The sequence below is a fragment of the Canis lupus genome, chromosome X (assembly GCF_011100685.1).
Source record: "Canis lupus familiaris isolate Mischka breed German Shepherd chromosome X, alternate assembly UU_Cfam_GSD_1.0, whole genome shotgun sequence".
Classification (NCBI taxonomy): Eukaryota; Metazoa; Chordata; class Mammalia; order Carnivora; family Canidae; genus Canis; species Canis lupus.
The window spans coordinates 60,604,645-60,676,733 of record NC_049260.1 but is presented as its reverse complement, the minus strand read 5'-3'; the positions used below and the strand labels follow the sequence as shown (position 1 = coordinate 60,676,733).

Below are 72,089 nucleotides of genomic sequence, written 5' to 3'. Positions count from 1 at the left end.
TCACCAAGAAATTAGCCAATGGGATCCAACAGTATATTAATAGGATTATTCACCATAACCAAGCTGGATTTATCCCTGGGATGCAAGGGTGGTTCAACGCTCATGAAACAATCAATGTCATAGATCAAATCAAAAAGAGAAAACAAGAACCATGTGAAACTCTCAATGTTAGATACAGAGAAAGCATTTGATAAAATACAGCATCCATTCCTGATCAAAACTCTTGAGAGGGTAGGGATAGAGGGAACATTCCTCAGTGTCTTAAAAGACATATATGAAAATCCCACAGCAAGTATTCTCAATGGGGAAAAACTGAGAGCCTTTCCCCTAATCAGGGATGACCTAAGTGACAGGGATGCCCACTCTCACTGATGTTATTCAGCATAGTACTAGAAGTCCTAGCCTCAGCAATCAGGCAACAAAAAGAAATAAAAAGACATTCAAATTGGCAAAGAAGAAGTCAAACTCTCCCTCTTCACAGATGACATACTGGATGTAGAAAACCCAAGAGACTCGACCCCAAGATTTCTCGAACTCATACAGCAATTTGGCAGTGTGGCAGGATACAAAATCAATGCCCAGAAATCAGAGGCATGTCTATACACTAACAATGAGACTGAAGAAGGAGAAAATAAGGAGTCAGTCCCATTTACAATTGCACCCAAAAACATAAGATACCTAGGAATAAACCTAACGAAAGAGGGAAAGGATATATACCCTAAAAACTACAGAATACCTTGGAAAGCAATTGAGGAAGATAAAAAAAAGATGGAGAAACATTCCATGCTCATGGATTGGAAGAATAAATGTTGTGAAAATGTCTATGCTACCAGGGCAATTTACACATTTAATGCAATTCCTATCAAAATACCATGGGCCTTCCTCACAGATTTGGAACAAATAATCTTAGGATTTGTATGGAATCAGAAAATACCCCATATATCCAGAGGAACATTGAAAAAAAAAAAAACATTGCTGGGGGCATCCCAACACCGGATTTCAAGCATTATTACAAAGCTGTGATCATCCATACAGAATGGTACTGACACAAAAACAGACACATAGATCAATGGAACAGAATAGAGAACCCAGTAATGGGCACTCAACCCTCTGGAAAAATATTCTTCAACAAAGCATGACAGAATATCCACTGGAAAAAGGACAGTGTCTTCAATAAATGGTGTTGGGAAAATTGGACACCCTCGTACAGAAGAATGAAACGAGACTAATCTTTTACACCATACATCACGATGAAATCAAAATGGCCACAAGATATAAATATGAGACAAGAATCCATCGTAATCCTAGAGGAGTGGGACGCCTGGGTGACTCAGCAGTTGGGCAACTGTCTTTGGCTCAGGGCATGACCTGGGGTCCAGGAGAAGGTCCCACATCGAGCTCCTTGTAGAGAGCCTGCTTCTCCCTCTGCCCATGTCTCTGCCTCTGTGTGTGTGTGTGTGTGTGTGTGTGTGTGTGTGTGTGTGTGTGTGCCTGTCATGAATAAATAAATAAGATCCTTATTTTTAAAAATCCTAGAAGAGAACACAGACAACAACCTTTTTAAATTTGGCCAGAGTAATTTCTTATATGATATAACTATGAAGGCAATGGAATCAAAAGCAAAAATGAGCTAACTATTGGGACTTCGGATAAAGAGCTTCTGCACAGCAACAGAAAAAGTCAACAAAACTAAAAGAAAACCTACAGAATGAGAGAACATATTTGCAAATAACATACCAGACAAAGGGCTAATATCCAAGATCTATAAAGAACTGACTAAACTCAAGAAACATCCAAGAAACAAAAAAATCCAATCATGAAATGGGCAGAAGACATGAAAAGACATTTCACAAAATATGATATACACATGGCCAACAAGGACATGGAAAAATGCTCTGCATCACTTGCCATCAGGGAAATACAAATCAAAACCACAATGAGATACCACCTCACACCCATGAGAATGGTGAAAATTAACAAGACAGGAAACCACAAATGGAGAGGATCTAGAGAAATGGGAATCCTCTTGCACTGTTGGTGGCAATGTGAACTAGTACAGCCACTCTGGAAAAAGAGCTAAAAATAGAGCTACCCTATGACCAGGCAATTGCATTGCTGGGGATTTACCCCAAAGATACAGATGCAGTGAAAAACCAAGACACCTGCGCCCTAATGTTTATAGCAGCAATGTCCACAATGGCCAAACTGTGGAAGGAGCCACAGTATCCTTCAACATATGAATGGATAAAGAAGATGTAGTCTATGTATACAATGGAATATTGCTCAGCCACCAGAAAGGATGAATACCCACCACTTGGTTAAACATGGATGAAACTGGAGGGTAATGTGCTGAGTTGAATATGTCAATAAGAGAAGGACAATGATCATATGGTTTCACTCATATGAGGAATATAGAGAAACAGAGAAAGGTATTATAAGAAAAGTGGGGGGGGGAACTGAGTGGGAAAATTAGAGAGGGAGACAAACGATAAGAGGCTCCTAACTCTGAGAAACAAAGGGTTGTGGAAGGGGAGGTTGGTCAGGGGTTGGGGTAACTGGGTGATGGGCACTGAGGAGGGCACTTGATGGGATGAGCACTGGGTGATATACTATATGTTGGCAAGTCAAACTTCACTAAAAACAAATTGAAAATAAATAAAAATAAAAATAAATAAATTGGCAGTATCCACATTCTTTTCAAGAGCACATGGGACATTCTCCAGAAAAGGGAACATACATACAAATCACAAATCAGGCCTCAAGAAGTATAAAACTACTGAGATCACACAATGCATATTTTCTAACCACAATTCTATGAAACTTCAATTCAATCACAAATACATGGAGGTTGAAGAACTACCTACTAGAAAATAAATGTGTCAACCAGGAAATAAAAACGGAAAGAAAAAAATACATGGAAACAAATTGAAACAAAAACATGATGATCCAAACCTTTAGGATGTAGCAAACGTGGTCCGAAGAAGGAAGTATAAAGCAATAGAGGCCTATCTCAAGAATGAAGAAAATCCGAAAATATACAACCTAATTTAACAGCTAAAGGAGATAGGAAAAGAACAAGAAATGAAACCTAAAGCCAACAGAAGATGGGAAATAATAAATTAGATCAGGAATAATGATATAGAAAATAAAAAAAACAATAGAACTGATCATGGAAACCAGTTTATTCTTTGAAACAATTAATAAAACTAATAAAACCCTAGCCAGATGTTTCAAAAAGAGAAGAAAATAACCACAATGAATAAAATCACAAATGAGAGAGGGGAAATAATAGCCAACAACACAGAAATATAATTGTAAGAGAAAATGGTAAAGAAATATACACATATATTCCAAATACTCAGGTAATCTGAAAAAAAAAAGATAAATTCCTAGAAACATATAAACTACCAAAACTAAATCAGAAAGAAATATAAAATTTGAAAACACTGACAATGAGCAAGGAAATTGAGTCACTAATCAAAAATCTCCCAAGAAAAAGAAGTCCAGTGCTAGATGGATTCACGGGGGAATTCTACCAAACATTTATATTTTTTTGTATATTTTTCATTGGAGTTCGATTTGCCAACATATAGTATAACACCTAGTGCTCATCCCATCAAGTGCCCCCCTTAGTGCCTGTCACCAGTCACCCCATCCCCCAGCCCACCTCCCCTTCCACTACCCCTTGTTCATTTCCCAGAGTTAGGAGTCTCTCATGTTCTGTCACCCTCACTGATATTTCCCACTTATTTTCTCTCCTTTTCCCTATAATCCCTTTCACTATTTCTTATATTCCCTGAATGAATGAAATCATATAATGTTTGTCCTTCTCCAATTGACTTACTTCACTCACCATAATACTCTCAAGTTCCATCCACATTGAAGCAAATGGTGGGTATTCGTCCTTTCTGATAGCTGAGTAATATTCCATTTTAAACACATATACTGTATCTTCTTTATCCATTCCTCTTTTGATGTGCACCGAGGCTCCTTCCACAGTTTGGATATTGTGGACATTGCTGCTATAAACATTGTGGTGCAGGTGTCCTGCCGCTTCACTGCATCTGTATCTTTGGGGTAAATCCCCAGCAGTGCAATTGCCAGATCATAGCATAGATATATTTTCAACTCTGAGAAAGCTCCACACAGTTTTCCAGAGAGGCTGCACCAGTTCATATTCCCACCAACAGTGCAAGAGGGTTCCTCCTTCTCTGCATCCTCTCCAAAATTTTTGTTTCCTATCTTGTTACTTTTCACCATTCTCATTGCTGTGAGGTGATACCTGATTGTGGTTCTGATGTTTATTTCCCTTATGGCAAGTGATGTGGAGCATTTTCTTATGTCCTTGTTGGCCATGTGTATATCTTATATGGTGAAATGCCTTTTCATGTCTTTTCCCCATTTCATGATTGGATTTTTTGTTTCTTGGATGTTAACTCTAATAAATTATTTATAGATCTTGGATATTAGCCCTTTACCTGATAGGTGATTTGCAAATATCTTCTCCTGTTCTGTGGGTTGTCTTTTAGTTTTGTTGACTGTTTCTTTTGCTGTGCAGAAACTTTTTATCTTAAGTCTCAATAATTCATTTTTGCTTTTGTTTCCTTTGCCTTCATAGATGTATATTGCAAGAAGTTGCTGTGGCCAAGTTCAAAAGGGTATTGCCTGTGTTCTCCTCTAGGATTTGATGGATTCTTGTATCACATTAGGATCTTTCATCCATTTTGAGTTTATATTTCTGTCTGGTGTAAGAGAATGGTCTAGTTTCATTCTTCTGCACGTGGCTGTCCAATTTTCCCAGCACCACTTATTGAAGAGACTGTCCTTTTTCCAGTGAATAGGCTCTCCTGCTTTGTTGAGTATTAGTTGACCATAGTTGAGGGCCCATTTCTTGGTCCTCTATCCTGTTCCATCTATGTGTCTGTTTTTGTGCCAGTACCACAGTCTTGATGATCTTGATTATCATAGCTTTGTAGTACAAGCTGAAATCCGGTATTGTGATGTCCCTGGCTCTGGTTTTCTTTTTCAGTATTCCCCTGGGTATTTGGGGTCTTTTCTGATTCCACACAAATCTTAAGATGATTTGGTCCCACTATCTGAAGAAAGTCCATGGTATTTTGATAGGGATTGCATTGAATGTATAAATTGTCCTGGGTAGCATAGATATTTTCACAATATTAATTCTTCCAATCCATGAGCATGGAATATTTTTCCATCTCTTTGCGTCTTCCTCAATTTCTTTCAGAAGTGTTCTATAGTTTTTAGGGTATAAATCTTTCCCATTTTGGTGAGGTTTATTCCTAGGTATCTCATGATTTTGGGTGCAATTGTAAATGGGACTGAGTCCTTAATTTCTCTTTCTTCAGTCTTAATGTTAGTGTATAGAAATGTCACTGATTGATTTCTGGGCATTGATTTTATATCCTACCACATTGCCAAGTTGCTGTATGAGTTCTAGCAATCTTGGGGTGGAGTCTTTGGGGTTTTCTATGTACAATATCATGTCATCTGCAAAGCAGGAGAGTTTGCCTTCTTCTTGGCCAATTTGAATGCCTTTTATTTATTTTTATTGTCTGATTGCTGAGGCTAGGACTTCTAGTACTATGTTGAATAGCAGTGGTGAGAGTGGACTTTTCTGTCGTGTTCCTGATCTTAGGGGAAAGGCTCCCAGTGTTTCCCCGTTGAGAATGATATTGGCTGTGGGCTTTTCGTAGATGGCTTTTAAGATGCTAAGGAATGCTCCCTCTATCCCTACTCTGAAGAGTTTTCATCAGGAATGGATGCTGTATTTTGTCAATGGTTTCTCTGTATCTATTGAGAGGATCATATGGTTTTTCTTTTTACTCTTGTTGATATGATCTATCACGTTCATTGTTTATGAGTGTTGAACCAAACTTGCATCCCAGGGATAAATCCCACTTGGTCATGGTGAATAATATTCTTGATGTACCATTGGATCCTATTGGCTAGTGTTTTGTTGAGAATTTTTACATTTGTGCTCATCAGGGATATTGGTCTGTAATTCTCCTTTTTGGTGGGGTCTTTGGTTTTGGAATTAAGGTGATGCTGGCCTCATAAAACAAGTTTGGAAATATTCCATCCTTTTCTCTCTTTCGGAACAGCTTTAGTAGAATAGGTATTGTTTCTTCATTAAATGTTTGATAGAATTCCCCTAGTATGCCATTTAGTCCTGGATTTTTGTGTCTTGGGAGGTTTTTGATGACTGCTTCAATTTCCTCCCTGGTTATTGACCTCTTCAGGTTTTCTGTTTCCTCCTGTTCCAGTTTTGGTGGTTTTTGGTTTTCTAGATATGCATCAATTTCTTCTAGACTGCCTAATTAATTGATGTGTAGCCACTCATTATATGTTTTTAAAATCGTTTGTATTTCCTTAGAATCAGTTGTGGTCTCTCCTCCTTCATTCGTAATTTTATTAATTTGACTCTTCTTTCTTTTCCTTTTAATAAGGCTGGCTATTGGTTTCTCTATCTTATTAATTCTTTCAAAGAACCACCTCCTTGTTTTGTTGATCTGTTCTACATTTTTTCTGGTCTCTATTTCATTGAGTTCTGCTCAAATCTTTATTAACTCTTTTCTTCTGCTTGATGTACAGTTTATTTTCTGTTCTTTCTCCAGTACCTGTAGGCCCAAGGATAGCTTGAGTATTTGAGTTTGAGTTTTTTCCAATTTTTTGAGGGATGTTTGTATTTCAATGTATTTCCCTCTTAGGACTGCTTTTGCTGTATCCCAAAGATTTTGAGTAGTTGTATCTTCATTTTCGTTTGTTTCCATGAATCTTCTTAATTCTTCTCTAATTTCCTGATCAACCCTTTCATCTTTTAGCAGGATGGTCTTTAACCTCTACGTGTTTGAGTTTCTTCCAAACTTCTGTGATTGAGTTCAAGTTTCAAAGCATTGTGGTCTGAAAATATGCAGGGGACAATCCCAGTCTTTTGGTATTGGTTAATACCTGATTTGTGACCCAGTATGTGGTCTATTCTGGAGAAAGCTCCATGTGCACTTGAAGAGAATGTGTATTTAGTTGCTTTCCAATGGAAAGTTCTGTATATATCTGTGAAATCTATCTGGTCCAATGTATCATTTCAACCTCTTTTTTGTTTGGAGATGCTATGCTTAGAAGACCTGTCATTTTCCAAAAGTGCCAAGTTGAATTTTCCTAGTATTAGTATACTATTATCTAACTATGTCTTTACTTTGGTTATTAACTGATTGACATACATGGAAGCTCCCACATTAGCGGCATAAATATTCATGATTGCTAGGTCCTCTTGTTGGATAGATCCTTTAAGTATGATATGGTGTCCCTCTTTATCTCTTACTACAGTCTCTGGTATAAACTTTAATAATTTCTGATATGCATAATGCTACCCCAGCTTTCTTTTGAGGACCATTTGAATGGTAAATGGTTCTCCAACCTTTTATTTTCAGGCTGTAGGTGTCCTTCTGTCTAAAATGAGTCTCTTGTAGACAGTAAATAGGTCTTGCTTTTTATCCAATCTGAAACCCTGTGCCTTTTGATGGGATCATTTAACCCATTCACGTTCAGAATTACTATTGAAAGGTATGAATTTAGAGTCATCGTAATGCCTATTCATTCCCTGTTTTTGTGGATAGTTTCTTTGGGCTTCCTCCTTCTTTTATAGGGTCCCCTTTAATATTTCTTGCAGAGCTGGTTTGTGGTCACATATTCTTTCAGTTTCTGCCTATCTTGCAAGCACTTTCTCTCTCCTAATCGGATGAGTGCCTTGCTGGGTAGAGTATTCTTGGCTGCATGTTCTTCTCATTTAGGAACCTGAATATATATCCTGCCAGTCCCTTCTGTCCTGCCAGATCTCTGTGGCCTGCTATTAATCTAATACTTCTCCCCATAAAGGTTAGGGATGTCTTGTCTCCTGCTCCTCTTGGAAACTAGCCCTTTATCTGATACGTCATTTGCAAATATCTTCTCCCATTCTGTAGGTTGTCTTTTAGTTTTGTTGACTGTATCCTTTGCAGTGCAAAAGCTTCTTATCTTGATGAAGTCCCAATAGTTCATTTTTGCTTTTTTTTCTCTTGCCTTCGTGGATGTATCTTGCAAGAAGTTACTGTGGCTGAGTTCAAAAAGGGAGTTGCCTGTGTTCTCCTCTAGGATTTTGATGGAATCTTGTCTCACATTTAGATCTTTCATCCATTTTGAGTTTATCTTTGTGTATGGTGTACGAGAATGGTCTAATTTCATTCTTCTGCATGTGGATGTCCAATTTTCCCAGCACCATTTATTGAAGAGACTGTCTTCCTTCCAGTGGATAGTCTTTCCTCCTTTATCGAATATTAGTTGGCCATAAAGTTCAGGGTCCACTTCTGGGTTCTCTATTCTGTTCCATTGATCTATGTGTCTGTTTCTGTGCCCGTACCACACTGTCTTGATGACCACAGCTTTGTAGTACAATATGAAATCTGGCATTGTGATGCTCCCAGATAGGGTTTTCTTTTTTAAAATTCCCCTGGCTATTTGGGGTCTTTTCTGATTCCACACAAATCTTAAAATAATTTGTTACAACTCTCTGAAGAAAGTCCATGGTATTTTGATAGGGATTGTATTAAACATGTAAATTGCCCTGGGTAACATTGACATTTTCACAATATTAATTATTCCAATCCATGAGCATGGAATATTTTTCCATCTCTTTGTGTCTTCCTCAATTTCTTTCAGAAGAGTTCTATAGTTTTTAGGGTATAGATCCTTTACCTCTTTGGTTAGGTTTATTCCTAGGTATCTTATGCTTTTGGGTGCAATTGTAAATGGGATTGACTCCTTAATTTCTCTTTCTTCAGTCTCATTGTTAGTGTATAGAAATGCCACTGACTTCTGCGTATTGATTTTGTATCCTGCCACGCTACCAAATTGCTGTATGAGTTCTAGCAATCTTGGGGTGGAGGCCTTTGGGTTTCCTATGTAGAGTGTCATGTCATCAGCGAAGAGGGAGACTTGGCCAACATGCACATGAGAAAATGCTCCGCATCACTTGCCATCAGGGAAATACAAATCAAAACCACAATGAGATACCACCTCACACCAGTGAGAATGTGGAAAATTAACAAGGCAGGAAACCAAAAATGTTGGAGAGGATGTGGAGAAAAGGGAACCCTCTTACACTGTTGGTGGGAATGTGAACTGGTGCAGCCACTCTGGAAAACTGTGTGGAGGTTCCTCAAAGAGTTAAAAATAGACCTGCCCTACGACCCAGCAATTGCACTGTTGGGGATTTATCCCAAAGATACAGATGCAATGAAACGCCGGGACACCTGCACCCCGATGTTTCTAGCAGCAATGTCCACACTAGCCAAACTGTGGAAGGAGCCTTGGTGTCCATCGAAAGATGAATGGATAAAGAATATGTGGTTTACGTATACAATGGAAAATTACTCAGCCATTAGAAATGACAAACACCCACCATTTGCTTCAACGTGGATTGAACTGGAGGGTATTATGCTGAGTGAAATAAGTCAGTTGGAGAAGGACAAACATTTTATGTTCTCGTTCATTTGGGGACTATAAATAATAGTGAAAGGGAATATAAGGGAAGGGAGAGGAAATGTGTGGGAAATGTTAGAAAGGGAGACATAACATAAAAACTCCTAACTCTGGGAAATGAACTAGGGGTGGTGGAAGGGGAGGAGGGTGGGGGATAGGGGTGAATGGGTGACGGGCACTGAGGGGGGCACTTGACGGCATGAGCACTGGGTGTTATTCTATATGTTGGCAAATTGAACACCAATAAAAAATAAATTTATTATAAAAAAATAAAAATAAATAAAATAAATAAATATGGAATTGTGATACCTCCAACATTTTTTTTTTTGCAAATTTGCTGTAGTATTTGGGATCTTCTGTGGCTCCATACAAATTTTAGGACTTTTTTGGTAGTTCTGAGAAAAATGTTGTTGGTATTTTGATAGCGATTACATTGAATCTGTAAAGTGCTTTAGGCAGTATAGGCATTTTTAACAATATTTCTTCTTCCAGTCCATGAGTTTAGACTCATTTGTTTCTAACAAATAGACTATTTGTTTCTCTCATCTTCAATTTCTTTTATCAATGTTTTAGAGTTTTCAGAGTACAGGTCTTTCTTCCTCAATATTTTATTACTTTGAGTGCTATTATAAATTGATTATTTTCTTAATTTATCTTTCTTTTTTTTTATCCTCATCATTACTGTAGAGAAATTGAACAGATGTCTGTATATTGACTTTGTATGCCGTGACCTTGCTGAATTCATTTATCACTTCTAGTAGTGTTTTTGGTGGAGTCTTTAGAGTTTTCTACATATAGTATCATGTTATCTACATATAGTGAAAATTATGCTTCTTCCTTACCAATTTGGGTGCTTTTTATTTCTTTTTTCTTTTCTGATTGCTATGGCTAGGACTTCCAGTACCATGCTGAATAAAAGTGGTGAGAGGAATTAGACCTGAGATTAAAAGAGAACAGCTGGAATGCTACAGAGAGAAAGGTTTTTGCTTCTCACAAGGTAGGAAGATGAAAAAAAGAAAAAAAGAAAAAAGCAGGGTGGGGGAACTGTGACTAGCAGGGCTAAAGTGGAGCAGTAAGAGCCTCTGGGGCAGGAGTTTTCCCTGATGGAAAAGGGCTTAGCAGGAAAATCAGCGAAAGTCTCAGGAGGGGCAGTGAAGCCTCAAGATTCCTGAAGCCACTATAAGAGGAGGGGTGTCCGGGGGTAAGGTCACTGCAAACCACAGTCTGATATTGGTAAAGGGCTGGAGTGCCACAGCCCTCCTGGGTATTTGGGAGAAGCCAGTCAGTTAGGTGAGCCAGCTCTGGAGCTCCCTTTACCCTAGAGCTCGGCAATGGAAGGAGGTGGCTTCGCCCTGTTCCATTCAGGAGAGGTGGTCCCTGGGAGTGTGGGTCCAGCAGCACAGAGCCCCGGATCCCAGGGCACCCCAGTGGACAAAGCCAGGGATCCTGCATACCCCCTGGTAGAGATAGAAGTGGGAAGGGTACAGGAAAGCAAGAACTCTCCTGCCGCTAGGTACCCCACAAGCTGTGCATGTCTGTGCACCCGCACCTGCCCCCAGAGCATCTAGGCCAGTGTAGACTGGGAGACTATGGTTACTTACTTACAGGCAGCTAGGCTCCAGAGCTGAAAATCTGGCCACCGCCATACTTTTTTCTTTCCTCTTTGTTTCACCTTGTGCCTCAGAGACGCTGGGCCTCTAGAGAAAAAAGGCATCACAGGATAAAAAGCCCAAACTGAGCCTATCTGGCAAGGGGCAGGGCATCTCCACCCAGGCAGAGATACCTGAGAAACAGTGCAGCAGATTCCTACCCCAGAAGAACTGATGGAAGTACAGGGAAAAGCAAGTTTACTTAACAAGCAGCACTAAAAAGTTCCAGAAATGAGCAAAAATATTATATAGAATGAGGGTCCTTTTTTTTAAATATTATGACTCATTTTTACATCACGCTAAAAATTTCCAATATATCTTCTCTTTTCTCATGTTAAATACAATATTTGACCAGCTCTTCATTTTTAAGTTACTTCCTTTTTGACTTTTATAGTTCTACAATTACATGTCTTAGATATATTTTACACTTATGAATTCCCTTCGATGTATTCGATTTCATTGTGGTAGATATACAAGATATGGGTATTTGTTTTTTCTTTTTTCTTTGTTCTGCCTCATTTTGTGTTACAATGGTGGACGTTAATAGCTTTTAAAACACAACCAACATACACCCAGAACCAAGTGGAACACCGTGTTGGTTTATTCTGTGAGATTATATTCTCTCTTCCTTCCTATTCTGCCCCCCTCTTTTATCTTGTTTATGTTTTGATGGTCAATGTTGGGGATTTATATAAGTATTGCTGATTTATATAAATTTGGTATGGAGCACCTTCTAACATACAGAACAAAATACCCCCAGAAACAAGAGGATCAACCACTAGGACCCCTCAGGTAGACTACATTCTCTCCCCACAACAACTTCCTCACCAACTCTACCCCCCATCTTTTTTATTTTTCCTCTTTTCTTTACTTCTTTCTTTTTCTTTTTTCTTCTTTGTTTTTTTTTCTTTTTAGTTTTACTACTTTGTTTTAAAATTGATTTATCAATTTAGTGGCCCTTTAGTTTTATTTTGTTCTGTTCTTTTTTTTAATATTCTACTCTCTGACTTCTTCAGAATCATATAGGGTGTATTTGCTTAGGTCATGGTTGACATCTTTGACTCAGCCCCCTCATACAGCCACTCTGCACTGGACAAAATGACAAGGAAGAATTAAAAAAAAAAGAACTGGAAGCAATACTCTCTGCCACAGAGTTACAGAATTTGGATTTCAATATGATGTCAGAAAGTCAATTCAGAAGTACAATTATAAACCTACCGGATGGCTCTGGAAAAAAAAAATGCAAAGCACTCTAGAGACATTGTTACTGCAGAATTGAGATCTAAGTAGGCCGAAATTTAAAATGGATTAAATTAGATGCAACCCCAACTGGATGTTCTAATGGCTAAGGTTAATTAGGCAGAAGAGAGAATGAGTGACATAGAAGACAAGTTGATGGTAAGAAAGTAAGCTGAGGAAAAAGGAGAAAAATAATTAAGAACCCATGAGGAAAGACTTAGGGAAATAATTGATAGCTTGAGAAGGAAGAATATACATCTATGTGGGATTCCAGGAGAGGCTAGAAAGAGAGGACCACAAAGTATATTTGAAAATATCATAGAGAACGTACCAATTCTGAGGAAGAAAACAGGCATTCAGTTCCATCAGAGAGGAGCCCTCACAAAATCAGGAAAAAACAGCACGTCAACATTTAATAGTGAAACTTGCAAATTTCAAACAGAAAGAGAAAATCCTTAAAGGAGCAAGAGACAAGAGATTCTTAGCTTATAAGGGGAGAATTATCAGATGAATAGAAGACCTCTCCACAGAGACCTGGCAGGCCAGAAAGGGCTGGCATGATATAGACAGGGTAGTAAAAGAGAAAAATATGCAGCCACAAATACTTTATCTACCAAGGCTGTCATTCAGAATACAAGGAGAGATAAAAACACTTCCAAAATAGACAGAAACTGAAAGAATATGTGTCCACCAAACCAGCTCTGCAAGAAATATTAAGGGGACTCTGAAAAAGAAAGAGAGAGCTCAAAGAAATAATCCACAAAACAGGGACTAAACTGGTAATACGATGACACTAAATTCATATCTTTCAATAGTTATTCTGAACGTGAAAGGGCTAAACTACCCCATCAAAAGATGCAGAGTATTGAACTGGATAAAAAGCAAGACCCATCTATATGCTGTGTACAAGAGACTCATTTTAGACTTGAGGACACTTCTAGCCTCAAAATGAATGGGTGTAGAACTACTTACCATTCAAATGGTCCTCAAAAGAAAGCTGGGGTAGCCATCCTCATATCAGATATTTAAAGTTTACCCCAAAGACTGTAGTAAGAGATGAAGAGGGACACTATATCATACTTAAACGGTCTATCCCACAAGAAGATCTAACACTCATGAATATTTATGCCCTTAATGTGGGAGCTTTCAAATATGTCAATCAATTAATAACCAAAGAAAAGAGACACTTAAATAATAATACACTAAAAGTAGGAGACCTCAACACTGCACTATCATCAAATGACAGATTTTCTAAGCAGAATATTGCCAAAGAAGCAAGGGCCTTAAATGGTACACTGGACCAAACAGATTTCACAGATATATACAGAACTTTCTATCCAAACACAAGTGAATACACATTTTTCTCAAGTGCAAATGGAACTTTCTCCAGAATACACCACATACTGGGTTACAAATAAGGTCTTAACAGATACCAAAAAATTTGGATTGTCCCCTGCATATTCTCAGACCACAATGCTTTGAAGCTAGGATTCAATCACAAGAAGAAATTTGGAAGAAACCCAAACACATGGAGGTTAAATCCTACTAAAAGATGCATGGGTCAACCAGGAAATTAGAGAATAATTTTAAAAGATTCATGGAAACTAATGCAAATGAAGATACAACCATTCAAAAGCTTTGGAATATAGCAAAGGAGGTCCTAAGCGGGAAATATATTGCAATACAAGCTTCCCTCAAGACATTGGAAAAAACTCAAATACACAAGCTAACCTCACACCTAAAGGAATTGGAGAAAAAACAGCAAGTAAAGCCTACACCAAATAGAAAGGAGATAATAAAGACTTGAGCAGAATTCAATGAAAAACAGACCAGAAGAACTGTAGAACAGATCAACAAAACCAGGAAGTGGTTCTTTGAAAGAGTTAATAAGAGAGGCAAACCACTAGCCAAACAAAATGTGAAAAACTCAAATTAATAATATCACAAATGAAAGAGGAGATATCACAACCAATACCAAGGAAATGATTTTAAAAACTTTATGAGCAGCTGTATGCTAACAAATTAGGCAATCTAGAAGAAATGGATGCTTTTATGGAAAACTACAAATTACCAAAACTGGAACAGGAAGAAATAGAAAACCTGAACAGGCCGATAACCAGCAAGGAAATTGAAGCAGTCATCAAAAACCTCCCAAGACACTAAAAAGTCCAGGGCCAGATGGATTCTCAGGGGAAATCTATCAAACATTTACAGAAGAAATATTACCTATGCTATTAAAGCAGTTTTGAAAGACTGAAAGGGACACAGTACTTCCAAATTTGTTTTATGAGGCCAGCTTCACCTTGATTCCAAAACCAGACAAAGACTCCATGAAAAAGGAGAATTATAGACCAATACCCCAGATAAACAAGGATGCAAAAATTCTCAACAAGATACTAGCCAATAGGATCCAACAATACATTAAGAAGATTATTCGCCATGACCAAGTGGGATTTATCCCCAGGATGCAAAGGTAGTTCAACACTGGTAAAACAATCAAAGTGATAGATCACATTAATAATAGAAAGTACAAAAAACATAAGATCCTCCCAATTGATGCAGAAAAAGAATTTGACAAAATACAGTATTGTTTCTTGATTAAAACTCTCCACAATATAAGGATAGAGGGAACATAGCTCAATATCCTAAAAGCCATCTATGAAAAGCCCACAGTGAATATCATTCTTAATAGCGGAAAATTCAGAGTTTTCTCCCTTAAGGCCAAGGACACATCAGGGATTTCCACTTTTACCAGTGTTGTTCAACATAATATTAGAAATTCTAGCCTCAGAAATCAGACAACAAAAAGAAATAAAAGCATTCAAATTGGCAAAGAAGAAGTCGATCTCTCCCTCTTCACCAATGACATGATACTGTACATAGAAAACCCAAAAGACTCCACCCCAAGATTGCTATAACTCATACAGCAATTCAGGAATTGGCAAGATACAAAATAAATGCACAGAAATCAGTGGCATTTCTATATACTAACAATGAGACTGAACAAAGAGAAATTGAGGAGTTAGTCCCATTTACAATTGCATGCAAAACCATAAGATACTTAGGAATAAACTTAACCAAAGAGGTAAAGGATTTATACCCTAAAAACTACAGAACACCTCTGAAAGAAATTGAGGAAGACAGAGATGGAGAAACATTCCATGCTTATGTATTGGAAGAATAAATATTGTGAAAATGTCTAGGCTACCCAGGGCAATTTACACGTTTAATGCAATCCCTATCAATATACCATGGACTTTCTTCAGAGAGTTGGAACAAATAATCTTAAGATTTGTATGCAATCAAAAAGACCCCGAATAGCCAGAGGAACATTGAAAGAGAAAAACAATTCTGGGGGCATCACAGTGTCTGATTTCAAGCTGTATTACAAAGCTGTGATCCTTAAGACAGTGTAGTACAGGCACAAAAAAGACACAGATCAATGGAACAGAATAGAGAACCCAGAAATGGTTCCTCAACTCTATGGTTAACTAATATTCGACAAAGCAGGAAAGACTATCCACTGGAAGGACAATCTCTTCAATAAATGGTGCTGGGAAAATTGAATAGCCACATGCAGAGGAATTAAACTAGATCATTCTCTTATACCATATACAAAGATAAACTCAAAATTGATGAAATATCTAAATGTGAGAGAAGAATCAATCAAAATCTTACATGAGTGGGAAATATCAGACAGGGTGACAGACGTGAGAGACTCCTAACTCCAGGAAATGAACTAGGGGTAACAGAAGGAGAGGTGGGCCGGGGATGGGGTGACTGGGTGACGGGCACTGAGGGGGACACTTGATGAGATGAGCACTGGGTGTTATGCTATATGTTGGCAAATTGAACTCCTATAAAAAATATACAAAAAATAAATAAAATAAATAATAAATAAATAATAAATCCTAGAGGATTTTGAACCTTCACCACAGTAACTTCTTGCAGGATACAGCTTTAAAGGCAAAGGAAACAAAAGCGAAAATGAACAATTGGGACTTAATCAGGATAAAAACTTCTGCACAGCAAAAGACATAGTCAATAATATTAAAAGACAGGATGGCAGAAGATATTTGCAAATGACATATCAGATAAAAGGCTAGTATCCAAGATCTATAAAGAATTTACTAAACTCAACACCCAAGAAACAAACAATCCAGTCATGAAATTGGAAGAAGACATGAGCAGACATTTCACCAAAGAAGACCTATGCGTGGCCAACAAGCACATGAGAAAATGCTACACATCACTTGCCATCGGGGAAGTACAAATCAAAACCATAATGAGATACCACCTCACACCAGTGAGAATGATGAAAATTAACAAGACAGGAAACATCAAATGGTAGAGAGGATGTGGAGCAAGGGGAACCCTCTTGCATGTTGGTGGGAATGCAAATTGGTACAGCTACTCTGGAAAACAGTGTGGAGGTTCCTCAAAAACTTAAAAATAGAACTACCGTATGACCCAGCAATTGCACTACTGGGTATCTACCCCAAAGATACAGATGTAGTGAAATGCTGGGATACCTGCACCCCATTGTTCATAGCAGGAATGTCCACAATAGCCAAACTGTGGAAGGAACCATGATGCCCTTCGACAGATGAATGGATAAAGAACATGTGGTCTATGTATACAATGGAATATTACTCAGCCATTAGAAAGGATGAATATTCACCATTTGCTTTGATCTGGATGGAACTGAAGAGTATTATGCTGAATGAAATAAGTCAATCGGAGAAAGACCATCATCTTATGGCTTCACTCATATGGCTAATATAAGAAATAGTTAAAGGGATTATAATGGAAAGGAGGGGAACTGAGTAGGAAAAATAGACAGGGAGACAAAACATGAGAGACTCCTAACTCTGGGAAACAAAGGGTTGCAGAAGGGAAGGTAGGCAGGAGGTTGGGGTAACTGGTTGACGGGCACTGAGGAGGGCACTTGATGGGATGAGCACTGGGTGTTATACTACATGTTGGCAAATCGAAGTTAAATAAAATCGAATGAAAAAAATAAATGAAAAAAATAAAAGTGGTGAGAGTAGACATCTTTATCTTGTTCTTAACTTTATGGGAGAAGGTCCCAGTTTGTCATCATTGATTATGATTAAAATCTATTTTAAATCTTTGATGTTCAATGCACTGGATAACATGTGGCCATGAGTAACTCAAAGGTGGCTAGTGTAATTGAAGGACAGAATTATTTTATTTTATTTTATTTTATTTTATTTTATTTTATTTTATTTTATTTTATTATTTTATTTTATTTTATTTTATTTTATTTTTTTATTAATTTACAGTTTAGTTTAAATAACCACACATGGCTAGTGGCTACCATATTGAACAGCAAGAATAATGTAGGGATGTTGACTTCAATGATCTGTACAATCTGTCCTAGGTGGTCTATGCTATTCTGTTCAACAGGTTTCATTCAAACTTATCTGAAATTGTTAATGTACCCTGACCTCTCCAGAAATGATAATCCAGATTTCTTTATACTCATGGGGTAGACCTGAGGCAGGAGGAGGGAAAGTGTTCAAAGCCATATTTTCACAGCTAGATTGTTTTTTTATTTTTTATTTAATTTCAATTTAGTTAACATATAGTGTATTATTAATTTCAGAGGCAGAATTTAGTGATTCATCAATTGCATAGAACACCCAGTACTTATTACATCAAGTTCCCCCTTTTTATTTACTTTTTTATTTAAATTCAATTTGCCAACATACAGTATAACACCCAATGCTCATCCCATCAAGTGCCCTCCTCAGTGCCCATCACCCAGTTACCCCATCCTCCAACCCACCTCCCCTTGCACAACCATTTGTTTATTTCCCAGAGTTACGAGTCTCTCATGGTTTGCCTCCCTCTCTAATTTTTCCCACTCACTTCCCCTCCTTTCCCTTATAATTGCTTTCATTATTTCTTATATTTCACATATGAGTGAAATCATATGGTATTTAGACTGATATTTTATTGTATCTGAGTTTCCATAAGCTCAAATGAAAGGATGAATCAAAGGCATCCCAGTCTTTGTGAATGAACGTACATGTGTGTATATCAGTGTGCTATGAGTATAGTAACACTTTATCTTCCCTTCAAAAGTGTCATTACTATTGATTGTGAAACAATTTCAGTTCTGGAAGGAAAAAATATGATTCCTCTTGATTTAGTGGTAAAATGAATACATCTTGAGACAGTCTCTCTCTCTGGCTTCAGTTTTCTCATCTGAAATATAAGAGAGTTGGACTAGATTTATTTATTTGACATACCAAATAAGTCAGTAAGCTAACAGCTTGGGACAGAATCATTAATTAGACCTGTGATACCCTTGGGAATTCAATTGAATAAAAAGTCTGAACAAAATGATTTTAAGGTCAGTTTTCAGCTCTGTGAGCCCATGTAAGCTATGAATCTTCTGGCTCATAGTTAATGTATGAATGTCATATGAATGAAAATCCTTCTCCAAAGTCCTACTTCACTAAGAGAGAGCCCCCATCCAATTGCATGTTATTTCCCCTCTTCCTTACCATTCCCTACTTGATATTTTCCAACTCAGTAGTAAAGTAAGAACTGAAAGAGTCTGGGAAAATGGGAACGAATAGTGAGAAAGCAGCAGAGAGGCAACAGCTTGAGCATTTTACCATATCCTGAGATGACAGATACTAGATTATGTGATGAAGATAACAGAAAGGAGGATAAAAGATGGAAATGTGAAGGAAGAAGATAAGTAATATGCTCTCAATTATATCAAACATGGTATAAATTGATGCAGCTATACAGGGGAAAGATCCAAATGGGTATGGGTGGGGCACTGTCCTTCCCATCACTCAGGAAGCAGAGAAGGAGTTAAGGAAAGAGATAAGTAGGGGAGCACACAGAATCAGCACAGGGCATCCCCTCTCTGTCACAACTATTGTGGTCCTATCTTGAAGATCAAATATATAACCCCTCTCTCTTTTCTTCCTTACCTGAGTATAAACTTCTTTTCCACCATAGCTCAAGATGACTGTAAAAGTCCAGTCTAGAAGGGAAGTGACAACTCATCCTCTGCCTCCCTTATTACCTTTTCCCTTGGTCTCTAAGAATCCAAACTCAGCTGAAGAAATTCCAGTTATACTGTCACTTTAGTTAGTAAAACTCCCCAGGGGAGGATTAAAGAGTCTGGTCTTGGATCCAAATATTATCTCCCCCTTAAATTTACTTGGATGGCCTTTTCCTCCATCAACCACCAAAACTAAGAATTCTATGAAACAAAAAGAAGATTTCAAAATTCTTAGTTCCCTGGCCTCAGGTTTCCTGTAATATAATTCAGGTACCTACAGATGCAAAGTTTGGGTAAATGTCTTTGTTTCTGGAGCAAGTAGCAAGCCAGTGGGCTATATTGCTGAGCTCATGTTTTACTGAGTACCTAATTAATTATTAATTAGTAGTTATGGGACCATGTTTAAAAGGTGTTAAAGTGAACTTACTTATACCCATCCCCATATAGTCCACCTTTATTTAACTCTATATAATTGATGTAATCAACTCACACCAGGGTCTCATCCATTTTGTTCATAACATCAAGGTGCCACCCCAAGTTCCAATCAAGACCTAGCAGACTGCTATATCCTTATTCTCCAGAAGACAGACAGAGCATCTCATTATTCCAACACCCCAGAGCCTAGCCAAAATCTATGAGTATTTACCTGCCTTCCAAACTCCTAACACAGGACCACTGACAGCAAGCCCACTGATTCCAGGTCATTGCCGGTGTGACAGAAACAAAACTACCTTTAATCTAGTGGAGGCAATGTCTGTTATGGGGATTTTGTGAAATGAAACTCAAACTAAGAAAATTATTTTCCAGAACATAAGGCACCAAAAAGAAAAAGGCTCTTTAGAATGTGGATAGAGCCACAAGTGTAATAAAGGAAAGAGAGACAGAGAAAGGGGGGGGGGAGTGAAATTTCTTTTGCCTAAAATCAAGTTTCACATAATGGCAGTTAGATTAGCATATACTGGTAAGATTGTCTTTCTCCACCTACAAATACTCTAACCATAAAAATTAGAGAGAACTAAGCTGAACAGAGTATACTCATTCCTGCTTCCTATCTCAGAGCAGCTACAAGATTTCCTGAGGATTATGTTGCTGGAGCTAAGCATAAAAGCTTATTTATATACACAACAACTTGCAAGTCTCCAGTTTCTATTCTTCCTCCTTCCCTCTACCCTCCCCTCCCCCACTTTGCACCAGAAAAGTCAAACAGGCGTGCTTTACAGTTTGAGGACTAATCTGAAAAGCGGAAGAAGAATCTGTACACTGGCTAGCATATGTGCCCTTGCCTCTTTCTTCTTGAAAATTGCAGCAACTCATCTTTTCAAAGAAGCTTGCCTAAAGAACAGGCACTCTGTAAATGGAGTGTGCTTTGAGGCCCTTCAGGGTATTCAGATTCATTGTACAGCTCACCAAGAAGTTTAGCTCTACAAGGGACGGGTAGATTGGATTTAATGAAGACTTGGAGCTTGCTTCTCAGAATAAATGCAAAAGGACCCCAAACTCTCAATCTTGAAGGTAGCAGGTAAGATTTGATGTTTCAATTGCTATGACTAAAACAGTATGTAGTAAAATTCTGCTATCGGCAGATTTTAGCAAATTCCCAGTTTAGGGATAACTAATCTGCCTTGCCTGCTTTCAATTAGGCTGCTACCGTGAATTCTCTCTCCTTTATTTATTGGCCAGATATTTGATAATCTAATCAGTCTGTCAACAATTATTGCTTAGTGCTTCTGCTAGGGGCTCGATGTGGCAAAATATAGAGGGGACACTACCCAAGCCTCCAGCACCTTCACAATTAAGTTAGAGATATAAGACATACTTTAGAATCCTATTTTAAGGGCTCAGTGAGATTTCTCTAATCTGTTGTGATGGTGTCCTTCATTGTGGAAAGAAAATAGTGACTGATAAAAGTTAAACAAATAGTGAAGAATGACCTGGTATATTTACAAAGTACTTTCACATTCATTATCCTACTTGAACCTCTCAACATCCTGCATTTTATACAGAGTAAGTATGACAATCCCTGTTTTGCAAATAAGGAAATAGAGGCATTAACAAATTTTCTAACAAACACCATACAACTAGAAATCGACAAGTTGTAACTAGCTACTGCAAATAGATAGCTCTCACAACTATAAATGAATATAAGGAAATTGCATGATCTATTTAATAACTTAGACATATCTGACATAGACCAGGTCTATGCAGAGCCAACACTTCATACATTTCGATCAAAATCTTTGGCCAGGAGCATAATTCTACTTAGCAGCAAAGCAGCTCTTTTCAAGGGTAAACAAATGGATTGGTGAGTACCATCCTTAGAGAAAAGGGGGAAAATCCTTAAATTTAGTAGTTCTGCCCTTCAGTGCTCTGATTGTTTTGAAGACTAGAAAGAGGCCATGACATCATGTATTTATGTACTGAGTATTCTAAAACAAAATGTAAGTAAACCAGGACTTGAGGCTGCATAGTTTTCAAATATATTAGCGAAATTTGCTTCTAGATAATTTTGTTTATAGTATCTATTGCAATCATTCAAAAATATTTTCTATTGTTTTACTCTTACTTGCCTAATTAGAACTAAAAGTGGTCTCTGTTTATATAGAAAATAAATGACCTCAGGTACTACATTTATGTCTTTAATATACACTTAATATAAACTGCTCCCCAGATCCCCATAATATTTAAATGACTGCACTAGTTAATTAATTCCTGCAAATAGCATAAATCACCCTGGGAGTCAGTGAACCCAAACAGAATAGGTTAAAGAAAGTTTTCAGGTTGAGTCCAGTACAAACCCAGCATTTTAGTGTCTTCCTAGCCCAGAATCATCAATTTCATTTTTTCTACTTTCTCTCTCTTACCTTAATCAAACTTTTGATGTGTTTAAGAAGTATTTGTCTGGCATAAAAGCAAGATTCTACCATGGTACATAAAATTATAAATTTGCCTGTGCAGTATCACTGGCTAATAAGGTATTAAAAGGAGGGCACTGATCCTTAAAAAACATATCTAATCTTGTGGATTTGATGCCATGAAAGCTAATTATCATAATCCCTTAAATAATTTAGCTCTGCATAGACCTCTACTTTGATCCATTTTGTTATTTCTTATGTTCTTATTAAAAATCTCAAATCTGAAAAAAAATCTCAAATCTGTTGTAATCCAGTTAAGCAAGTGTCAGTTAAGCTCAACACATTATGTGGCACAAAAGTAAAATGTAGTTCCTGCCGTTGGGGAATTTACAATATTGGTGGGCATACAAGACCCACAGAACATAAAAATATGAGACAGTAAACCAGTGTTATATTTGTAATGGTTAATGAGTTTAGAGAAGAAAGAGAGAAGTGGGCTGGGTTAAGTGGAGAAGGTTTCATAGAGGAGGAAAAAATGAGATAGGCCTAAAATAATATCTAGGATATGGAGAAGTTGGTGAGTGATTAGATATAGGCAGCATAGGAAAGTCAGATCTGTCCCTGAAATTTTGAACCTGTGGTATCTGGGCAGTGTTGCTACTACTATTCATAGAATTAGGTAATTTGGGAATGGAAGTGTGGAGTGTAGGACATGATGAGTTCTGTTTTTGACCTATTGAGTTTAAGGAGATGGCAAAAATTCCAAGAAATAATGTCTTATGGATGATTGGAAACAATGGCCCTGAATATGAAAGATGGGTAAATGGTAGAGGCCAAAGTTAAATCTGAGGAGTGTAACAGCCAATGCCATAAGATTGGCTCATTCTAGAGAAAACAAATCTAACAGATGACCAAGGGCTGAAACCTATACAGTTCATACACTTTTGGTTAAGAGAAAGAAGTCCTGAGAATTAAGAGCCACAGAAATAAAATTCTTCTCTGCAAAATATACCAAGAGTTTTGGAAGAAAGTATTAGGTTATTTGTTCTTTTAAACTTCATCTCCCCAATAGTAACTAGCATAGTGCCTTAGACATACCATGAGCACCGAATAACTATTAAGTTTTTCTAATATAAATAAGCAAGGAGATATTTTGCTTCAAGTATCTTTCAAATTGGACTCTGTCATAAACTCTGCATCTTTAAACTACCTTCCTGCATAGATTTCAATGGGAAGGAAACTGGGCCTGGATAACTGGGACTTCCTCCTAGATTTGCCTTTTAATCAGCTATATGTTCTCTAGCAAGTTATTTCTTGATTTCCTCATATATCCAATGCAATAATGAGCTTATAGAGATATTTTTCAGATCTGCTAAAATGATAAATATGAAAGCAACTTGAAAATAAAAACCACCATCCAAAAAGATTTTGTTTAAATTCCACTCTAGGAGAATAAGACACATAACAAGACTGATTGCATGTAGAGGGAGTAGACCCTGTTACTTTCTGCTCCCAATATTGCACCTTTAAACAGGGACCTCACTCAAAGTAAGCATCAGCAATCTTATCCTACTTTTAAGATGTAAGTAGGAGCCAACCTTCTGATTACCACTAATTCTACCATACCTGTGCAAGCCTCAATGTGAATGCCAATTTGTTCATTTGCATTGAGGAAATACAACTGCTAAGAAGTCTGATGTACTCATAGCAGGTGGTAGTACATCCTCATCCTTACAGAAAAGGCAACAAAGTAAGCCATTAACCTGATTCAATAAATCCAGACATCTTTGTTCTGTTAATTCATGTTACAGTACTGGTGCCGATTATAATTACTTTTGCTTTCAACTGGTAATTCTTCATATTTGGTAGAAAAGACCACTGTATAAACACTACAGAATTCATCTACCCTGCTTCCTCATTTCATCCCATTCCACCCTATTCCATAATAATTCCTCTTTTTGGGGGCCACCAGTTTTTCTTCTGTATTTAGGAGAGAAAAATAGAGAGAAAAATCTTTAAATGTTTGAGAAAAGTTAGTAAGAGAGGGGTCCTGGCAGAAATAAGGGGAAAGAGACAAAACAGAAGAGTAAACATAGACCCTTGAACACTTAGAGTTGATTTTCCTTTTGATGAATAAAATATCATTACCATATTTACAGTGTTTGTGTAATCAATACATCCCAGACATTTGAGCTTCTACTTAAATGTAGCTAATGGAAAAGGAAAAGGAGCTGAAGTCTAGACTCAGAATCCCCTGGAACATTCAGGCTTTCTTTTATTTTTTATCAATCCCTCTTTAAAAAGGAAAGAAAAAATCCAATTTGGAATCACATTTTGAGAAATCTAACATGTAAGACTTACTGAGATTTCTCCTCTATCTCAGATTAACTTTGTTTTTACATACGGTTGTCCTTGTGTTGTCATGGATTTAGCATTAAGTGGAATTAAGCTAACAATGACAACACTAAAACATCTCTGACACATCTTATATACTTATTGTAAAGTCCCTAGGAAGTTCAGGCCTCAGAAAATATAAAAAGCTTCTTTTCATTCCAAATTAGTTACCTATTATGTTTAATCTGAATTTGAATTCTTACTTAAGACAAAGGCCTTCAATACAAGGCAGTCCCCTAGAGAACAATTATCCTGCTTCTAAGATCCAGGCATCTAAATTCCAAGAAGTTAGATACAGGCCTCAGAATCAACTGTGAGCAATGGCCTCAGAACTTAGGTGGATTCCAAGTTGCTGGTAATTTGGTAGAGAACAAGTATCCCTCTCAGAAAGTAGACCCTCTAGTTAATGCTTTACAAAAAGTTCAAAAGCATATAAGCTGTCTGTAACATATTTCTATCACTCAGACTAAGGGTAGAACTATCTTCTACCACAAACACTCATGCACTCCTTAATACCTCTATTGCTATTTTGTGACTGTGCAGTCCCACAAACACTCATGCACTCCTTAATACCTCTATTGCTATTTTGCGACTTGCATTTCCCTTCAAGTCTGTTTTCATGCATCACTTTATTCTGATTATACAGGATAAAACATTTGTGTCATAGTATTATGTAAAGGGACACACTGTGTCATTAGCTCTGAATGCCACAGTCCAGGTTCTTTTCAGGCTCAACTCTTTCTTTGGTTTGGAATCCAGCTGTCTGACAAGAGTGTCCCAATTTGATTGATATAATGTTCGCCCCTTATCAATAAATAAGCTATCTGAGAAAAAACATCTTTGAGTTGTCAACAATGCAGTATTGACTCCCCTGTACTTTCTAATACCAGTGCAAATGCTGTTAAGCATTTTCATGGAAATGCCAAGTTTAAAAGCTAATTATTGGATAATAAGGCTACTGTGATGACAGGTTGGTCTTTCTACTCCCTTCTCCAAAATTATTTATTGCCATGGAATAAAGCCACTGAAATTATTACTGCAAGCTTGGTTGTTTATAGATTAAAACCTGATAGAGGACATGTAGCTTTGCTCCAATTATGGCCATTCACTCAATAAACATTTATTGCACATTTTCTATGTCCAAAAGTTTGTGATAAGCGAGCTTATTGGTTCACAGAGCTTAGGAATTCACAATCTACCTAGGGAAAGAAGATTCTTACACATTACAAGCTACAAGATAGTAGAATACTGACTGACATATAATTGGTACCGGTGATAAACATAATTCAAGTTGAAAGAAGAGAGATAGGAGTATAGAATGGGGTGGTCACCAATGTTTATAGCAGCAATGTCCACAATAGCCAAACTGTGGAAGGACCCTTGGTGTCCATCGAAAGATGAATGGATAAAGAAGATGTGGTATATGTACACAATGGAATATTACTCAGCCATTAGAAACGACAAATACCCACCATTTGCTTTGACATGGATGGAACTGGAGGGTATTATGGTGAATGAAATAAGTCAACCAGAGAAGGACAAACATTATATGGTCTCATGCACTTGGGGAATATAAAAATTAATGAAAGGAAATAAAGGGAAAGGAGAGAAAATGAGTGAAAATATCAGTGAGGGTGACAAAACATGAGAGACATCTAACTCTGGAAATAAACAAGGGGTAGTGGAAAGGGACGTGGGTAAGGGGTTGGGGTGACTGGGTGATGGGCACTGAGGGGGGCACTTGGCGGGATGAGCACTGGGTGTTATACTATATGTTGGCAAATTGAACTCCAATAAAAAAATTAAAAATAAACAAATAAAAGAATGGGGTGGTCAAAGTAAGTGTCAGGAAGCGGAACCTGAGCTGAGCTTAGTATTAGTAGGAAACAGATTCATAAAAATTTACAATTGTATACTGCTTTATATTTTACAAAACAGTTATATTTGCTCATTCTCCTATTTATTATTCATCCATTCAACAAACACTTGTTGTATCAAAACATTAATAAAACATTGTCCCAGCTTATTAACTTGATTGGGGGGAAATCCCTTCGCAACGTGTGTGTGTGTGTGTACTTTGATATCAAGTTGTACACTTTAAATATCTTGCAATTTTATTTGTCAATTACACCTCAATAAAGCTGGGGAAAAATTATCTCTCACCTCCCTGAGCTTACCTTTACAGGATAAGCATCACAAATAACTTTCTCCATTTGACAATAAGGTACATGGAGGATAGCAAAAAGGGCACTGGGGAGTTGGCCAAATAAAAGTAGGGCCCCTTTGAGCTGTAATTTCATGAAAAACAAGTTTCCTGCATCTTGCCACTGCTCAGCAGAAGTATCTGCTTTAGAAGACTGAGCCCCAAGTCACAACCTCCCCCACTTCCTCTTCTGCTTTAGCCCTGCCCTCATCTCCCCATCCCTGTTGGCAATCATCCAACAGATACAGACCATCCGGTGCATGCTAGCATTTACTAGAAAGGTAAAGGAAGTCTTGGGGGAGGCATCAAATTTAGTACAATCATAAAATTCCATCCAAGTACTGATTTAATCTTTCAGTTGCTCCTGTTGAGTCAATTAAAAAACACTCATCATCAGTTTCACCCAAACCTTATAGTCAGACACATCCTTGGGTCTTTGGATTCTCATCAATCTCTGACCTACACCACTTTGAAACCAATACCACACAGTTATTCCTCCAAAGTTGCTTCAGCCCCAACAAACTACTTTTGCTTTTTTTGTTTTAAGCCCTTTGCCTTCTTTAGTTTCTTAAATGTGTGGATTCATCTGCTTCACTCCCCTTACTTTCTTTTCCAGTGATTTGTAGTGTTCATCCAGAGGTCACGGTCCTCTATACTACACCTGATTTTTCAGATTTCTTTTTAATAGACTTTACCCTGCTAGTGAAGTCTATATTTCACTCCCACTTTATGCCATTTTCTAGATGCCTGCACAATAGCACCAATGCTTCCACATCAAAAGCTTGTTTCTACCTCCACCTCCCTAGACCCACACCTTGGGAAATCAAATACTGTATTTCTCAAAAGCACCTACTACCACAATTATTCTTTCAAAGTTGCTCAATTATGAGAGGAAGAAAGCAGAACTGAATAAACTGACTCACTGTCATTAATAGGGCCACTGTCTAAATGGGTATGTCAGACATGCAATCAAAAAGAGTGATTACAGCCCTGTAATAAATAATAGAACCATGAACAAGGGAACATTTGTAAAGAATAACAACTTCAACTTGAATCTTGGAGTATATGTAGAAATTTGCCAAGTTCACCCCTTTGACCATGTAAGGGTGAAAGAGGATACATAGTTTGAGTATCCTCAAGTAGACAAGGCATGATAAGGAACCTGATCTAAGTTGGTGGGAGAAGGCCAGGAGATACTGTAAAATAATAATCAATAGAACATTGAGTTCACACATGAGGAATGAGGTCAAAGAAGATCAAATATGTCTACCCTGATCATATTTGCTGAAGTAACTGGAAGACGTTTAATGTTAATGAAAAATAAATAAAAGTCAGTTGGAACAGTTTATTTGGGAGGGAAGATAATATATATGTCTTTAAGCATGTTAAAATTGAGAAAAAAGCCTAAGATCCAAGAAGAGCAATCTTATAGGCAGTTGAAAATGAGACTAAAGTTCAGGTGAGTAGTTTGTGGGTGAGACAGACATTTGAGTCATCCACATGAAAGTGGTCTTTTTAAACCATGGGAGTTGATAGTTATTCAAGGGAAAGAGAGAAGCAAAGAGCTAAACATCAAACATTTGCATATCAGAGACCTTGGATACACTAACAACCTCAATTGTCTATCTGAAAAACCTATCACTGATGAAGGGAGACCAAAAAGAAAAGTAGCAGTGTGGTAGCAGAACTGGACTGAAGTTTGTAATGCCTGGGTTTTAGTTCCAGCCCTGCCATTAACCATATGCTCTTGAGCAAGTCATCACCACTCCACTCACATTCCCAGGTTTCATTTTTTCACATGTAGAAGTCCATTGGAACAGGATTTTAAAGATCACTTCTGCCTCGTACTACACTTCTTGGAATAACAAAAAGGCACATTCTGCTGACATGGCTGAATAATATAATTTTTTTAAAGAATGGCATAGAATCTCTCCAGACATTAATTATGTTCCTGCCATGTATGCAAAGTACTATGCTAACCACTCTAGAAGAAAACTGGGGAAGTATAAAATAGGAAGTAAAATGGGAAAAATAAAACATAAAGATATGGCCCCTGTTTTCAAGGAACTTGCAATCTAGGTGAACTTACTGGTTTCACTTTCAGTTGATTTACAGTAAGTCATAATTCTGCTGCCAGACTTGTGTATCACTTTAGTTGGAGGAGAAACAATCAGTTTAAATTTAGCTCTCATACAAAGTTGTCCTTATTAATTTTTTTGCTTTGGTAAAATATTCTGAGAAAAATTCCTGTTCCTGTTTCAAAAGTTACACCAAAGGAAAAATAAGAAGTAATATAATAAAAGAACTATACACTAAGGTGATTCAATAAAACAATTTTGAAATGAGTTTGTCTGATTCAACACATTCATTGAGCAAAAAGTGTAATGTTCCTTGCTAAGTTTTATAGAAACTATTCATATTAATTGGATCTGGTCTTTGTCCTCAAAAAAGTCTATAATTCAGTAGTAGAGATTATCACTCTACTAAGTATAGAGTATAAGTATATATAAGTATATATAAGTATATATATAAGAGTAGAGTATATTTACTTTGTAAATATACAAAGTACTATAAGAAAAAATAAAAAGGAGCAGAAATACAAAACTGAATACTCTAGTTGAACCATTGGCCACTGTGCTCAACTGCTCTCCAAGGTTCTAACATCCTGAGAATACCCTGTACTTACCCCTCTTACTTCTTCCTTCCACATCTAACCTTTCTACTAACCCTCTCTTCACTATGCCCTTGAGAGCCTCCTTTCCTTATCCCAAATCTCTTCAAATAATTCTCCCACCACCTCATTGCCTTATGTGAAACCTGATCCTCCCCATCAAAAGTAAACTGCTTATTTTTCTACATCCCATCTACTGTGAGACCTCAAGAGACTGTTGGATGTCTTCTGGCTTTCTAGTGCCAAGTTTAACCATTACTCTTCTACCATAAGGCAAATGCCATTCACCTATGCCACCCTTTAATCTTCCTTATTAATATCACCATCTATTGACCTCCTAGTTATTTTTTCTTAATTCACTGAATAATTTAGCATTTGGCTTATAGTCTCCCTCTCTACCCTAAACCCTGCTATCACCTTTGTATCTTCACCTTTCATATAAACAACCAACCTAGTAAACTGACTTCAAATTTCTTGACCTCCTTATCTAGAACATCCATTCGCATTCCACCTTACCTACTCATTCTATGGCCACACTCAGAGCCTCATTTATTATCACACGACTGAAATCTTAAACTCCAGTGTACCACACTCTGTGATCATGTCTGGTTCCACATCCTCATGAAAGCCTAAAAACTAGGACACAGCTAAGTTACTTTTTGTCCTGTCATTTCATATGGTAAAGAGTGCCCAGATATCACCGGTAGAATTCTTCAAACAATTGAATACACCTTAGAGAAGCAAAATTGATATTATGCTAACAGATTTACAGTAACAGAAGAGATTTTAAGAAGAAATTTAGTACAGAATAGTGGGAAGAAATTTATATTTGCTCCTCTAGGCAATCAGGAGACTCTGAGAATGGAGAATGCATGATCAAGATGGTGTTAGTGAGAGCCACTTCCTCACTGCTCATTTATGAACAAATTAAAGCTTGCTTTCCACACGTATACCTAGTCTGTTCTTTTTCTTTCTCTCTCTCTTCTTTCTTTCTTTTTTTTTAAATTTTTTTATGATAGTCACAGAGAGAGAGAGAGAGAGAGAGAGGCAGAGACACAGGCAGAGGGAGAAGCAGGCTCCATGCACCGGGAGCCTGACGTGGGATTCGATCCCGGGTCTCCGGGATTGCGCCCTGGGCCAAAGGCAGGCTCCAAACCGCTGCGCCACCCAGGGATCCCTCTTCTTTCTTTCGTTCATTCGTTCATCCTTCCTTCCTTCCTTTCTTTTATCCTTTCCTTCTTTCTTTTTAGTTCTAAATTCAATAAAACAGTAGATTTCTTGACTCACATGTAAGAAACTATCCAAACTTAGGAGCAGGAGCCAAGAGTAGGAGGACCCTAGGCTTGCCTCATCCCACAAACACAACTAAGTAAATATCAAATCATTCTGAATACCCATGAAATCAATCTGAGGACTGACAGAACAAACTGAAAAAATAGAGGGAAAGTAGAGGCCACACTGTGGAAGGTAGGAGGTACAGAGATGTGATTTGACAGAGAAATAGATCACAGGTGCTGTGAAAGGAAGAGAGCCCTGGTCACAGGGAGAGGGTAAATAGAAATAAAGAGAAAGAGAAAAAGAGAGAGTGAGGAGCATATAGGGGATCACACAAGGAAAACACTTCCAAAACCATTAACTGGGAAAACAAGAGGGGCTGATTTTCATGAGATTTACAACCAGTAAGGTTCAAAGACTGGAGTTTTACAGATACATGGCATGGCTTGTGTGGAACCTTGAGGGCGCTGCACTATTCCTGTGGAGTAGGAGGGCAGATAGCCCATAGCAGATGATGAAATCTGAGAATCCCCTGGAACACACTGGGAAAGACAGTTCCCCCTTCTTGCAGTGCATCTTCGAGAGATGGCATTGCCTCTCTGGAGACAAAAGAGCAAGCAGGAGGCATTACCCTCCTCTGCCCCTTAGCATAGGAGCAGAAACACCTACTGAGGGCAGTTAACCTGAACACTGGCTCTTTGCTTTGCTTTATTCCAAACTCCAGGCCTCTGCACTTTGGTATCACTGCCCTTCTGGGACAAACGTGCATCACACACAGCATGGCAACACCCTCCCCCAGAGGACCAGTATGGGTCCCCATGATACTTAGTCCCTAAAGCTTGCAGTTTTAAAACTCAGTTTGCCTGCCTAGGGTAGAACGCATATACAATGTGCTGCCAGGTAGGCAGACAACCCAGACAGAAGAGAGGGTGAAGCTGTCTGCTTCTGGAGTTTTGTTTCTTGGGAACTGATTACTGAATCAACTTCTTTGCTGATTTTCAGTCTCTAAGTTTTTCTAATTTTCGTGTTTCAGTTTTGGCATTTTTATGTTTCCAGGAATTTATATACTTCTTTCAGACTGACCCAATTGTTGGCATACACTTTTCATGATATTCTGATTACATTTCTGTGATGATGGTTGTTATTTCTCCTCTAATTCTGATACATATATTTGCATCCTTTCTCCTTTTTTTGATAAGTATGAGTAAAGGCTTATCAATTTTATTGATTATTTCAAAGAACCAGCTCCTGGTTTCATTGATCTGTTCTATCATTGCTTTAGTTTCCATATAATTTATTTCTGCTCTAGTCTTTATTATGTCCTTTCTTCCTTATGATTTTAAGCTTTGTGTGTTGTTCTTTTTCTAGAACCTTCAGGAATAAGGTTAGGTTACTTATGAGATATTATTCTACTTCTGTAGGTAGACCTATATTGTTACAAACTTTCCTCTGAGGACTGCTTTTGCTGCATTCTAAAGGTTTGTATTTTCATTTTCATATGTTTACATGACCTTTTAATTTCCTCTTTGATTTCCTTGCTGATCCATTCATTATTTAGTGGCATATTGTTTCTTTCTATATTTCTATTTTTTTTGTATTTTTTTTGAAGTTCAATTGGCCAACATATAGCACCACAATGAGTGCTCATCCCGACAAGAGACACCATCACTTCCCGTGACCCAGTCACCCCATTCCCCCGCCCACCTCCCTTACCACAACCCCTAGTTCGTTTCCCAGAGTTAGGAATCTTTATGTTCTGTCTCCCTTTCTGATATTTCCCACACATTTCTTCCCGTTCCCTTATATTCCCTTTCACTATTATTTATATTCCCCAAATGAATGAGAACATATAATGTTTGTCCTTCTCCGATTGACTTACTTCACTCAGCATAATACCCTCCACTTCCATCCACTTTGAAGCAAATGGTGGGTATTTGTTGTTTCTAATGGCTGAGTAATATTCCATTGTATACATAAACCACATCTTCTTTATCCATTCATCTTTTGATGTACACTGAGGCTTGTTCCACAGTTTGGCTATTGTGGACATTGCTGCTAGAAACATTGGGGTGCAGCTGTCCCAGCGTTTCATTGCGTCTGTATCTTTGGGGTAAATGCCCAATAGTGCAATTGCTGGGTCGTAGGGCAGGTATATTTTTAACTCTTTGAGAAACCTCCACACAGTGTTCCAGAGTGGCTACACCAGTTCACATTCCCACCAACAGTGTAAGAGGGTTCCCTTTTCTCCGCATCCTCTCCAACATTTGTGGTTTCCTGCTTTGTTAATTTTCCCCATTCTCACTGCTGTGAGGTGGTATCTCATTGTGGTTTTGATTTGTATTTCCCTGATGGCAAGTGATGCAAAGCATATTCTCATGTGCATGATGGCCATGTCTATGTCTTCCTCTGTGAGATTTCTCTTCATGTCTTTTGCCCATTTCATGATTGGATTGTTTGTTTCTTTGGTGTTGAGTTTAAGAAGTTCTTTATACATCTTGGAAACTAGCCCTTTATCTGATACGTCATTTTCAAATATCTTCTCCCATTCTGTAGGTTGTCTTTTAGTTTTGTTGACTGTATCCTTTGCTGCGCAAAAGCTTCTTATCTTGATGAAGTCCCAATAGTTCATTTTTGCTTTTGTTTCTCTTGCCTTCGTGGATGTATCTTGCAAGAAGTTACTGTGGCTGAGTTCAAAAAGGGAGTTGCCTGTGTTCTCCTCTAGGATTTTGATGGAATCTTGTCTCACATTTAGATCTTTCATCCATTTTGAGTTGATCTTTCTGTATGGTGAAAGAGAGTGGTCTAGTTTCATTCTTCTGCATATGGATGTCCAATTTTCCCAGACCCATTGATTGAAGACACTGTCTTCCTTCCAATGGATAGTCTTTCCTCCTTTATCGAATATTAGTTGACCATAAAGTTCGGGGTCCACTTCTGGATTCTCCATTCTGTTCCATTGATCTATGTGTCTGTTTTTGTGCCAGTACTACACTGTCTTGATGACCACAGCTTTGTAGTACAACCTGAAATCTGGCATTGTGATGCCCCCAGCTGTGGTTTTCTTTTTAAAATTCCCCTGGCTATTCAGGGTCTTTTCTGATGCCACACAAATCTTAAAATAATTTGTTCTAACTCTCTGAAGAAAGTCCATGGTATTTTGATAGGGATTGCATTAAACGTGTATATTGCCCTGGGTAACATTGACATTTTCACAATATTAACTCTGCCAATCCATGAGCATGGAATATTTTTCCATCTCTTTGTGTCTTCCTCAATTTCTTTCAGAAGTGTTCTATAGTTTTGAAGGTATAGATCCTTTACCTCTTTGGTTAGGTTTATTCCGAGGTATCTTATGCTTTTGGGTGCAATTGTAAATGGGATTGACACCTTAATTTCTCATTCTTGAGTCTCATTGCTATTGTATAGAAATGCCACTGATTTCTGGGCATTGATTGTGAATCCTACCACGCTGCCAAATTGCTGTATGAGGTCTAGCAATCTTGGGGTGGAGGCTTTTGGGTTTTCTATGTAGAGTATCATGTCATTGGCGAAGAGGGAGAGTTTGACTTCTTCTTTGCCAATTTGAATGCCTTTAATGTCTTTTTGTTGTCTGATTGCTGAGGCTAGGACTTCCAGTACTATGTTGAATAGCAGTGGTGACAGTAGATATCCCTGTCTTGTTCCTGATCTTAGGGGAAAGGCTCCCAGTGCTTCCCCATTGAGAATGATATTTGCTGTGGGTTTTTCGCAGATGGCTTTTAAGATGTTGAGGAATGTTCCCTCTATCCCTACACTCTGAAGAGTTTTGATCAGGAATGGATGCTGTATTTTGTCAAATGCTTTCTCTGCATCTAATGAGAGGATCATATGGTTCTTGGTCTTTCTCTTGCTGATATGATCAATCACATTGATTGCTTTATGAGTGTTGAACCAGCCTTGTTTCCCGGGGATAAATCCTACTTGGTCATGGTGAATAATCTTCTTAATGAACTGTTGGATCCTATTGGCTAGTATCTTGTTGAGAATTTTTGCATCCATGTTCATCAGGGATAACATGGTCTGTAATCCTCCTTTATGGTGGGGTCTTTGTCTGGATTTAGAATTAAGGTGATTTTGGCCTCATAGAACGAATTTGGAAGTACTCCATCTCTTTCTATCTTTCCAAACAGCTTTAGTAGAATAGGTATGTTTTCTTCTTTAAAAGTTTGATAGAATTCCCCCTGGGAAGCCATCTGGCCCTGGACTTTTGTGTCTTGGGAGGTTTTTGAGACTGCTTCATTTTCTTCCCTGGTTATTGGCCTGTTCAGGTTTTCTATTTCTTCCTGTTCCAGTTTTGGTAGTTTGTGGCTTTCCAGAAATGCGTCCATTTCTTCCAGATTGCCTAATTTATTGGCGTATAGCTGTTCAGAATATGTTTTTAAAATCATTTGTATTTCCTTGGTGTTGGTAGTGATCTCTCCTTTCTCATTCATGATTTTATTAATTTGAGTCTTCTCTCTCTTCTTTTTAATATGGCTGGCTAATGGTTTATCTATCTTATTAATTCTTTCAAAGAACCAACTCCTGGTTTTGTTGATCTGTTCCACAGTTCTTCTGGTCTCTATTTCATTGAGTTCTGCTCGAATCTTTATTCTTCTGCTGGATGTAGGATCTATTTGCTGTCTTTTCTCTAGCTCCTTTAGGTGTAAGGTTAGGTTTTGTATTTGAGTTCTTTCCAGTTTTTGGATGGATGCTTGTATTGCGATGTATTTCCTCCTCAGGACTGCTTTTGCTGTATCCCAAAGATTTTGAATGGTTGTATCCTAAACTCTCTTGCTTTCCATGAATCTTTTTAATTTTTCCTTAATTTCCTGGTTGACCCTTTCATCTTTTAGTGGGATGGTCCTTAACCTCCATGTGTTTGAAGTCCTTCCAAACTTCTTGTTGTGATTTAGTTCTAATCTCAAGGCATTGTGGTCTGAGATTATGCAGGGGACGATCCCAGTCTTTTGGTATTGGTTAAGACCTGATTTGAGACCCAGTATGTGGTCTATTCTGGAGAACGTTCCATGGGCACTTGAGAAGAATGTGTATTCAGTTGCGTTTGGATGTAAATTCTGTAGATATCTGTGAAATCCATCTGGTCCAGTGTATCATTTATAGCTCTCATTTCTTTGGAGATGTTGTGTTTAGAAGACCAATCGAGTGTAGAAAGTGCTAGATTCAAGTCACCAAGTATAAGTGTATTATTATCTAAGTATGTCTTAACTTTGGTTATTAATTGATTGATATATTTAGCAGCTCCCACATTCGGGGCATATATATTGATGATTGTTAAGTCCTCTTGTTGGATAGATCCTTTAAGTATGATATAGTGTCCCTCTTCATCTCTCACTACAGTCTTTGAGGTAAATTTTAGTTTATCTGATATAAGGATGGCAACCTCTGCTTTCTCTTGAGGACCATTTGAATGGTAAATGGTTCTCCAACCTTTTATTTTCAGGCTGTAGGTGTCCTTCTGTCTAAAATGAGTCTCTTGTAGACAACAAATAGATGGGTCCTGCTTTTTTATCCAGTCTGACACCCTGCGCCTTTTGATGGGGTCATTAAACCCATTCACGTTCAGAGTTACTATTGAAAGATATGAGTTTAGTGTCATCATGATATCTATTCAGTCCCTGTTTTTGTGGATTGTTCCATTGGACTTCTTCTTAAAGGAGAATTTTGAGAGTCCCCCTAAAAGTTTCTTTCAGAGCTGATTTGGAGGTCACATATTCTTTCAGTTCCTGCCTGTCTTGGAAGCTCTTTATCTCTCCTTCCATTTTGAATGAGAGTCTTGATGATAAAAATAATCTTGGTTGCATGTTTTTCCCACTTAGGACCCTGAATATTACCTGCCAGCCCTTTCAGGCCTTTCAGGTCTCTGTGGAAAGGTCTGCTGTTACCCTAATACTTCTCCCCATAAAGGTCAGAGATTTCTTGTCTCTTGCTGCCTTAAGGATCTTCTCTTTATATTTGGAATTTGCAAGCTTCACTATTAAATGTCATGGTGTTGAGCGGTTTTTATTGATTTTAGGGGGGATCTCTCTATTTCCTGGATCTGAATGCCTGTTTCCCTTCCCAGATTAGGAATGTTTTCATCTATGATTTTTTTTTCAAATACATAGTCTGGACCTCTGTCCCTTTCGGTGCCCACAGGAACCCCTATTAAACGTAGGTTTTTCTTCTTATTATTTATTTCCCTTAATCTATCCTCATGGTCTTTTAATTTTTTGTCTCTTTTTTCCTCAGTTTCCTTCTTTGCCATCAACTTGTCTTCTATGTCACTCACTCGTTCTTCCATCTCGTTAATCCTCGTCGTTAGGAATTCTAGTTTGGATTGCATCTCATTCAATTGATTTTTAATTTCTGCCTGATTAGCTCTAAATTCTGCAGTCATGAAGTCTCTTGAGTCCTATATGCTTTTCTCTAGAGCCACCAGTAGCTGTATAATAGTGCTTCTGAATTGGCTTTCTGACATTGAATTGTAATCCAGATTTTGTAACTCTGTGGGAGAGAGGACTGTTTCTGATTCTTTCTTTTGAGGTGAGGTTTTCCTTCTAGTCATTTTGCTCAGAGCAGAGTGGTGAAAAACAAGTTTTATTGGGAAAAGGAGAAAAAGAGAGGAGAGAAAGAAGGAAGGAAAAGAGAAAAAAAGAAAAAAGGAAGAAAAAAGAAGAAAACGAGAAAGAAAAAGAAAGAAAAGAAGAAAAAGGGGGTGGGGGAACCAAACAGAAATTTAAGAAAAGCAAAGAAACAAAAACAAATAAACAAAAACAAAAAAACACTGGGGAGTATCCTCTGATTCTTTATATGGTAAGTCCTTTGACTTCCCCTGGAACTTTCCAGTGCTGCTTGGTCAATAATTTGTTTTTCTCCTGTCCATCTAGGTGGTCTTCTGGGGGAGGGTCCTGTTGTGCTGATTTTCAGGAGTTAGCACTTGGGGGAGCTGCTCTGCCCCCTGCCTAGTGCAGGGCTCAGTGAGTAATGTATCCTGTTTATCCGGGGAGGCCACTGTGAGGCCCCGTGGGGGCTGTTTACCCTGTGAGGCCCCAGGAGGCACAACCACAGTGGCGGTGGCCAGCTCTAGAGCCCTGGATTCAGCTCCCGCAGTAACTACGGAGCTCTCAGTCTGCAGAGGCCTGGATGCTCTGGGGGTGGAGCCACCGATCTGCTCAGCTTGGGGCAGGAGCGTCCTTGTGGTCCTGGGCCGTCCTGGCCTCTGCCTGTCCCGGGGGGAGGCCGGATCCTGGGCTGTGTCCCAGGGTTCCTGTGCTCCCGGGCCTGTGCTGTTGGATTCATGCTCCCAGCCTCGCCGCCCCCTCTCCGCCGGAGCCGCGGCCTGAGCCCCTGCGAGCTGCTCCCAGGGCCGCGCAGCCCCCTTCGTGCAGATCCTCTTCCTCTGCCGGAGCGGCCTCCGAGCTGCTCCCGGGGCGCACAACCCCCTCCGCGCGGAGCTTCCGCCCGAGCCCCTCCGAGCTGCTCCCAGGTCCAGCCGTCTGCGCTGCAGCCCTTTAGAGAGCTCAGCGCACTCTCCCCGGTGCGCAGTTGCTCTGTTAGTGTCCCTGGGAGCCTGAGGGCATCCCCGCCCCTCCTGGCTCCTGCTCTAACTCCCTGTGAGCGCCTTTCCGCCCGGGAAGATTGGTGAAGCTCCTGCTTCTCCGGGACGGAGATTTCCTGTCCTGGGGACACTCGTCCAGGCCTTAGTCCGGATCCTCACGGGGTCCCTCCCCCTTGGATGCCTTTAGTTTCTTTATTTCTTTTTTCCTCGTCTTACTACCTTGATAGAAGAATGAACTCTGGGCAGCCCCATTGGCGCAATGGTTTAGCGCCGCCAGCAGCCCAGGGCGTGATCCTGGAGGCCCTGGATCGAGTCCCATGTCAGGCTCTCTGCGTGGAGCCTGCTTCTCCCTCTGCCTGTATCTCTGCCTCTGTGTGTGTGTGTCTCTATGAATAAATAAATAAAATCTTTTTTTAAAAAAAAGAGAAGCATGAACGCTTCTCACGGTAGCATTCCAACTGTTCTCTCTTTAAATCTCAGGCCGAATTCCTAGGTTTTCAGGTTGATTTGAAGGTTATCTAGGTAATTTGGTGGGGACAGGTGACTTGGGGACCCTACTCTTTCGCCATCTTGCCCCTCCTCTGAAAAACAAATTTTACAACAAAGTAGTAGAAAATAAAAGGCCAGGAATCCTAAAGAATAAGGAAAAAAAGAAAGGAAAAGAATAAAGAAAAAAAGGAGAGGAAAAAAAGGGGGGAATGGGAGATGGTGGTGGTAAAGAAGTTGTACTGGAGGGAGAATGTAGTCTACCTGAGGGGTTCTTGAGGGTGATACTCTTGTTTCTGAGTATATTACGTTCTGTATATTAGAAGATGTCAGTCCCAAATTTATGTAAACCAGAAATAGTTGTAGCGGGCCCCAACATTGACCACCAAAACATAAATGAGATAAAAGAGAGAGGCATAATGGAATGAGAAATCTCACACAATGTGGATCCCTGGGTGGCTCAGCGATTTAGCGCCTGCCTTTGGCCCAGGGCGTGATCCTGGAGTCTCGGGATCGAGTCCCGCATCGGGCTCCCTGCATGGACCCTCTCTCTCTCTCTCTCTCTCTCTCTCGAATAAATAATAAATAAAATCTTAAAAAAAAGAAATCTCACACAATGAACCAGCACAGTATACCTCTTGGTTCTGGGTGCATACTGGTCATGTTTTAGAAGGTGTTAACTTCAGTCATTGTAGAACAAAATGAGGCAGAGAAAGCAAAAAAACACAAACAAAAACAGATCTTGTATATCTCCCAATTAAGAGTATGTTGAAGGGAATCTAGAAGTAGAAAATATATCTAGAACCTGTAATTGTAGAAATATTAAAGTCAAAAAGAAGAATCTTAAAAATGAAGAGGTTGTAAAATATTGTAGTTCGTGTGGGAAAAGAGAAAAAAATTGGAAATTTACAGTCTGGTATAAAAACGAGTTGTGCTGGAAAAAAAAAGGAGGGGTATCCTCTGGTTCTATATAGTGTAAATCCCTCGACTTCCCCTGGAGCTCGGTCAAGAACTTGCTCTTCCCCTGTACTTCCAGCTGATCTTCTGGGGGAGGGGCCTGCTATGCTGATTCTCAGATGTGTGCACCTGTTAGGTGCACGGCTCAATGGGAATTGTTTATCCTGTGAGGCTCCTGTTCCCTGGCAGCCCCGCTCCATCTCAGACACAGAGTCACACAAGGAGAAATAACACTGGCGGCGGCCAGCTCTCCAGCTTGGAGTCAGCTCCTACCGTAATTACCGCAATCTCCCAGTCAGCACTGTCCTGGATGCTCCAGGGTCGGGGGTGCTGATCTGCACAGCTTGGGGCCACCCAGTGGCAGGACAGTCCTTGCTATCCTGTGCCCTCCTCTCCTTTGCCTGTCCCGGAGGGAGCCCAGGATCCTGGGCTGTGTTCCCCGGCGCCCTGGGATCCGGGGCCTGTGTTGCTGGAATCGCTCTCCAGCGGCCTCGGCCTACAGTCTGTGGCACGCTTTACCCCGAGGTGCACTTCCTCTGTTAGTGACCCCGGGAAACTGGAGGTTCCACTGCCCCTCCTGCGATTCTGCCCGAGTTCCCTGCTAAGCGACTTTCTGCCCAGGAAGAATGTAGTGCGGATTCTTAAGGTTCTTGCTCATCCGAGAATGGGCTTTCCTGTCCTAGAGGCTTTTGCTGCCCGGCCTTAGACTGGCTCCTCGCGGGAGCCACTCCCCAACTTGATTTTTTTTTTTCTGCCTTCGTACCTTGTTAGAAGCAAAAACTCCTCTCTGTAGCGTTCCAGTTGTTCTCTCTTTAATTCTCAGGTTGAATTCGTAGGTTTTCAGGATGATTTGAAAGTTATCTATGTAAGTTGGTGGGGACAGGTGACTTGGGGATCCTACTCCTCCACCATCATGCCCTGCCCCTCATATTGTTCAACCTCTATGTATTTGCGGTCTGTCCACAGTGGTTTGGTTTGTTTGTTTGTTTGTTTGTTTGTTTTTGTGGTTGACTTCTATTTTCATAGCATTCTTGTCAGAAGAGATACATGGCATGAGTTCGATATTTTTCAATTGTTGAGGCTTGTGCTTTGGGCTAATACGTGATGTATTGTGGGGAATGTTCTGTGTGTACCTGAAAAGAATGTGTATTCTACACTTTTAGGATGGAATGTTCTGAATATAAGTAAATTTAGTTTAATTCAAAGCCAGAATTATTTTTTTTACACTGCCCTTCATTGTATCTTGTTACAGTCTGTGTTCTGAAGTCGATTTTGTCCAACATAAGTATTGCTACTCCTACTTTATTTTGACATTAATTTGCATGATAGTTTCTCCATTTGCTCTCTTTGGGTATTCTAAATATTTTATTTATTTACTTATTCACGAAAGACACACAGAGAGGCAAAGAAGTAGGCAGAGGGAGAAGCAGGCTTCCATTGGGGAGCCCCATGCAGGACTCAAACCCAGGATCCTGGGATCACGACGTGAACCAAAGGCAGAAGCACAACCACTGATCCACCTGGGTGCTCCATTCCCTCACGTTCAACCGGCAAGTGTCTTTAGGTCTAAAATGAGTCTTTTGTTGGCAGCATATAACTGGGTCTTCTTTTGGTTCATTCTGACAGCTTATGACTTTTTTTTTAAATTTTTACATTGGAGGTTAATTTGCCAACATATAGCATAACAACCAATGCTCACCTGGCCAAGTGCCCCCCTCATTGCCCATCAAACAGTCACAACAACCCCCACCCACTTGCCATTCCACTACCCCATGTTCATTTCCCAGAGTTAGGTGTCTCTCATGTTTTCTCACCCTCACGGATATTTTCACTCATTTTCTCTCCATTCCCTTTATTCCCTTTCACTAATTTTTATATTCCCCAAATGAATGAGACCATATAATGTTTGTCCTTTTCCAATTGACTTATTTCACTCAGCATAATACCCTCCAGGTCCATCCATGTCGAAGCAAATAATGGGTATTTGTTGTTTCTAATGGCTGAGTAATAATCCATTGTGTACATATACCACATCTTCTTTATCCATTCATCTTTCAATGGACACCAAGGCTCCTTCCACAGGTTGGCTATTGAGGAGAGGGCTGCTATAAACATTGGGGTGCAAGTGTTCTGGGGTTTCACTGCATCAGTATCTTTGGGGTAAGTCCCCAGCATTGCAATTGCTGGGTCGTAGGGCAGATCGATTTTGTTCTCTTTGAGGAACATCCACACAGTTTTCCAGAGTGCCTTCACCAGTTCAAATTCCCACCAACAGGGCAAAAGGGTTCCCCTTTCTCCACATCCTCTCCAACATTTGTGGTTTCCTGCCATGTTAATTTTCCCCATTCTCACTGGTGTGAGGTGGTATCTCACTGTGGTTTGGATTTGATTTCCCTGATAGCCAGTGATGTGGAGCATTTTCTCATGTGCTTCTTGGCCACGTCTATGTCTTCCTCTGTGAGATTTCTGTTCATGTCTTTTGCCCATCTTATGATTGGATTGTTTGTTTCTCTGCTGTTGAGTTTAATAAGTTCTTTATAGATCTTGCATACTAGCCCTTTATCTGATACGTCATTTGCAAATATCTCTTCCCATTCTGTAGGTTGTCTTTGACTTTGTTGAGTATTTCTTTTGCTGTGCAGAAGCTTCTTATCTTGAAGAGTCCCAATAATTCATTTTTGCTTTTGTTTCTCTTGCCTTCGTGGATGTATCTTGCAAGAAGTTACTGTGGCCAAGTTCAAAAAGGGTGTTGCCTGTGTTCTTCTCTAGTATTTTGCTGGAATCTTGTCTCACATTTAGATCTTTCATCCATTTTGAGTTTATCTTTGTGAATGGAGTAAGGGAATGGTCTAGTTTCATTCTTCTGCATGTGGATGTCCAATTTTCCCAGCACCATTTATTGAAGAGACTGTCTTTTTTTCCAGTGGATAGGCTTTCCTGCTTTGTCGAATATTAATTGACCATAAACTGGAGGGTCCACTTTTGGATTCTCTATTCTGTTCCATTGATCTACGTGTCTGTTTTTGTGCCAGTACCACACTGTCTTGATGACCACAGCTTTGTAGTACAACCTGAAATCTGGCATTGTGGTGCCCCCAGATATGGTTTTCTTTTTTAATATTTCCCTAGCTACTCAGGGTCTTTTCTGATTCCACACAAATATCAAGATGATTTGTTCCAACTCTCTGAAGAAAGTCCATGGTATTTTGATAGGGATTGCACTAAATGTGTAAATTGCCCTGGGTAAAATTGACATTTTCACAATATTAATTCTTTCAATCCGTGAGCATGGAATATTTTTCCATCTCTTTGTGTCTTCCTCAATTTCTTACAGAAGTGTTCTGTAGTTTTTGGGGTATAGATCCATTACCTCTGTGGTTAGGTTTATTCCTAGGTATCTTATGCTTTTGGGTGCAGTTGTAAATGGGATTGACTCCTTATTTCTCTTTAGTCAGTATCATTCTTAGTGTATAGAAATGCCACTCATCTGGGCATTGATTTTGTATCCTGCCACACTGCTGAATTTCTATATGAGTTCCAGCAATCTTGAGGTGGAGTCTTTTGGGTTTACTATGTAGAGTATCATGTCATCAGCGAAGAGGGAGAGTTTGACTTCTTCTTTGCCAATTTGAATGCCTTTTATTTCTTTTTGTTGTCTGATTGCTGAGCCTAGGACTTCTAGTACTATGTTGAATAGCAGTGGTGAGAGTGAACATCCCTGTCTTGTTCCTGATCTTAGGGGAAAGGTTCCCAGTGTTTCCGCATTGAGGATGATATATGCTGTAGGCTTTTCATAGATGGCCTTTAAGATGCTGAGGAATGTTCCCTCTATCCCTACAATCTAAAGAGTTTTGATCAGAAATGGATGATGTATTTTGTCAAATGATTTCTCTGCATCTATTGAGAGAATCATATGGTTCTTGTTTTTTCTCTTGCTGACATGATCAATCACATTGATTGCTTTAAGAGTGTTGAACCAGCCTTGCATCCCTGGGATAGATCTCACTTGGTCATGGTGAAATATCTTCTTAATGTACTGGTGGATCCTATTGGCTAGCATCTTGTTGAGAATTTTTCCATCTGTGTTCATCAGGGATACTGGTCTACAATTCTCCTTTTTGGTGGAGTCTTTGTCTGGTTTTGGAAGTAAGGTGATGCTGTCCTCATAGAATGAATTTGGAAGTACGCCTTCTCTTTCTATCTTTCCAAACAGCTTTAGTAGAATAGGTATGGTTTCTTCTTTAAACATTTGATAGAATTCCCCTGTGGAGCCATCTGTCCCTTGACTTTTGTGTCTTGGGAGGTTTTTGATAACTGCTTCATTTCCTCCCTGGTTATTGGCCTATTCAGGTTTTCTATTTCTTCCTTTTCCAGTTTTGGTAGTTTGTGGTTTCCAAAAATGCGTCCATTTCTTCTAGAATGCCTAATTTACTGGCATATAGCTGCTCATAATAAGTTTTTCAAATTGTTTGTATTTCCTTGGTATTGGTGGTGATCTCTCCTTTCTCATTCATGATTTTATTAATTTGAGTCTTTTCTCTCTTCTTTTTAATAAGGCTGGCTAATGGTTTATCTATCTTATTAATTCTTTCAAAGAACAAACTCCTGGTTTTGTTAATCTGTTCCACAGTTCGTGTGGTCTCTATTTTATTCAGTTCTGCTCGAATCTTTATTAACTCTCTTCTTCTGCTCGGTGTAGGATCTATTTGCTGTTTTTTCTCCAGCTCCTTTAGGCGCAAGGTTAGCTTTTGTATTTGAGTGCTTTCCAGTTTTTGGATGGATGCTTGTATTGCGATGTATTTTCCCCTCAGGACTGATTTTGCTGTATCTCAAAGATTTTGAACAGTTGTATCTTCTTTCTCATTAGTTTCCATGAGTCTTTTTATTTCTTCCCTAATTTCCTGGTTGACTCTTTCATCTTTAAGCAGAATGCTCTTTAAGTTCCACATGTTTGAAATCCTTCCAAACTTCTTCTTGTGATTTAGTTCTCATTTCAAAGCATTATGATCTGAAAATATGCACAGGAAGACCCCAATCTTTTGGTATTGGTTAAGTCCTGATTTCTGACCAAGTATGTGGTCTATTCTGGAGAAAGTTCCATGTGCACTTGAGAAGAATGTGTATTCAATTGTGTTTGGATGTAAAGTTCTGTAAATATCTGTGAATTTAATCTGGCCCAGTGTATCGTTTAAAGCTCTTGTTTCTTTGGAGATGTTGTTTTTAGATCTGTCGATTGTAGAAAGCTCTATATTCGAGTCACCCAGTATAAGTGTATTATTATCTAAGTATGTCTTAACTTTGATTATTGATTGATATACTTGGCAGCTCCCACATCAGCAGCATAAATATTCATGATTGTTATTATGTCCTCCCATTGGATAGATGCTTTATAGTGTCCCTCTTCATCTCTTACTACAGTCTTTGGGATAAACTTTAATTTATCTGAAATGAGGACGGCCACCCCTGCATTCTATTGAGAACCATTTGAATGGTAAATGGTTTTCCAACCTTTCATTTTCAGGCTGTAGGTGTCCTCATGTCTAAAATGAGTCTCTTGCAGACAGCAAAATGTGAGGTCTTGCTTTTTTATCCAGTCTGACACCCTGCATCTTTTGATGGGATCATTAAGACCATTCACGTTCAGAGTGACTATTAAAAGATATGAATTTAGTGCCATCATGATACGTATTCAGTCCCTGTTTTTGTGGATTGTTTCCTTGGACTTCCTCTTTCTTTTACAGAGTCCCCCTTACTATTTCTTGCAGAGCTGGGTGGTGTTCACAAATTTTTTCAGTTTCTGCCTACCTTGGAAGCTCTTTATCTCTCCTTCTATTCTGAATGAGAGCCTTACTGGATAAAGTATTCTTGGCTGCATGTTCTTCTCATTTAGGACCCTGAATATATCCTGCCAGCCCTTTCTGGCCTGCCAGGTCTCTGTGGAGACGTCTGCTGTTTCCTAATACTTCTCCCCATAAAGGTTATGGATTTCTTGTCTCTTGCTGCTTTAAGGATCTTCTTTTTATCTTTGGAATTTTCAAGTTTCACTATTAAATGTCAAGGTGTGGAGCGGTTTGTTGTGATTTTAGGGGGGGATCTATTTCCTGGATGTGAATGTCTGTTTCCCTTCCTATGTTAGGGAAGTTCTCAACTATGATTTGTTCAAATACATTTTCTGGACCTCTGTCCCTTTTGGCACCCTGTGGAACCCCAGTTAAAAGTAAATTTTTCCTTCTGAGACTGTCATTTATTTCCCTTAAACTATCCTCATGATCTTTTAATTGTTTTTCTCTTTTTTCCTCAACTTCCTTCCTTGCCATCAACCTGCCTTCTATGTCACTCACTCATTCTTCTACTTTGTTAACCCTTGTTGTTAGGACCTCCAGTTTGGATTGCATCTCATTTAATTGATTTTTTATTTTGGCCTGATTAGATCTAAATTCTGCAGTCATGAAGTCTCTTGAATCCTTTATGCTTTTTTCTAGAACCACCAGTAGGTTTATAATTGTGCTTCTGAATTGGCTTTCTGACATTGAATTGTAATCCAAATTTTGTAACTCTGTGGGAGAGAGGACTGTTTTTGATTCTTTCTTTTGTGGTGAGTTTTTCCTTCTAGTCATTTTGCTCAGTGCAGAGTGGTTAAAAACAAGTTGTACTGGAAAATGAGAAAAAGAGAGGGAAAAAGGGGGAAAGAGAAAAGAAAAGAGAAGAGAAGAAATAAAAGAAAAGAAAAGAAAAGAAAAGAAAAGAAAAGAAAAGAAAAAAAAGAAAAGAAAAGAAAGAAAAAAGGGGGGTAAACAAACTGAAAACAATAAGAAGGGGGAGTATCCTCTGATTCTATATTCTGTAATCCCTCGACTTCCCCTGGAACTTTTCAGTGCTGCTTGGTCAATAACTTCCTTTTCCCCTGTCCTTCTAGCTGGTCTAGGGGAGGGGCCTGCTTTGTTGATTCTCAGATGTGTGCAGCTGGGGGAGCTGTCTAGCCCCCTGCCAGATGCAGCGCTCGGTGGGAGCTGTTTATCCTGTGAGGCCCCTGCTCAGTCCCAGGTACAAGGTGACACCAGGAGGAACAATATTGTTGACGGCCAGCTCTCCAACTCTGGAGTCAGCTTCTGCAGTAACTACCACACCTCCCAGTCCGCAGGGGCCTGGATGCTCCGGGGGCAGGGGGCGCCGAAATGCACAGCTTGGGGCAGGAGCGTCCTTGCTGTCCTGCGTCCTCCGGGCCTCTGCCTGTCCTGGAGGAGCGCAGTATCCTGGGCTATGTCTCCCAGCGCCCTTGGCTCCAGGACATGCACCGCTGGAATCACACTCCCGGGGCCACCGCAGCCCCCTTCATGCGAAGCCACTGCCTGAGCCACAGCCAGAGCTGCTCCCGGGGCCATGCAGCCCTCTCGGTGCAGAGCCGCTGCCTGAACCGCCACCTGAGTTGCTTCCAGGCCTGGTGAGCACAGCAGCCTTTTAGGGAGCTTGGCACGTGGTGTGTGGCGCGCTCTCCCCCAGGGCGCAGTTCCTCTGTTAGTGCCCCTGGGACCCTGAGGGCATCCCTGCCCCTCCTGGGATCCTGCCTGAGCTCCCTGCCAGAGCCTTTCCATCTGGGAAGATTGGTGAAGCTCCTGCTTTTCCGCGACTGGGCTTTTCTGTCCTGACGGCACTCGCTGCGCAGCCTTAGCCGGGCTCCTCGTGGGGGCCCATCCCCCTTGGATGCGTTTTTATTTCTTTTTTTTTTTTCAGTCTTCCTACCTTGATAGAAGTGAAAACTCTTCTCACTGTAGCATTCTAGCTGTTCTCTCTAAATCTCAGACCGAATTCGTAGGTTTTCAGGATGATTTGGAAGTTATCTAGGTAAGTTGGTGGGGACAGGTGATTTGGGGACCCTATTCTTCCGCCATCTTGCCCCGCCTTCCCCAAACGTAGAGCTTATATCAATGTAATAAACATCATATAAATAGGAAGCTATTATTGTCTTTCATCTTTTTTACTTATGTGCCACATGGGTCTCATTATGTCTCACTTCCAGAGCACCAGAACATGACAGAGGAAGAAGCAATGTTCTGGTCAGAGGGAGATCCTTATTCACCTTTGGCCCAAGAGTCATTGTGGCTCTGAATATTTTCCTAACATTGGGACATCATTTGATAAACTTTTCTGTATCTAGATTTCGTGGTCTCCAGACAACACTCCCCACTGAAAGAACTGAAAAGAAATGGCTGCTTCCAGGTCTGTGGCAGGATATATACAAGATGAACCTGGGTGGCTCAGCGGTTGAGCATCTGCCTTTGGCTCAGGGCGTGATCCTGGGATCCGGGATCCAGTCCCACATTGGGCTCCTTGCAGGGAGCCTGCTTCTCCCCCCTCTGCCTGTGTCTCCACCTCTCCCTCTCTCTCTCTCCCTCTCTCTCTCTCTCTCTTTCCTCTCTCTCTCTCTCTCTCTCGAATAAATAAAATCTCTCAGCACTCAGGGAAAGGGGTAGTAATGCTGAGGCACTCCCAGAGTTCCCCGGTGGGCTGTTCATTGTGCTAAAGGACTCATGAATGCCCCTCTGACTGTCTTTCTTTCCTTGCTTCACTTCTTCACTCTCACCAGTGCTTCATGGAGTCACCTTGCATATATACCACTTGCACCTGAATCCTTATCTCCAGGTCTGCTTCTGCAGGCCAGCGATTGGAGGCAGGTGGAAGGGCTGAGGGGCCTGAATAAGACTGTGGCATGAGGCGGGAGACGAAAGAGTGAGTGGCGTGGTGGACTTTCCGGGCACGGGTACGTGCACGCGCCCCCAGTCCTCGCTCTCTCGGTAGACTCCAAGCCAAAGCCAACCATACTTCCCACCTTATGTCTTTTGATTACAGTGCTTAGTCCACTTACATCAAAGTAATTATTGATAGATAGCCATTTATTGCCATTTTATTACTTTTGGGAGGCTTATTTCTAGAGATTTTCTATAATTCTTTCTTGTCTCTATTTCATATTTTGCTGATTTTCTTTAGTGATATATTTTCTTTCTCTTTATTCTTTTCAGATTTATTAGTGGCTTTTGATATATGGTTACCATTATATGTGTAATATCCTCTTCTGCATATAGCGTCTATATTAAGTTGATGGTCATTCAGGTTTGAAACTATTCCATTTTCCTCTCCTTATCACATTTTTGGTGTATGTTATAGTATTTTACTACTTCTGTGATTCTTGCCTTTTATTTTTTTTATTTTTTAATGGATTTCAATTTCCCAACATACAGCATAACACCCAATGCTCATCCTGCCCAGTGCCCCGCTCAGTGCCCATCACCCAGTCACCCCAAACCCCCGTCCACTTCCCTTTCCACTAACCCTTGTTCATTTCCCACAGTTAGGTGTCTCTCATGTTTTGTCACCCTCACTGATACTTTCATTTTCTCTCCTTTTCCTTTACTCCCTTTCACTAATTGTTATATTCCCCAAATGAATGGTACTCAATAGAAAGCAGGGGTAGCCATCCTCATATCAGATAAACTAAATTTTATCCCAAAGACTACACTAAGAGATGAAGAGGGACACTACATCGTACTCACAGGATCTATCCAATGGGAGGACATAACAATTATGAATATTTATGCCCCTAATGTGGGAGCTGCCAAGTATATCAATCAATTAATAACCAAAGTTAAGACATACTTAGATAATAATATACTTATTAGACTTGAACACAGTGCTTTCTGTAATTGACAGATATTCTAAGCACAACATCTCCAAAGAAACAAGAGCTTTAAATGATACACTGGACCAGATGTATTTCACAGGTATCTACAGAACTTTACATCCAAACGCAAATGAATACACATTCTTCTCAAGTGCACATGGAACTTTCTCCAGAATAGACCACATACTGGGTCACAAATCAGGTCTAAACCGATAACAAAAGATTGGGATCGTCCCTTGCATATTCTCAGACCATAATGCCTTGAAATTAGAACTAAATCACAAGAAGAAGTTTGGAAGACATTCAAACATGTGGAGGTTAAAGACCATCCTGCTAAAAGATGAAAGGGTCAACCAGGAAATTAGAGAAGAATTAAAAAGTTTCATGGAAACTAATGAGAATGAAGATACAACTGTTCAAAATCACTGGAATACACCAAAGCAGTCCTGAGAGGGAAAAATATCTCAATACAAGCATCCATCGAAAAACTGGAAAGAACTCAAATACAAAAGCTAAACTTGCACTTAAAAGAGTTGGAAAAGAACAGCAAATAGATCCTACACTCATCAGAAGAGAGTTAGTAAAGATTCTAGCAGAACTCAATGACATAGAGACCAGAAGAACTGTGGAACACATCAACAAAACCAGGAGTTGGTTCTTTGAAAGAATTAATAAGATAGATAAAGCATTAGCCAGCCTTGTTTTATATATATATATAAATTTATTTTTTATTGGTGTTCAATTTGCCAACATATAGAATAACACCCAGTGCTCATCCCATCAAGTGCCCCCCTCAGTGCCCATCACCCAGTCACCCCCACGCCCCGCCCACCACCCCTTCCACCACCCCGTACTTCATTTCTCAGAGTTAGGAGTCTCTCATGTTCTCCCTTTGTGATATTTCCAACTCATTTTTTCTCCTTTCCCCTTTATTCCCTTTCACTATTTTTAATATTCCTCAAATGAATGAGACCCTGTAATGTTTGTCCTTCTCTGATTGACTTACTTCACTCAGCGTAATAAACTCCAGGTCCATCCACGTCGAAGCAAATGGGGGGTATTTGCTGTTTCTAATATTAGCCAGCCTTGTTAAAAACAAAAGAGAAAAGACTCTAATTAATAAAATCACGAATGAAAAGGTGATCACCACCAATACCAAGGAAATACAAATGATTTTAAAAACATATTATGAACAGCTATATGCCAATAAATTAGGTAATCTAGAAGAAATGAACGCATTTCTGGAAAACCACACACCACCAACTGGAACAGGAAGAAATAGAAAAACTGAACAGGCTGATAACCAGGGAGGAAATTGAAGCAGTCATCCAAAACCTCCCAAGATGCAAAACTCCAGGGCCAGATGGCTTCCCAGGGAATTCTATCAAACGTTTAAAGGAGAAACCATACCTATTCTACAAAAGCTGTTCACAAAGATAGAAAGAGATGCAATATTTCCAAACTCGTCTATGAGGCCAGCATCACTTTAATTCCAAAACCAGACTAAGATCCCACCAAAAAGGAGAATTATAGACTAATATCCCTGATGAACACAGATGCAAAAATTCTCAACAAGATACTAGCCAATAGGATCCAACAATACATTAAAAAGATTATTCACCATGACCAAGGGGGATTTATCCCTGTGATGCAAGGCTGGTCCAACATTGGAAAGCAATCAATGTGAGAGATCATATCATCAAGAGAAAAAAACAGGAACCCTGTGATCTTCTCAATAGATGCAGAGAAAGCATTTGACAAAAATACAGCATCCATTCCTGATCAAAACTCTTCAGAGTGTAGGGATAGAGGGAACATTCCTCAGAATCTTAAAAGCCATCTATGAAAAGTCCACATCCAATATCATTCTCAGTGGGGAAACACTGGGAGCCTTTCCCCTAAGATAAGGAACAAGACAGGGATGTCCACTCCCACCACTGATATTCAACATAGTACTAGCAGTCCTAGCCACAGGAATCAGGCAACAAAAATAAATAAAAGACATTCAAATTGGCAAAGAAGACGTTAAACTATCCCTCTTTGCAGATGACATGATACTCTACGTAGAAAACCCAAAAGACTCCACCCCAAGATTGCAAGAACTCATACAGCCATTATGCAGTGTGGCAGCATACAAAATCAATGCCCAGAAGTCAGTGGCATTTCTATACACTAACAATGAGACTGAAGAAAGAGAAATTAAGGAGTCCATCACATTTACACTTGCACCCAAAAGCATAAGATACCTAGGAATAAACCTAACCAAATAGATAAAGGATCTATACCCTAAAAACTATAGAACACTTCTGAAAGAAATTGAGGAAGACACAAAGAGATGGAAAAATATTCCATGCTCATGGATTGGCAGAGTTAATATTGTGAAAATGTCAATGTTACCCAGGGCAATATACAGGTTTAATGCAATCCCTATCAAAATACCATGGACTTTCTTCAGAGAGTTAGAACAAATTATTTTAAGATTTGTGTGGAATCAGAAAAGACCTCAAATAGCCAGGGGAATTTTAAAAAAGAAAACCATATCTGGGGGCATCACGATGCCAGATTTCAGGTTGTGCTACAAATCTGTGGTCATCAAGACAGTGTGGTACTGGCACAAAAACAGACACATAGATCAATGGAACAGAATAGAGAACCCAGAAGTGGACCCTGAACATTATGGTCAACTAATATTCGATAAAGGAGGAAAGACTATCCACTGGAAGGAAGACAGTCTCTTCAATAAATGGGTCTGGGAAAATTGGACAACCACATGCAGAAGAATGAAACTAGACCACTCTCTTTCACCTTACACAAAGATAAACTCAAAATGCATGAAAGATCTAAATGTGAGACAAGATTCCATCAAAATCCTAGAGGAGAACACAGGCAACTCCCTTTTTGAACTCAGCCACAGTAACTTCTTGCAAGATACATCCATGAAGGCAAAAGAAACAAAAGCAAAAATGAACTATTGGGACTTCATCAAGATAAGAAGCCTTTGCACAGCAAAGGATACAGTCAACAAAACTAAAAGACAACCTACAGAATGGGAGAAGATATTTGCAAATGACCTATCAGATAAAGGGCTAGTTTCCAAGATGTATAAAGAACTTCTTAAACTCAACACCAAAGAAACAAACAATCCAATCATGAAATGGGCAAAAGACATGAAGAGAAATCTCACAGAGGAAGACATAGACATGGCCAACATGCACATGAGAAAATGCTCTGCATCACTTGCCATCAAGGAAATACAAATCAAAACCACAATGAGATACCACCTCACACCAGTGAGAATGGGGAAAATTAACAAGGCAGGAGACAACAAATGTTGGAGAGGATGCAGAGAAAAGGGCACCCTCTTACACTGTTGGTGGGAATGTGAGCTGGTGCAACGACTCTGGAAAACTGTGTGGAGGTTCCTCAAAGAGTTAAAAATAGACCTGCCCTACGACCCAGCAATTGCACTGTTGGGGATTTACCCCAAAGATACAGATGCAATGAAACGTTGGGACACCTGCACCCTGATGTTTCAAGCAGCAATGTCCACAATAGCCAAACTGTGGAAGGAGCCTCAGTGTCCATTGAAAGAGTAGTGGATAAAGAAGATGTGGTTTATGTATACAATGGAATATTACTCAGCTATTAGAAATCAAAAATACCCACCATTTGCTTCAACATGGATGGAACTGGAGGGTATTATGCTGAGTGAAGTAAGTCAATCGGAGAAGGACAAACAATATATGTTCTCATTCATTTGGGGAATATAGATAATAGTGAAAGGGAATATAAGGCAAGGGAGAAGACATGTGTGGGAAATATCAGAAAGGGAGACAGAACGTAAAGACTGCTAACTCTGGGAAAGGAACTAGGGGTGGTAGAAGGGGAGGAGGGCGGGGGGTGGGAGTGAATGGGTGATGGGCACTGGGGGTTATTCTGTATGTTGATAAATTGAACACCAATAAAAAATAAATTAAAAAAGAAAAGAAAAGACCCTGAAGAGGCAGGGAAATATTGAAAAAGAAATCCAGAGCTGGGGCATCACAAAGGCAGATTTCAGGTTGTACTACAAAGCTGTGGTCATCAATACAGTATGATACTGGCACAAAAAGAGACACATAGATCAATGGAACAGAATATAGAATTCAGTAGGGACCCTCAACTCTATGGTCGACTAATATTCAACAAGGCAGGAAAGACTATCCATGGGAAAAAAATATAGTCTCTTCAATCAATGATGCTGGGAAAATTAGATAGCCACATGCAAACAATGAAACTAGACCATTCTCTTCCACCATACACAAAGATAAACTCAAAATGGTTGAAAGATCTAAATGTGAGACAAGATTCCATCAAAATCCTAGTGGAGAACACAGGCTACACCCTGTTTGAACTTGGCCACAGTAACTTCTTACAGGATACATCCATAAAGGCAAGGGATACAAAAGCAAAAATGAATTATTGGGGTTTCATCAGATAAAAAGCTTCTGCACAGAAAAAGAAACAGTCAATAAAACTCAAAGTTAGCCTACAGAATGGAAGAATATATTTGCAACAGACCTATCAGATAAAGGGCTAGTATCCAAGATCTATAAAGAATTTATTAAACTCAATGCAAAGAGACAAACAATCCAATTATGAAATGGGCAAAAGACACGAACAGAAATTTCACAGAGGAAGACATAAGCATGGCCAACACGCACATGAGAAAATGATCCGCATCACTGGCCATCAGGGAAATACAAATCAAAACCACAATGAGATACCACCTCACACCAGTGAGAATGGGGAAAATTAACAGGATAGGAATCCTCAAATGTTGGAGAGGATGTGGAGAAAGGGGAACCCTCTTGCACTGTTGGTGGGAATGTGAACTGGTCCCACCACTCTGCAAAACTGTGTGGAGGTTCCTCAAAGAGTTAAAAATAGATCTGCCCTAGGACCCAGCAATTGCAGTGCTGGGGAATTACCTCAAAGATACAGAGGTAGTGAAACGCCAGGACACCTGCAGCCCAATGTTTATAGTAGCAATGTCCACAATAGCCAAACTGTGGAAGGAGCCTCGGTGTCCATCGAAAGATGAATGGAGGGCAGCCCTGGTGGCTTAGTGGTTAGTGCCTACCTTCAGCCCAGGGCATGATCCTGGAGACCCAGGATCGAGTCCCATGTCGGGCTCCCTGCATGGAGCCTGCTTCTCCCTCTCCTTGTGTCTCTGCCTCTCTCTCTGTCTCCCATGAAAAAATAAGTAAAACCTTTTTATTTTATTTTTTTAATTTGGCTTTTTTTGTAAAATATTTTTAAAAATTAAAAAACAGAGTGACTAGTGTGGCTGTAGTGTGTAAGATTATTTTGAGAAAAAAAGCATAAAATTATTGGGTTATGAGAAACATGTCTCGGAATTACAAACAGTTCGGCATAGCTAAAATGCTAGGTACACGTAAGAATTAGGTAATTATGTCATCTATGTATGAGGTAATGAGAGCCAGAAGTGATGAAGTAGTATTAGCAATGAAAGGGAATGAAGAGGAATCTGATACTAAGTATCAGATTGGATAAAGACTAGCTGGAACTGGAGCCAAATTGAGATGGAGTTAGATCCCTCCTCCCTTTTCCCTGCCCCAACATCCCAGATCAGTGTTGTTTTCCCTATCTAAAATTTTAACTTCAGTGTCCTCAAGTTTCAGATTCCCAACACCTTTTTGCTATTTTCATCTTGTCCCTATCAGCTTTAGCAAAAGCTTTCCAGACTCTTTCCATTTAACTGAGATGACAGAATCTAATAAATTCGGGAATTGACTGATGTAAACATAAAGTCATTTTAACAGAATTTAAGGCTTGTTAGATACTCTGCAGGATAGATTTTAGGTATTAGCTAAGAAATGGATGGATGTATTGTTGGTCCTGGAACTCTTAACACCATATGATCAAGCATGGTGGGTATCTCATACAAAAGGAAACAACAAAGATGACTAGAGAAGTTTCTCTGTTAGAAGATCTGTAGAATGGTGATAATACTGACAGAACAAGAGATGTTTTAACTTGTTATTGTATAACAAAAGGGGTAAGTCCAGTGAGAAAGAGGCCCTAGAAAGTGGGACAACTTCACATCATAAGATTAGCACTTAGTTTAAAAACCACTGTCAAAGCTAGAACTTCTGTGTTGCCTTTAGAAGGCTTGACCAAATTTGTATCCTGAGAACAGCTAATATATTCAAAGAGTAAATGAGTATATCTCTCAGATGTTCACCTAAAACTCAGGGTCACCTACTAGTCTTAAATCAAGCTTGCAACAATTTTTATCCATGTCCCTCTTCACTAAATCCATAGATTTCTCATACTACATGTTTTTTTTTTCTAAGACTTAACTAAACTAAGGAAAATGATACCATGACCTTCATACATTTACAGAATGGCAAACTAAATGGAAATTCAGAGATCACATAATATAAACCTATTGAATTGGAGATAAGTGAAGAGATCACAGAAAGTAATTTACTCCAGATCGCACAATGAATCCAACGTAGCCTGAGGTATGATCCAAGTCTTGTGCCTATCATTCCTGCAATCTTTCCTCCATGTTCATTATCTTTTTCCATGCAAGGATTCCCACTAATTTTGATAAGACATTAATGAAAGCATATAATAAGTTGATCAATTCAAATCAGCCAATATTTAAAATACATTGAAGTGTGTACAGCATGAAATACAAAAAGAATAAGACTTGGTTATTCCTCTTTAAGTCTAGTGGAATTGGGGTAGGAATAATGAAGAAGTTTACATTGAAAAACCAGAGAGATGACTATGACACAAAACAATAAATGAAAACAATTATTAAGAAAAGTACAAACAAAACAGCAAGACTTCTATGAAGAACTGCACTAAATTAGATTGAGAGGAAAAGAATAGCTTTTTGTTTAACTGGAAATAAAAAAGAAGCACTATTGCTATCTTCATTTAAGAAGACACCAGGGATGCCTGAGTGGCTCAGTGGTTGAGCATTTGCCTTCAGCTCAGGGCGTGATCCTGCGGTCCTGGGATCGAGTCCCACATAGGGCTCCCTGCAGGGAGTCTGCTTCTCCCTCTGCCTAGGTATCTGTCTCTCTTTATGTTTGTTTCTCATAAATAAATAAAATAAAATCTTTTAAAAAATAGAAGGCACCACCCTGGGGATACTTGTAGATCACCAGCTTCACCAGCTGTACCCAGACCACACTTAGAAAGCACAAAGTGTCTAAGTCATTCTTGTTCATAGGTAGTTCTAATGCAGCAAAAATAAAAAGTATGTATGGTATATAAATTGGGACCTTGTATTCTCAGATTATCTCTGGATCTCATATTTGCCTCATTCACTGGGGCTTGACCAGGTTATTTATAAATTCAGTGGAGGCTAAGGGCTGAAGGAAAGAAGATAGATGATAGATAGATAGATAGATAGATAGATAGATAGATAGATAGATAAGAATGGTAGAATCCAATTACGGCAGAAGCTGCTGTCAGAGACAAAAGTCCTCTAGGAAACTGGAAAAAAAAAAGGCAAAGAGTGAAAGTATTGGGTGCCTGCTATGTGCAAAGATAATAGAAGATACCCCAGAATCCCAAACTTGAGGAAACACTACACTGCTACCCAGTGTGACATGTAATCACTTGTGAACTAAACTATCATTGTACAGCTACCAAGGATGTGTATAACTAGTAATATTACACTTATCGTAGATGGGTATTAGAAATTGATAAACTTTGTCTTTCCACACTAGGAAAAAAATATAAGCTTTGTCTAAACACAAAATTGTGACAGAGTCAAAGTTAATTTTCTTCATAGATGAGTGAAATAATGTAATTTTAGGCTCAGAGATTCTTTTTCATTTGAAATTCAGTCAGTATACCTTATTGATTAAAGAGACTTAGGACAAGCTAAATAAAAAGGGTTTACTGAGTAAAAAAAATATAAAAATCAGCTTAAACCATACTTTACCCAGACTGCTAGTAGCAGGTTACCTATGTCAATTCCTTACTGGGAGAAGGAGGGAAATTCAGAAAGGGAAAAGAAATTGGAGAAGATCTAAAAAAATGATTATCTGAATATAGAGTGGGATCACACAGCAATAATATAGCTATAGGTTCATATTTTTACTTTTAAAACTTGTCTATATTTTATATTTTTAATTTTATTTTTCTTTTGATTTCCTTTTTTTATCCTATGTACTTTTTTTTATTTTTTTAATAATAAATTTATTTTTATTGGTGTTCAATTTACCAACATACAGAATAACACCCAGTGCTCATCCCATCAAGTGTCCCCCTCAGTGCCCACCACCCAGTCACCCCCACCCCCACCCTCCTCCCCTTCCACCACCCCTAGTTCGTTTCCCAGAATTAGGAGTCTTCATGTTCTGTCTCCCTTTCTGATATTTCCTACCCATTTCTTCTCCCTTCCCCTCTATTCCCTTTCACTATTATTTATATTCCCCAAATGAATGAGACCATATAATGTTTGTCCTTCTCCGATTGACTTATTTCACTCAGCATAATACCCTCCAGTTCCATCCACGTCGAAGCAAATGGTGGGTATTTGTCATTTCTAATGGCTGAGTAATATTCCATTGTATACATAAACCACATCTTCTTTAACTTTTGATTTCCTTTTATTTTCAGCAGAGTTCCTTTAAAAAGCCCAGTGTGTTTAAACTTGCTAAGAATAAATTAGAAGGTGCTTATTTTTTTGGTACTTAGGCCACAACTAAATGTAAGTGGCCAGGCTGTGTCGCCCTGTCAAACAAGGATGAAAATTGCCATAGGGGAATACAAATTGAGGGAGGGCTCAGTGTTCAAGTTGCTACCATTTCAGAAAATCCCTTCTTTGTTCATTTCTTTAAGATTTGTTACAATTTGTTAGATTTTCTGATATAGTTTAATTGAAGCATATACTTATGAAAAGTTAACAATACAAACTACAAGACAGTTGATTTCTGAAGGTATATAATATATGTCAAATTACTGATATAAACAATAACTGTTACTATGAGATTTTAGGGAGAAGAGTCTAAAGTCTTCTAATCCATCATTTCTTTTTTTACGATTTTATTTATTTATTCATGAGAGACACAAAGAGAGAGAGAGGCAGAGACACAGGCAGAGGGAGAAGCAGGCTCCATGCAGGGAGCCTGATGTGGGACTCGATCCCAGGACTCCAGGATCATGCCCTGGGCCGAAGGCAGGTGCTAAACCGCTGAGCCACCCAGGGATCCCCTAATCTGTCATTTCTTCAAGGAAAACTGTACTTAAGCCATTCCGGACAGATATATTTGATATTTTTAATGTTCTAACTCTTCTTGCTAGCAAACTAGGTCCTTCGATATGAACTTCCAAATTATTTCCCCTTTGAACTTAATAACAAACAGTTTAGAAGAGAAAATAGGGAAAATACGGTTACATAGAGGAGTATTTTTATAATACTGGGTTCATCTTTAGATACAAAAGCTTCCTGAACAAAGCAACAAATATCTGTGATCAGCTCTGGTCAGTATTCCAAGTTCCCTTCCCTGGGAATTTAAAAATGAATGGAGGGGGAAAAAGAGGCATAGAATCTAATAGCTAGCTCTAAATCTGTCAGTAAGGCTGTGATATCCTATGACACACCCTGGATATGTACTTAAGGCCACTAAGCTCCCATGACCCTTCTGGATTGCTTCTAAGGTCATTGACTTCCTTTTTCAATCTTATGATTTCAGCTTAGGCTTCATCTGAAATTACATCATAAGAGCTGACCACCAACTAGGAAAATTCGTGAAAGGCACTGCAGTGTCAGAAAGAGGTATGGTTCAATTTTCTAAATCAATCTTGTTTCTTCAACTTGCAAATTATCCTAACAAAGTAACTTCCTTTGTCATCTGTACAAAAAGTAATCTTATGTGTGTTTATATTAACCAATTAATAGCCCATTTGCTTTGTTCTAAAATAGTTCTTACCATACTGTATTGTAAACTTTCTATACTGCTGAGTTATCACTTCTCTCCCCTCACCAGACTATGAGCTGCTGGAAGGCAGGTAGGTGATCTTAGGTATCTCTGAATCCATATGATTTGGGTCTTATCATTTGAGGATCACAAAAAAAAATCTATAAAAATGAATTAAATGCTGTTTAAGACAAGCAAAGTCATCATTCATGAAATGAGTGGCTTGGACTAAGTGATCTCTATCCCTCTAGGATTCATTACTCGTTTGAAAGTTGTACAATTTTCTTTTTACGACCTAATATAAGTTATTGATTTGACTAAGTTATAAACAATTGAACCTAAATAACAACATTACTAGCAAAGCTTATTTTGACCTTTAAGGACTGGAAAGTTATTAATGTGACTAATGACCATCCATTTTTCATTAATTTATTTATCAGTTTCATTCACATCTTTTATTCAAAGATCTGGGAAACGAACTAGGGGTGGTGGAGGGGGAGGAGGGCTGGGGGTGGGGGTGAATGGGTGGCGGGCACTGAGGGGGGCATTTGACAGGATAAGCACTGAGTGTTATTCTGTATGTTGGCAAATTGAACACCAATAAAAAATAAATTTATTATTAAAAAAAACAAAAAACAAAGATCTGGGAATGTCAAATTTATAATATTTAACAGAAAAATAAATAAGTGATTATTCTATGTCAAGATACAAATGTTTTTTAATCTTATAGTTAGTATTAAGATTTAGTTCCTTTCTTAATATTTTAGGAAGCAACTTTAGGGTCTGAGGCTGAAAAGATTTTAAATTATAATGGAATGCAAAGATAATTCTAAGTGGTTTTAAATGACAAATAATACTTTAAAATGACAAACTACTTCATCATCCATTTATCCATTCACTCAGTTAACATTTATTGAGCATTTATGGTTAAAATACATATGTGTTAACCCTGTGTGACATGCCTTCTTATATGTCAACTAGATAGTCTGTAAGGGAAGATAACATATGCATACAAATCATTGATCTGAAAGAGAAATTTAGAGTTCCCTAGAAAGGAAAATGATAGAAATTACTTTGGAAAGAGGATGAGAAAAGTCTTAGTCAAGAAGGGTGTAATTTGAGCTAAAGGGTAGGTAATTTTTGCATACACATAGATGGAGGAAAGAATATTTCAGGAAAAAGAAATACCATGAAAAGGGGCAGTCAAGTGAGAAAACATGTAGCACATGTCCCTAGCATAGTAAAATATCTGTTTCATTGAACTACAGGATGTGTAAAGGAGAAAAGTGAGAGAGAAGCTAGAAAAATTTAGTTGCAACCAGACTATAGAGAGCCTTAAATATCAGGCCAGGAAGTTTGCACTTTATTCTGAAATCCCTCAGGGACCATTGAAGGCTTTAGAACAGAATATGACATAATTGGAAGCTCCAATATATGGAAAATTATTCTATAGTTTTTAGAAGTATGTAGTGAGAATTGATGGTGGTAGGAATGACAGATGGTAATTATCTCTCAAGAGTAGTTCTTTTTTTAATAATAAATTTATTTTTTATTGGTGTTCAATTTACCAACATACAGAATAACACCCAGTGCTCATCCCGTCAAGTGCCCCGCTCAGTGCCCATCACCCATTCACCCCCACTCCCCGCCCTCCTCCCCTTCTACCACCCCTAGTTCGTTTCCCAGAGTTAGGAGTCTTTATATTCCGTCTCCCTTTCTGATATTTCCCACACATTTCTTCTCCCTTCCCTTATATTCCCTTTATAAATAATAGTCAAGAGTAGTTCTTAAAACAAAGGTTTTATCAAAAATCTCAACAGCACCATCTAGTGCCTCATCATAAAACTGCCCAATTTGTGGAAAACCTTAGCAACAAGGTTAACAGAGACTTTAATCAGTTTAGGCAGTTCTTTTCCACAATTGCATCTGTGTTCAGAGAATCAACGGTGAAAGGAAAGGAAACTGAGAAATAATGCAGAAGTTCAGAATAGTCAACTCATTTTTCTCTTTGATCTTGATATCCACCTTCAGAATGATTTCATCCTGTTTTTTTGTCATATACCAAGAGTTCTTGGTGAAAAATAATGACCTTTTTTCATTAAAGGGGAAATTGAAGCAACTAGTCAAGTTGTTAGCAGTAGTAAATGTGGAAGTTATATCCTACCTACAACCACTATGATAGTCGTCTGTCTCTGTACCTATAAATCAGAGACAAGATCAGTCCCATCCATTGTTGGGATTTCTTGCATATTCAAGTAGTCTTTACACCTTACTAACCCCAACTGTCTCTTACTAGGGAGAAAGAGCTATGTAAAAACCCAAAAAATCAGATTTTGAACAAATATTATCCACAAAAAAAGATTATCCACCATATTCTACATTGGTGAGTTGCTCCCACTTTCTTAAAGAATAAAAGAATCTTGAGGAACACTAAATATCATTATTTCTATGTTGTCTCATCCCTAGATCTATCTGATCAGAGCTTGGTTACTGCCATAATTGACAGTCTTGATAAAGCTTAACTAAGCTACACCAAGTAACAGCTTCTTGGTGTAAGAGAAATGACCATGTATTGTTGAATAGCAAGACTTTGAGAGTGAGTCTATGAAGAGAATAAGGATGAACATCTACAACAATATTTTTACCCAGAAAATATATTTCAACTATGTATGCTACATCTTTCTTCAGAAACTTAACTTATGGTGCAAATTTTATAAATGTGTTTTACTTCTTTGGAAATTTTCCCCTCATTAAAACAATCAGATAAGCATCAACCAACAGATGTTACCTAGGAAGCCCTCGTCTTGAAAGAAACAAGCATTTTCACATAGATTTTATTCCCCAAGAGAATTCAATGCTCTGCCAAATTAGATAGGTGATGATAGATAAATAGCTATAGATGGTTAGATGGCAGCTAGATGGATATTTATATTTATGGAACTACATCTTCAAAGCTTTGATCTAATAGAAAAACCCAATTCAATGGAAGATATAGGGGGCAGGGAAAGACGGTGGAAAAATAGGATCCCCAAGTCACCTATCCCCAACAACTTACCTAAATAACTTTCAAATCATCCTGAAAACCTATGAATTCATCCTGAGATTTAAAGAGAGCACGGCTGTAATGTGACAGTGAGAAGAGTTTGTGCTTCTATCAAGGTAGGAAGACAGAAATAAATAAATAAATAAAAAAGCATCCAGTGTGTGGGGGGGTGGTAACCATGAGGAGCCAGGCTAAGGCCAGGCTGCAAGAGCCTCCAGTACAGGAAAGCCCCGTCCCAGAGAGGCAGGAACTTTACCAATCTTCCCAGATGGAAAGGCACTCACAGGGAACTTGGGCAGGATCCCAGGAGTAGTGGAGCCCCCAGGTTCCCAGGGTCACTAACACAGGAAGTGCACCCTGGGGGAGAGTGTGCCACACACCATGGGCCAAGCTCCCTAAAGGGCTGGAGTGCGCACCCGGCTGGGCCTTGGGGGCAGCTCAGGCAGTGGCTCAGGCGGCGGTTCCAAGGGGACAGGGCTGCACAGCCCCAGGAGAGCAATTCCAGCTGCGCAAACCCCGAAGCCCAAAGCACTGGGGGACACAGCCCAGGGTCTGGCACTCCCCTTGGGACAGGCGGAGGTCAGGAGGACACAGGGCAGAAGGACGCTCTTGCCGCCCGGCCCAAGCTGTGCAGATCCGCGTCTGCCGCCTCGGAGCATCCAGGCAAGTGCCTACTGGGAGACTGCGGTAGTTACTGCTGGAACTGACTCCAGGGCTGGAAAGCTGGCCACCGCCACTGTTCCTTCCTCCTGGTGTCACCTTGTGCCTGGGACTGAGCGGGGCTACCAGGGAGCAAGGGCCTCACAGGACAAACAGCTCCCACTGAGTCATGCACCTGGCAGGGGACGGGGCAGCTCCCCCAGGTGCACAAACCTGAAAAACAGCACAGCAGGGCTCTCCCCCAGAACACCAGCTGGAAAGACAGGGGAAGAGCAAGTTATTAACTAAGCAGTGCTGGAAAGCTCCAGGGGTAGCCCAGGAACTTACAGTATATGGAATCAGAGGATACCCTGCCTTGTTTTTTGTTTGTTGGCTTCGCCCTTTTTTGTTTCTCTTTTTCCTTCCTTTTTCCAATACAACTTGTTTTTAGCCACTCTGAACTGAGCAAAATGACTAGAAAGAACTCACCACAAAAGAAAAAATCAGAAACAGTACTCTCTCCCACGGAGTTACAGAAATTGGATTACAATTCGATGTCAGAAAACCAATTCAGGAACATAATTATGAAGCTACTGGTGGCTCTGGAAAAAAGCATAAAGGATTCAAGAGACTTCATGATTGCAGAATTTAGATCTAATCAGGCAGACATTAAAAATCAATTAAATGAGATGCAATCCAAACTGGAGGTCCTAACAATGAGGGTTAACAAGGTAGAAGAATGAGTGAATGACATAGAAGACAAGTTGTTGGCAAGGAAGGAAGCTGAGGAAAAAATAGAAAAACAATTAAAAGATCAAGAGGAAAGGTTAAGGAAAAAAAATGACAGCCTCAGAAGGAAAAAAATATATGTATAATTGGGGTTCCACAGGGCGCCGAAAGGGACAGAGGACAAGAAAGTGTATTTGAACAAATCATAGCTGAGAACTTCCCTAACTTGGGGAGAGAAACAGGCATTCAGATCCAGGAGATAGAGAGATCCCCCTCCTAAAATAAATAAAAACCATTTAACATTCCAACCCAACATTTCATAGTGAATCTTGCAAATTTCAAAGATAAAGAGAAAATCTTTAAAGCAGCAAGAGACAAGAGATCCCTAAACTATATTGGGAGAACTGTTATATTAGCAGCAGACCTCTCCACAGAGACCTGGCAGGCCAGGAGGGGTGTCAGGATATATTCAGGGTCCTAAATGAGAAGAACATGCAGCCAAGAATACTTTATACAGCAAGGCTCTCATTCAGAATAGAAGGAGAGATAAAGAGCTTCCAAGATAGGCAGAAACTGAAAAAATATGTGATCACCAAACCAGCTCTGCAAGAACTATTAAGGCAGACTCTGTAAAAGAAAGAGGAAGTCCAAGGAAACAATCCACAAAAACAAGGACTGAATAGGTATCATGATGACACTAAATTCATATCTTTCAATATGCGCTTAATGAACGTGAATGGGCTTAATGAACCCATCAAAAGGCGCCGGGTTTCAGACTGGATAAAAAAGCAAGACCCATCTATTTGCTGTCTACAAGAGACTCATTTTAGACATGAGGACACCTACAGCCTGAAAATAAAAGGTTGGAGAACCCTTTACCATCCAAATGGTCCTCAAAAGAAAGCAGGGTTGGCCATCCATCTCATATCAGATAAATTAAAGTTTATCCCGAAGACTGTAGTAAGAGGTGAAGAAGGACACTATATCATCCTTAAAGTACCTATCCCACAAGAGGACCTAACAATCATGAAGATTTATGCCCTTAATGTGGGAGCTGCCAAGAATACCCATCAATTAATAACCAAAGTAAAGACATAATTGGATAATAATACACTAATACTGGGAGACTTCAACATGGTGCTTTCTGTAATTGACAGATCTTCTAAAACAACATCTCCAAAGAAACAAGAACTTTAAATGATAAACTGTACCAGACCAGTTTTGCAGACATTTACAGAACTTTACATCTAAATACAACTGAATACACATTCTTCTCAAATGCACGTGATACCTTCTCCAGAATAGATGACTTACTGGGTCACAAATCAGGTCTTAACCAAACCAAAAGATTGCGGTTGTCCCCTGCATATTTTCAGACCATAATGCTTTGAAACTTGAACTCAATCACGAGAAGAAATTTGTAAGAAATTCAAACACGTGGAGGTTAAAGACCATCCTGCTAAAAGATGAAAGGGTCAGTCAGCCAGGAAATTAGAGAAGAATTAAAAAGTTTCATGGAAAATAGTGAGAATGAAGATACCACCATTCAAAATCTTTGGATACAGCAAAGGGAGTTCTGACAGGGAAATACATCGCAACACAACCATCCAGCCAAAAACTGGAAAAAAAAGCTAACCTTGAACCTAAAGAAGCTGGAGAAAAAACAGCAAAAAAAGCCTACACCCAGCAGAAGAAGAGAGTTAATAAAGATTCGAGCAGAGCTCAATGAAATAGAGACCAGAAGAACTGTGGAACAGATCAACAAAGCCAGAGGTGGTTCTTTGAAAGAATTAATAAGATAAATAAACCATTAGCCAGCCTTATTAAAAAGAAGAGAGAAAAGACTCAAATTAATAAGATCATGAGTGAAAAAGGAGAGATCACCATCAATGCCAAGGAATTACAAACGATTTTAAAAACTTATTATGAGCAGCTACATGCCAATAATTTAGGCAATCTAGAAGAAATGGACACATTTCTGGAAAACCACAAATTACCAAAACTGGAACAGGAAGAAATAGAAATCCTGAACAGGCCTATCGATAACCAGGGAGGAAATTGAAGCAGTCATCAAAAACCTCCCAAGACACAAAAGTCCAGGGCCAGATGGCATCCTAGGGCAATTCTATCAAACATATATAGAAGAAGCATACCTATTCTACTAAAACTGTTCCAAAAGATAGGAAGAGATGGAATACATCCAAACTCATTCTATGAGGCCAGCATCACCTTTATTCCAAAACCAGACAAAGACTCCACTAAAAAGGAGAATTATAGACCAGTGTCCCTGATGAACACACATGCAAAAATTCTCAACAAGATACTAGCCAATAGGATCCAACAGTATATTAAGAAGATTATTCACCATGACCAATTGGGATTATCCCCGGGATACAAGGCTGGTTCAACACTCATAAAGCAATCAATGTGATTGATCAAATCCACAAGAGAAAAAACAAGAACGATGTGATCCTCTCAATAGATACAGAGAAAGCGGGATCCCTGGGTGGCACAGCGGTTTGGCGCCTGCCTTTGGCCCAGGGCACGATCTTGGAGACCCGGGATCGAATCCCACGTCGGGCTCTCGGTGCATGGAGCCTGCTTCTCCCTCTGCCTATGTCTCTGCCTCTCTCTCTCTCTCTCTGTGACTATCATAAATAAATAAAAATGTTTAAAAAAAAGATACAGAGAAAGCATTTGACAAAATACAGCATCCATTCCTGATCAAAACTCTTCAGAGTGTAGGGATAGAGGGAACATTCCTCAGCATCTTAAAACCCATCTACGAAAAACCCACAGCAAATATCATTGTCAATGGGAAAACACTGGAAGCCTTTCCCCTAAGATCAGGAACAAGACAAGGATATCCACTCTCACCATTGCTATTCAACATAGTACTAGAAGTCCTAGCCTCAGCAATCAGGAAGCAAAAAGAAATAAAAGGCATTCAAATTGGCAAAGAAGAAGTCAAACTCTCCCTCTTCGCAGCTGACATGATACTGTCCATAGAAAAGGCAAAAGACTCCACCCCATGATTGCTAGAACTCATATAGCAATTCGGCAATGTGGCAGGACACAAAATCAATGCCCAGAAATCAGTGGCATTCCTATACACTAACAATGAGACTGAAGAAAGAGAAATTAAGGAGTCCATCACATTTACAATTGCACCCAAAAGCATAAGATACCTAGGAATAAACCTAACCAAAGAGGTAAAGGATCTATACCCTCAAAACTATAGAACACTTCTGAAAGAAATTGAGGAAGACACAAAGAGATGGAAAATTATTCTATGCTCATGGATTCATAGAATTAATACTGTGAAAATGTCAATGCTACCCAGGGTAATTTACACATTTAATGCAATCCCTATCAAAATAGCACGGACTTTCTTCAGAGAGTTGGAACAAATCATCTTAGGATTTGTGTGGAATCAGAAAAGACCCCAAATAGCCAGGGGAATATTAAAAAAGAGACCTAGAGCTGGAGCATCACAATGCCAGGTTTCAGGTTGTACTATAAAGCTGTGGTCATCAAGACAGTGTAGTACTGGCACAAAAACAGACAAATAGATCAATGGAACAGAATAGAGAATCCAGAAGGGGACTCTCAACTCTATTGTCAACTAATATTCGACAAAGCAGGAAAGCCTATCTACTGGAAGAAAGACAGTCTCTTCAATCAATGGTGCTGGAAAAATTGGACATCCACATGCAGAAGAATGCAACTAGACCATTCTCGTACACCATACACAAAGATAAACTCAAAATGGATGAAAGATCTAAATGTGAGACAAGAATCCATCAGAATACTAGAGGAGAACATAGGCAACACCCTTTTTGAACTTGGCCACAGCAACTTCCTGCAAGATACATCCATGAAGGCAAAGGAAACAAAAGCAAAAATGAATTATTGCAACTTCATCAAGATAAAACGCTTCTGCACAGCAAAAGAAACAGTCAACAAAACTAAAAGACAACCTACTGAAAGGGAGAAGATATTTGCAAATGACATATCAGATAAAGGGCTAGTATCCAAGATCTATAAAGAACTTATGAAACTGAACATCAAAGAAACAATGCAATCATGAAATGGGCAAAAGACATGAACAGAAACTACACAGAGGAAAACATAGACATGGCCAACAAGCACATGAGAAAATGCTCCGCATCACTTGCCATCAGGGAAATACAAATCAAAACTACAATGAGATACCACCCCACACCAGTAAGAATGATGAAAATTAACAAGACTGGAAACAACAAATGTTGGAGAGGATGTGGAGAAAGAGGAACCCTCTTGCACTGTTGGTGGGAATGTGAACTGGTCCCGCCACTCTGGAAAACTCTGTGGAGGTTCCTCAAATAGCTAAAAATAGATCTGCCCTATGACCCAGCAATTGCACTGCTGGAGGTTTACCCCAAAGATACAGATGCAGTGAGACAGCAGGACACCTGCACCCCAATATTTATAGCTGCAATGTCTACTATAGCCAAACTGTGGAAGGAGCCTCGGTGTCCATAGAGAGATGAATGAATAAAGAAGTTGTGGTATATCTATACAATGGAATATTAGTCAGCCATTAGAAATGACAAATACCCACCATTTGCTTCAACGTGGATGGAACTGGGGGGTATTATGCTGAGTGAAATATGTTAATTGGAGAAGGACAAACATTATACAGTCTTATTCATTTCAGGAATATATAAAATAGTAAAGGGAATGATGGGGAAAGGAGAGAAAATGAGTGGAAATATCAGTGAGAGTGACAGAATATGAGACACTCCTAACTCTGGGAAATGAAGAAGGGGTAGTGGAAAGTGAGGTGGGCAGGGTGATGGGGTGACTGGGTGACGAGCACTGAGGGGGGCAGTTGATGGGATGAGCCCGGGTGTTATGCTATATGTTGGCAAATTGAACTCCATATAAAAAATATGTAAAAATAATAATAAAATAATAAATAAAATAAAAAAGGAAGATTTACAGAATAGTACTAGAGTAATATGACTTTTAAAAGGAGAGCTAATTTAAGTCTTGAAGATTAACAGGAAGTTCGTTAGGTAAACTGGGTGGAAAAAGAAGGAAAAAGACTTTTCTTAATGCCTGTAAGATTCAAACCCTTCCCCTGTAGGCAAGATGCAGCTGAATCCCTCTTTATTGCCTCATCACCTGTGCTTCCTGCCATGATCAGAAAGTATATATAATGACAATATAAAGTGAAATCTTAGTGCTTCCTGTATTTTTTTGTCTGGTAATAATTGACAAGAATTATATGTTTGTGTGTATATTGTAGGCACCAAGCAGACATTCCTAGAGAAACATGGATGGAGTCGGGAATCTGACAGTATCTTCTGCCAATAATAACAAGTGCAATGACACTATTGATGACTTCCGCAATCAAGTATATTCCACTTTGTACTCTATGATCTCCGTTGTGGGCTTCTTTGGCAATAGCTTTGTGCTCTATGTCCTCATAAAAACATATCATGAGAAGTCAGCTTTCCAAGTATACATGATTAATTTAGCAGTAGCAGATCTACTGTGTGTGTGTACATTGCCTCTCCGTGTGGTCTATTATGTTCACAAAGGCATTTGGCTTTTCGGTGACTTTTTGTGCCGCCTCAGCACCTATGCCTTGTATGTCAACCTCTATTGTAGTATCTTCTTTATGACAGCCATGAGCTTTTTCCGGTGTATTGCAATTGTTTTCCCAGTCCAGAACATTAATTTGGTTACCCAGAAGAAAGCGAGGTTTGTGTGTCTTGGCATTTGGATTTTTGTGATTTTGGCCAGTTCTCCATTTTTGCTGTCCACATCTTACAAAGATGAGAAAAACAATACCAAGTGCTTTGAGCCTCCACAGGACAATCAGGCTAAAAATCATGTTTTGGTCTTGCATTATGTGTCATTGTTTGTAGGATTTATCATTCCTTTTGTTATTATAATTGCCTGTTATACAATGATCATTTTAACCTTACTTAAAAATTCCATGAAGAAAAATCTATCAAGTCGTAAAAAAGCTATAGGAATGATAATAGTTGTGACAGCTGCCTTTTTGATCAGCTTCATGCCATATCATATTCAACGCACCATCCACCTTCATTTTTTACACAATGAAACTAAACCCTGTGATTCTGTTCTTAGAATGCAAAAGTCAGTGGTCATAACCTTGTCTCTGGCTGCATCAAATTGTTGCTTTGACCCTCTCCTATATTTCTTTTCAGGGGGGAACTTTAGGAGAAGACTGTCTACATTTAGAAAGCATTCTTTGTCCAGTGTGACTTATGTACCCAAGAAAAAGGCCTCTTTGCCAGAAAAAGGAGAAGAAATATGTAAAGAGTAATTTAAACCCATTTCCAATGAAAATCAATGAAAAAAGTTTCCCAAATAAGTATTATCTCAAATTATCTACAATAAAAATGAGAATTTACATTAATAAATTGCAAATACTTAACTGAATGTGTGCCTATAAATATATTGCATTTATGAATCCACACTGTTACAGGTTCTAAAGATATTTAAGTGTTAAAAATTCAGTCCACAACTATGAACTAAATTATAAGTGGTTTTTTGATCATTCACTGAAAGGTGAAGAATATTTTTGTCTTGGCATTGTAAAAAATGGATCTGAGACCAAAGGTTTTCCTCTCAAAAGCTTCACAAAGGATAAGAACTAGCCCTTTAAGATACAAAATTAGCAATTATTTCCCAATCATCCTAATATATTCCTTTGCATGCATGCCACCAAATGAGAACTAGAATTACCCAGTTCACGAGCTACATAAAATGTCCTGTCACCCTCTTCCTTTGTAGTATTGACTGACTATGCAAAGTAGGGCCATTTCTTCCAAAACAGAATATGCAAGTGCTAGAACAGCCTAGTATCCAGCCAAATGGCCCAAATGGTTCCATGCAATGTGTATTCTGGAAACTGAGGAATATGAACTTGGTCCAAAGCCAGTTTGTGTCTAATTTTCTTCTGCTCCTGACCCAGGTCCTCAAAAGAGAATGGTGGAGTTTTTGTTGCTTATTGAAGTTCTTACAGAGAATTCTCTCCCTACATGACATACAATTCTTCCTTAAAAACCAGACAACTGGCATTCCCATAAATGAACAGAAGTAATTTAAAATTTATCTAAAGAAGAGGGAAAGGGTTCTACTTTTCTATATGCTTATTATTGGGATCAAAACTAGCTATAGTGTTTTTTCTGAATAAAACTTTGAATGTTCATATTACAAGGTGTTTTAAGAAGTAATTATATTTATGTAAGTATGTCAGAGATTTTGCTCTATGATATGCATTTATGAGTGGAAGTTAATTATAAGTCTTATTATTTTATACTTTTTCTTCTCTATTGGCATGTTAACAGGAATATCAAGGATATGTTTACAGTGGGTTTTATATTACAGTGGAAGCTTTGTTATTAAAACACAACTTGATTATGGCTGAAATATAATATTCATGGGCAAGCTTTTGCTGAAGTGCGGTCTGTTCCTTTATTCTCTGTTTCAAAAGGCATGTTACCTCAGAGGAAATAAATGATAATGGTGAAAAAAATAAAGCTATGAAAGGAAAAGTTCTATCTGAATCTGCCATGTGTATGTTACTTCTATTTCACTACTAATGTTGCAACCCCTTAGGAAAACACTCAAAACAGAAAGAAAGAGGACCTCGAAAGCATAGTATAACTAACTGGTTCCCATCTATTTTTAACATACCTGAGATTTGGCAGTATCAACATTTTTATCCTATACCATATTTTGCTCTTTTGAGATGAGGAGCATACATAATATCTATCAAAAAAAACTCAGTCCTCATTTTTCATGTTCTAAGCTTTTTGCTATTCAGTATGATGTGGTAGAAGAGCACTAAATTGGAAGCTAGAAGACCTGGTTGTTAGGTCTCTATTACTTACTTGTGGTGTAACTTTGAGTGATATAAATTCTGATCCTCAGCTTCTTCATTTACAAAATGGGAACAATAATACTTGTCTTGCCTTTTTTTTTATAAGGCACTTTTGAATCTCAAATGGGATCATAACATATATACATATGTTAAAGTTTTACCTTTAAATAATTTTAAAGTACTTATAGATGGTTTTGTTACTTAAATGTACTGATTCATATTTACAACATGGATTCTAAATTTTGAAAGGTTT

The 72,089-nt window shown here is 39.0% G+C and overlaps 1 protein-coding gene across 2 annotated transcripts; it reads left to right on the top strand.

The window, feature by feature from the left end:
• Window positions 1-20,698: 20,698 nt before the first annotated feature.
• CYSLTR1 (cysteinyl leukotriene receptor 1) lies at window positions 20,699-71,519 on the top strand. Of its 2 annotated transcripts, none has more exons than XM_038586537.1 (4): window positions 20,699-20,992; window positions 55,975-56,096; window positions 59,295-59,371; window positions 69,222-71,519. In XM_038586537.1, the coding sequence occupies exon 4, from the start codon at window positions 69,251-69,253 to the stop codon at window positions 70,271-70,273; it is 1,023 nt and encodes a 340-aa protein (XP_038442465.1). In that variant the 5' UTR covers window positions 20,699-20,992; window positions 55,975-56,096; window positions 59,295-59,371; window positions 69,222-69,250; the 3' UTR covers window positions 70,274-71,519. The 2 variants fall into 2 exon arrangements, with proteins under 2 accessions (XP_038442465.1, XP_038442466.1); XM_038586538.1 differs by lacking the exon at window positions 55,975-56,096 and adding an exon at window positions 48,046-48,107.
• The last annotated feature ends 570 nt before the right edge of the window (window positions 71,520-72,089 follow it).

Bases quoted from the DNA above. Each gene is read 5' to 3' on its own strand.
- CYSLTR1 (XM_038586537.1), top strand. From the start codon at position 69,251: ATGGATGGAGTCGGGAATCTGACAGTATCTTCTGCCAATAATAACAAG.